This window comes from Eschscholzia californica, unplaced genomic scaffold, assembly GCF_041429995.1.
Source record: "Eschscholzia californica isolate CP2 unplaced genomic scaffold, dmEscCali1.0.p SCAF_1, whole genome shotgun sequence".
NCBI lineage: Eukaryota > Viridiplantae > Streptophyta > Magnoliopsida > Ranunculales > Papaveraceae > Eschscholzia > Eschscholzia californica.
In genome coordinates, this window is record NW_028238198.1 from 21,833,489 (window position 1) to 21,905,577 (window position 72,089).

The 72,089-nt window shown below is 36.9% G+C and overlaps 3 protein-coding genes and 1 pseudogene across 8 annotated transcripts; 2 read left to right on the forward strand and 2 right to left on the reverse strand.

Annotated features, from left to right (window-relative positions):
• Nucleotides 1–10,405: 10,405 nt before the first annotated feature.
• On the forward strand, nucleotides 10,406–13,710 carry DHS1 (3-deoxy-D-arabino-heptulosonate 7-phosphate synthase 1). The gene is made up of 5 exons (XM_086651639.1): nucleotides 10,406–11,174; nucleotides 11,291–11,568; nucleotides 11,747–12,023; nucleotides 12,246–12,491; nucleotides 13,228–13,710. The coding sequence occupies exons 1-5, from the start codon at nucleotides 10,626–10,628 to the stop codon at nucleotides 13,495–13,497; spliced, it is 1,620 nt and encodes a 539-aa protein (XP_086507765.1). The 5' UTR covers nucleotides 10,406–10,625; the 3' UTR covers nucleotides 13,498–13,710.
• Nucleotides 13,711–13,841: 131 nt separating this feature from the next.
• LOC147565147 (ABC transporter G family member 1-like) lies at nucleotides 13,842–21,023 on the reverse strand. Of its 5 annotated transcripts, none has more exons than XM_086651636.1 (8): nucleotides 20,424–21,023; nucleotides 16,517–16,596; nucleotides 15,936–16,400; nucleotides 15,715–15,801; nucleotides 15,487–15,615; nucleotides 15,204–15,395; nucleotides 15,025–15,106; nucleotides 13,842–14,521 (listed from the first exon to the last, which is right to left on the reverse strand). In XM_086651636.1, the coding sequence occupies exons 1-8, from the start codon at nucleotides 20,875–20,877 to the stop codon at nucleotides 14,112–14,114; spliced, it is 1,899 nt and encodes a 632-aa protein (XP_086507762.1). In that variant the 5' UTR covers nucleotides 20,878–21,023; the 3' UTR covers nucleotides 13,842–14,111. The 5 variants fall into 5 exon arrangements, with proteins under 5 accessions (XP_086507762.1, XP_086507764.1, XP_086507760.1 ...); XM_086651638.1 differs by having other exon boundaries at nucleotides 15,025–15,111; XM_086651634.1 differs by having other exon boundaries at nucleotides 13,842–14,780; nucleotides 15,025–15,111.
• Nucleotides 21,024–51,026: 30,003 nt separating this feature from the next.
• On the reverse strand, nucleotides 51,027–59,486 carry LOC147565148 (ABC transporter G family member 1-like). Its single transcript, XM_086651648.1, has 8 exons — nucleotides 58,918–59,486; nucleotides 53,703–53,782; nucleotides 53,122–53,586; nucleotides 52,956–53,042; nucleotides 52,728–52,856; nucleotides 52,452–52,643; nucleotides 52,264–52,350; nucleotides 51,027–52,013 (listed from the first exon to the last, which is right to left on the reverse strand). The coding sequence occupies exons 1-8, from the start codon at nucleotides 59,369–59,371 to the stop codon at nucleotides 51,342–51,344; spliced, it is 2,166 nt and encodes a 721-aa protein (XP_086507774.1). The 5' UTR covers nucleotides 59,372–59,486; the 3' UTR covers nucleotides 51,027–51,341.
• A 1,217-nt stretch (nucleotides 59,487–60,703) lies between these two features.
• On the forward strand, nucleotides 60,704–64,315 carry LOC147565149 (putative protein phosphatase 2C 63 pseudogene; annotated as a pseudogene). The gene is made up of 3 exons (XR_015227525.1): nucleotides 60,704–61,179; nucleotides 61,295–61,626; nucleotides 64,235–64,315. The product of XR_015227525.1 is annotated as a putative protein phosphatase 2C 63 pseudogene (transcript).
• The last annotated feature ends 7,774 nt before the right edge of the window (nucleotides 64,316–72,089 follow it).

Here is a 72,089-nt window from a genome sequence, read left to right on the forward strand (position 1 = left end):
TACTTAGCTCAATGCACTAGACCGGACATTGCTTTTGCAGTAAATCTATTGGCCAGATATAGCTCTGCACCAACTAAGAGGCATTGGGTTGGAGTAAAGCAAATTCTAAGATATCTGAGAGGAACAACTGACATGGGATTGTTTTATTCAAAGAACTTATCCGGTAATTCTCAAGTAAAAGGATACACAGATGCCCGTTATATTTCTGATCCGCACAAAGGGATTTCTCAGACAGGTTATGTATTCACAAGTGGATGTACAACTTTCTCATGGCGATCTAGTAAACAAAGTATGCCCGCTACCTCATCTAACCATGCAGAAATTATTGCTCTCCATGAAGCAACAAGAGAATGTGTATGGCTTAGATCCATTATTGAACACATTAGAAGCTCAAGTGGTCTTGATTCAATCACAAATTTTCCCACAGTCATTCACGAAGATAATTCAGCTTGCATCGCTCAGATCAAAGAAGGATACATCAAAGGCGATAGGACTAAGCACATATCCCCTAAATTGTTTTACTCACATCATCTCCAGAAGAATAATGAGATTGATATCCAGAAGATACAATCATGTGAGAATTATGCTGACTTGTTCACCAAGTCTCTGCCTACTACAACGTTCAGAAAATTAGTAGAAGGCATCGGGACGAGACGCTTGGATAACCTGATGATGTAAGACTACATCGTTCTAAGATATGATATTCATCAGGGGAAGTCTACTATCATGTGCAGGTTCATGTATCGCTATCCACGCTCTGTACTCTTTTTTATTCGTCCAGTTTTTGTCCCAATGGGTTTTTCTGGCAAGGTTTTAACGAGGCAGTATTTAGCGTATCCAACGTCACTCGGAATCTATTATTTGTACTCTTTTCCTTCATCAGATTTTGTCCCACTGGGTTTTTCTGACAAGGTTTTTAATGAGACAATTATTCCAAGTGATGGTCATCCAAGGGGGAGTGTTATATGGTATGTGGTTGCCCATATAATCATTGGCTATGCAAAGGGATGTGGATGCCCATAAGATTAATGGTTTAGTATATGTTTTGGGTGCCTTTAAGATTATCTTCCTCTTGCCAAACTCATATCTATTGCAGCCCACCATTCCTATAATGCCACCTTGATGTGGTGTCATCTTGTGGTAGTTCCATATGAGATGTGTCACTACATGGGAGCTCCATATGCAAAGTGTCATCTTGGTTGTGACAACACATCATGCAAGTGACAACACATGATGTTATGTGTCACCATTCTACAACTCCATATGCAAAGTGTCATCTTGGTGGTGACAACACACCATGCAAATGACAACACATAGGGTATGTGTCAACTTTCTATTACTTCTCCCACACTATAAATAGATGTACTTGGTGTATTGTTGGTATGAGTTTGTAAGAGATAAGTTTTGTAAGAGATGAGAAAGTGTATGGAAAAGATTTTGGAAAGAATTCTTCTATATATAGTTTGGTTCAAGATCATCTCTTTGTTTTAGTATATCTTAATATTTCTATCTTTTTCTCTTTTATTTCCATTAAGTTGCATGCGAATATATACACACATTGAAGAAAATAGACCGACAATTTACAACATAAGGGTAATTTTATAGACAATGCCCAAACTTGTTATAGGCAATGTATTTTCTACTTATGACTTGGTCAATTATATATGACCATGTTTCTTTAAAGTCAATGCCTACAATAATCAAGTTTTGAGGGTTATCTTCACCCAAGTTATCTTTTTGTTCTCTTCCAAATAAGAAACTAAGCAAGTTCTAGATGTCAAACCTGAATCCCTAAATCCTAGCTTCATCTCACCGGAAATATCAAAGTGACAGGTCACCGATGACCTTCAAAACCCACCACCCATTGTGTTCGTTCCTCAAACTCTAATTGCAAGTGATACAATATTTGTTAGAAACCCCCGTGGATGAATAAAATAAGCAAGGAACTAAATCATGTGAATGAGCTAAAAATAAACAAAGTTTCAATGGACTTTATGTTTTTTTCTTCTATTTGAGTCATTTCATCAAATACTTTCACTACAGAATTCAAATTTGAACAAAATAAAGAAGAAACTATACTCATCCAATTCAAATACTGTATTGTTATTTCAGTTAAACAACTAGAAACAAATCAACCATCAAACATCTCGAAAAATATCATTAGACTCATACAAACATATACATACATAATTTAAGATCAATTAAATAAAAACAAAAGAGGTTTGAGTTTAGGGTTTGTGATTTTCTTCTTTCAAATGATTGTCTCAACTCCAGACTAAATTGGTAGTTAGAAACACTTCAATTAGGACTCCAATCAACCCCACACAAAGACAAAGTTTTGGAACTATGGTTAGAGGGATGACAATGTCAAGTTTATTGACTTAATTTAGGTCAAACATGGACATGGCATTGCCTCCTTACCAACACATTGCTTTTAACTAAATTAGGACTTGCCTTTAACAAGATTGCTTATAACAAGTTTAAACATTGCCTATAAAATCTCCCAAGTTGTAAAGGTGGTGAAATAAAAGAATAATCAGGAAGTGTGCGAAATAATTTCTCCAAATGACTTATAAACCCAATTGATCTATAAAAAGTTCTAAAGGCGCCCCAACAGTATTACTGGCGCTCCTGCACCATTTTGACTTAGTAAATCTAGTTTGGCTATTTACAGTTATATAGGCAACCCGAAATCATTGGTTTAAGACCGAATTTTGTTGCAAAATTTGACTTCAAATCCACCAAATTCAACAGTAGGGGTGTACACGAGCCGAGCTCTTAACGAGCTGCTCGAGCTCGGTTGGACTATTGCTCGTGCTCGACTCGAATATTAACGAGCCCGAGCTTAACACGAGCTCAAAATCAAGCTCGTTTACATAAACGAGCCGAGCTTGAACATTCTTTAATGTATCACGAGCTACTCGTGAACAACTCGTTTAACATACTCTTGTAATAATATAGTACATAATTACGTATTAGTATTGAAGCTTGTACATGAAATATCAACCATTAAAAAATTATCAGAATATGAATCATTAATCATTATTATTGTATGTGACAAATGATCATTGAAGTATTTTGATGATTTAGAAAGTTTTAATTTTAAGTATTTTGATAAACGAGCTTAAGACAATGCGAGCTCGAGTTCGAGCTCGAGCTCTTTCAAACTTATACGAACCGAGCTTGAACAAGTGGATAATTACTCGAACGAGCTCGAGCTCGAGCTTGAGCTCGACAGTCAAATACGCGAACCGAGCTTGAACAACTTACTACTCGGCTCGGCTCGACTCGAGTACACCCCTATTCAACACCAGTTTTTTGAGTTCAGTCGATGGTCAATGTCTACCGAATTCAACACTAATGTTTAAAAGTTGAATTCGGTGGACTTGGGCCGAAATTTGTATCAAACTTCAACCCAAGTCCAGTAGTCCTGTTAACATTTTTGGGAGCCTTTGAGAACCTTTGGGATGGATGGACTTGAGAAAATTTTGTAACCATCAGATCAAGTCCACTGATATTAAATCGCAAAAAAAGTGGAAGAACCTATTTTGAGAGGAGACTTTTTAATCATTTTGTGGAATAGGAGGGTCCCAATAGCGGGGAGACCCCAATAACACTTTTTTTTTTTGATGAAAGACCCTAATAACACTTTGCACCTTTAAATCTTCACTTGATCTTTGAGGTAGTCTGTTAACCACGTAGTTCGAAGTTGTCAGATCCTCCAGCATATCCATTTTAACCAGTTATTCAGAGTATAAGAAGCACATTTTTCATGTGAGTGGAAGCAAATGTGTATGATACACATCACATTAACTATATAATATTAGGTATAGGATGTGTTTTTGACCCAATCTTCTAAAATCTTAAGTATCATAATTAGTAATTAAACACTTAAAATTCATGTGCCTTGATGGGAATCTCATCATCAACCATTAAAATAAGAAGTTGGTGAACATGTATATATGAATATCACATGTCAATAACATATTTAGATTCATTTTTGTACAAGCAGCAGCCAAGATTCATTTTGATTTTATAGATTTTTCTTTCAATATAAATATAGTTGATGCCACACGGAAAACAACCTTAAAATAAATAATGTAATGTAACCAAGTTTTGTTTATTAATTAGCCGCCCAATATTTTGTTCCATGAGAAAGTCCGTGTAATTTTGTACTCATTTCTTCCTTTCTCCGCTCCTCACTTTCAGAAATCATTATTTATTCTTCGTTTGTTCTCTAATCTCTTTTTCACCTGTCATTGAATGGAGACGAGTTAAACTTAAACTAAGATGATATATTGATATATGAGGTGAAAAGAAAAGGAAATCGAAGTGTTTTGATGAGAAAATACTCCATTTCTAAACGTTGTCTTTCATCGGGATGCTTTGAGTTGTTTGCAGTAAAGTCTTATTGGCAATTTGTTCTAGCCATCATGCCGTTTTAAGGCCTTGTTATATGTTGCCTTCTAGACACTCCATATGACACAAATTTTTTCGTTTCTAGAAAAGAAAAACTATCTTTCTTTTGTTTGGCACGTCCTGGCCTTAGACCAAAAGAATCCAATCAGCGAACTTCAAGTGGTGATTAGGCCTCGGGATACGTACCACCTTGGGGTCAGATGAGCTTTTGGGGAGCTACAGTAATTACAAGCTTAGCTAGCGCCATACCTGTAGTAGGAGATACCATAGTGACTTGGCTTTGGGGTGAATGGAAAAGGGGTGCTTCGGATCGGGAGTAACCACTAGCGATAGGGCGAAAATCGGGGGACTGAGTTCGGCTCAATATGGGTGGGCACTGGTGGGTCAGCTTCAGGAGTTGAAAATAAGCATAGATCCGGAGATTCCCGAATAGGGCAACTGAGGAGATTTGACTTGACTTACTTTCTACTTCCTCTGAGATTGTATGATATGGATTTTACCGTGATAAGGAAATTTCCAAGAGAAGTCAATCAATCGCATTCGTTGGCCCAGAACTTTAGACCCGCCCATCCTAAAAGATATCGAAAGAAGAGGCGAGGATACTTATAACAGTTGCGGGAATAGGAGCCGAAAGCCAGACTGCTGCTTATGCATCTTCTGTCTCGTCTCTTGGTTTCAGGGAGCCTGTGAGCAAGAGTTCTCCCCCGAAAGTGGCTTCCCGAGAAGAAATAGCTCGCGAGAAAGCTCGCCCCTATCTCTAAAGGGGAAATGGTAAAAAGTCTCGATTCTGAGGAAGAAGGATCTGTTCCCAACCCCACCTACTAAGTGTTCGGGGAAGACGATGGATAATAACCGGGAGATTTGAAACCCCTTGAGATTATAGGGCTGATGATGCCCTTTCTATTCTAAATGAAATGAAATTCATAGGGGTCAAGGGCGGCGCCCCCTACTAATGGGCCTCTCCCGGTGGTCGAGCGACTTCGTTCCTTGTTTGTTGCTTGCTGCTCGCCGACGATTTGAGGTGCGGCCGTGTTACCTTTCACTACGAAACCTTTGATTCTCCCGATTGCCATCACCACATGAAGTGATCGACCAAGCAGGAGGACTTGTTTCACGGGTGGTTTCCTCTTCTTGCTATAGTCTTGTTGCCAAGCGTCCTTTTCTTGAGTTGGGAGCACATTCTTAGCGGCGGCCCAAAGTCAGGCCAAGGCTGCTCCGGATTGGCCCCCCAGCGGGAAGCGGGTGAGCGGTATGAGCCGCCCCGCAAACTTTCCAATTGCTCTAAGCGCATCAATCGGTCAAGGGTCTGAGGTCTGAGGGAAACTCTAACACGCTATCGCTAAGTTAGCATTCTGGTCTTAAGCAAATCAGTCCTACCCAGTCGTATCTTAAGCAAGAAGGAATTCTGTGTGACCCGCCTTTCTAATTGTGAGACTAAGCCGATCCGTTGTGGAAGGTCCCGCTGCCCAATGAACTAGATTTATTTGGCAGAGGTTACCGGTCTCGAGTCCTTAAGTAAGGGAATCAAATACTCGACTCACTCACACCTGCGTTTGAGTTTCCCTTGGGCCGAATCCATTCGATTTCTAAAAAGGATTACTAATCCTTAACTTTTCGAGGAATCCTTCATCAGCGGTTGTGAATGACTGACTTTTTCAATCTTTTCGACCTTGGTTCCGTAGGAGCAAGTCAGAAAGATTGAGAAATAGAACCATCTGATTTGATTCGTTCTCAATAGCCATGAGATGATCATCTTAGGGTGATCCTTTTGTCGAGTTCTGGCTCTATCTTTGTCGGCGTAACCGCCTTGGGTCTATCTAAAGATCCTCTTCTCTCCTTATCAGTCGAGTGGCTTCCGCCCAAGACATGGAGGGTGCTGGAATCATCCTCAGCATCATAAATAGATTCTTCCCCTTAGTATGTTGATAAGAAAGAAGACAACCTGCCCGTTTGAAAGCGGATGATAAGAAAAGACTGATGTGGCCATGGCACGGGCACGGCACACCCGTTCAAATATAGGCCGGCCGGGAGGCGTGAGCGGGTGTTCTACGTTAAGTTTTTTCTTGTAGGATCAAGGTGTAAACTTGCCGTTTGACCATTTTGTGCAGGAAAATTTCAAGTAACGACGCCCCCGGAGTAAACGATCGAGAGCACCTTTTGTCTTGGTTGGTTTTACGCACATAAAAAGTTTAAATTCATTATCCCGAAGGCGGCGGCTTTGGGGAATAAAGAAAAATCTCTGGAGAATAAATTCTCTAGGGAATTCATGTTTTTTTGTACATTCTCGGGGCATATTTTATTTTAGTCCAAAAATTCACTTGATTAAATATTACCCCCTAATCTTCATCTCCTCCTCTCTTCTATTGTTTCTCTCTCTATATATTTCTCCGGTCGATTCTCACTCTCTCACTGTTGCCCATTCTCTAGATCTCTCTCATTGTTTGGTCAAAGAAGGACTGCAATTTTGATCTGAAAAAATGGTTTGCATCATAGGCCTGTTGCTTCTCATTGTTCTCAAAATCGGGGAATTGCTTCAAAATAGTTGGTTCTGTGTTTGAATGGGCAGACAAGAAATTAAATCCATGATTTCCTGATATCCACGAATAGGAGATGCTTGAGATTTGAGACACACGTTTGTGGGAGAATTAACTGACCCAAAAAATTCCAAACACATTTGAATTGACACTTCATAATTCATAGGTGTTGGTTCTGTGTTTGAATCTTTTACCCAATTAAATGGAAAATCAAACCCAGGTTTTGGCCATCTCTATAAATCAAAGAATGATGTGATTGTGGGCACATGTCCACAGGAGAAAAGAACGAGTTCCAAACTTCCATATAGCTCTTCCATCTGTGGCTTCTATCTCACTGTTTCTCTGTTTTCATCTCTCTCTCTCTCACCGTTCCAGTCCAGGGAAACTTCTTTTTGTCATAAGTGTTTGAGAGATAGAGATAAAGATAGAGAGAGAAAGCAGCAGTATAGTCGTACAAATTGCGATAAAAATGACAGGAGGGAGAGAGATAAATAAAAAGAGAGAGAGAACGAGCAGTTGAGATTGAGATGGAGCGAAGAAGAAATGAGAAATAAGAGGCGGCAGTAGTGGTCGGAATGGTGGGGTTGGTCGGAAGTTGTGGTGGTTGAGGTGATGAGAAGATGAAGATCAGGAGTCACAGTTCAATCAAGTAAATTTTTGGGTCATAAAATAAGTAAACCTCCTAAGTCAATTTTGATTGTCTAAATCTTTATTCTCTAGAGAGTTTTTCTTATCCCCAAAGCCGCGACCTATCCAGAAATACAACAAACGTTAACAACTTGATAGTTTTTTTTTACTTCTTTTGTAGTTGAAAACAAGGAGATCCTTTACTTAAATGATATATGCATGTAGGGAGAGTAAGTAAATCAAAACATCATTATTTAGATTTCCCTCGAAAATTGGATTGAGCTAAAAGAAAATATCATTTTAAAAAAAGTACCTACCAGAACCACGTGAACTCCTTTCAATAATTTTAAAAATAAAAGAAATATCTAGCAGAACCACATGAACCCCTTTACTACACATTATATAAAAATGGGTACATCAATGTTATTTTTGCTGATAAAGGTCGTCTAAACTTATAATCCACATGGGTTTTCGACTTCAACACATTAAAATATATGGAATAAAACAAATAGTTGGAATATAATAAGAAGGCTATCAGCTAGTTTTTGTCTCTTATGGGATTTTGTATATTTTCCATGATACCAAGATAAAGAGGGCTAGACCTTGCTCCCACTTAAGTGAAGGTTTTTCAAATTATATGTATCAAATGCCCATAATAATAAAAATTAAATTGTTTCTTTATTTAGTTTATAAAAAAAAAACTTATATATTTCTAATTCAAAAATCCAGAAGTGTTGAAGGTTTGAGTGAAACTTAAATCTTTGATCTTTCATTGGGTTTACTCTTGTTTGTGACTTAATTGTGTTCCTTTAGGTTTTGGTTTTTTGTCTTTCTTCTTTTCCGATCAGAATAAAACCTAGTACTTTTTTTTTTGATGAGCGAAAATAAACCTAGTACTTGAATGTGATATTATATTGAATAGAAATGAACCTAATCAATTTTTGTATGGAATAAAATTTGATTAGTCTCATTCATGCATTGCCATGGCCCATAATGGCTGTTGTTGCAAGCTGAAATGGATTTATACTCTGGAACTTATATTTGAATTCAAATAAAATATGTAAGCGGGATGTTAAGTTTGTTCTTATGTGACTCATAAGTTCGAAAATGGCAGCTCATACCAAAGTTTGGGACTAGTAGAGTGGTCGAATTTTTATTCAATCATTTTAGACCAAACTTTAATACTCCCTTAGTTCGATTGAGACATCTAACCATAACACTGGTACTACTCTCAAATCTCATTTTGTTGGTGAGAACTCTACATTAGATATTAAAATGGTTATAATAGCAAAAAATTAAAATTGAAAATTTAATATAATTAAATATTCACAGTAATGCTTAATCAATTTCTAAATAGAAAATTTGGTCAAAATTCCCTATACATTTTTTATTTTGGTGAAAAAGGATGTTCAACCAAAACATTTTTTGTCTTCAACTCTCTAGGTACTATTTTAATTTGCAACACTTTCCAACAATTTTGCAACACCTTGCCATAACTTTGCAACATCTCTGTAGAAAATATTGGATGTTTAACTAACAAAATACAAATATTTGAGTTTTTAACCCAAAAAAATATAAAATTGAATTTTTAACTTATAAAAGATCTAATTTAACATATCCTCATTGGCCAAGTTGGTCATATATACATATATTACAATGTAATGTGATAGTAATGCATTTTGAGATTTGAAATAACCATACCTCGAAGCAATTAGATCATGACAGATTGAGAATAAGTATCATAGTATTTCTTAAGAGCAGTTAAATCATTCCATGAAATTGGTGCCCAGAGAACCCAAAATGAATTAATTGAGCACATTGCCTATCGTAATATTGACACTTATACCTTCAAATATTATAAAAAAACTCTTTTGTGTTATCGAATTACTAAGAACATGCTCTAGACTTTCAAAAAAAAAAAGAACATGCTCTAAAAACATCCACACACTTATTTACACGAGAAATTGCATAGGGTATTTCAAGATGTTAACTACCGTCATGAGATACATCATAGATCGTAGTCGACTTCCAAAAAAAAAAAAAAAAAAACTACCGTCATGAGAGATGAAACTTGTGACGTGTGAATTCTTGGGAAGGATATCCAAGTAACTAACTGTTGTACCGTATGTAGTGCAATATCAATAGCAATTAGCACCTTTCAACAAGAGAAAGTACCAATTAGTACAACTTTGTTGTTTTATACAAATAAGTGATTTTAGTGATGAGATGTGTAATGTGAGTGTAAGAAAAATGTACTCTAAGTATATTCAAAAGGGTAATTGAAGGGGGCTGCAAAAAGGAGTTGGTGGAATTGTTAGTCGACGGACTGGGTGCCTAGCTACTATAGAGGTACTCAATCCACCCAACCCTCCTTTGATTCCAAACCAAAACAAGTGAATAAAACCATCGTGGAAAGAACTTTGATTCCAAATCAACTTTGATTTATGATGAAGAGTTAGAGAAGAAAAAAACTTTGATCCAAGACCAACATTAAAAGTACTATCAGAAATCTTACTCTTCGATTGGTCCCGGACTCGGATCAGTCTGTAACCCAAAGCAAAGACTTGGACTAGACTAGTTTGAAACCTCTCTAACTGATCCGAATCCGAAATCTTGTTTTGGGTCAATCCGTGCACAAGTGCCAATAGATGTCTGTCAATCTCATCTCCCTTAGATACCAACAAGTTTTGCGGGTGCTTTTAGCCGCTTCCCAATTGAATTATTGTAAAAGTTACACGTGTCACATGTATATGAATTATTAATTTAGTTTTCCTAAAATACCCCTTTTCAACATGCATAAAATTCTCAACTACCACCACTTCACCAAACACAGAATAAACAACCATTTCTTTTGTCTCCTCTCTAAAAACCCTTATAAAAACACTTGAAAATCTAATCTCTCTCTCTACCTCCTTGCAGAGTTTTCTCTCCCTTCCTCATTCTCTCTCTCTCTCTCTAAATTTCCAACTCCATCTCTCTTTCTCTCTCTAAAAAGAAAGAGGTAGAAGAGAAAGAAAGAGGTAGAAGAGAAAGAAAGTAGTGAAAATGGCTCTTACAAGCAACTCTTCTCTCTCTAGTAAATCACTTCTCCAATCCTTACCTCTATCATCATCTTCTTCTTCCAAATCCAATCAATCTTCTTCCCTCCCATTTCTCCCAACAAAACCCAAATTTCTCAAATCAATATCAGCTGTTCATGCAGCAGATCCATCCTCAAACAATCTAGTTACAGAGAAACACACCAAATCAACACCTTCCCCCCCTGTAACAACTAAAACTAGTCCTTCAAAATGGACCATTGAGAGTTGGAAATCAAAGAAAGCTCTTCAACTTCCTGAATACCCAGATCAAAAGGAACTTGAAGCTGTACTCAAAACCCTAGATGCTTTTCCCCCAATTGTTTTTGCTGGGGAAGCTAGAAATTTGGAAGAACGTTTAGCTGAAGCCGCCATGGGTAGAGCTTTTCTTCTCCAAGGAGGAGATTGTGCTGAAAGTTTCAAGGAATTCAATGCTGTTAACATTCGTGATACTTTTCGGATTCTTCTTCAAATGGCTGTTGTTCTTATGTTTGGTGGTCAAATGCCCATTATCAAGGTCAGATCTTAAATACCCTCTTCTTCTTTTTCTCAGATCTCTGTTTTTGTATATTTTGATTAGCTTGATTTGATTGATTCAAGATTGAAACTTTTTTGGGGGAAATTCTTGTTTAGGTTGGAAGAATGGCGGGTCAATTTGCAAAACCAAGATCAGATGCATTTGAAGAGAAAGATGGAGTTAAATTACCTAGTTACAGAGGAGATAATGTTAATGGTGATGCTTTTGATTTGAAATCAAGAACTCCTGATCCCCAAAGATTAATTAGGGCTTACTGTCAATCTGCTGCAACTTTGAATCTTCTTAGAGCATTTGCTACTGGTGGTTATGCAGCTATGCAAAGGGTTACTCAATGGAATCTTGATTTCACAGAACACAGTGAACAAGGAGATAGGTAATTTCAGCTCATTCAAGTTTGTGTCTTGACTCAGTAACTCATTTGATTAATTTCATGAACATAGTCAACTCAGCCGATTTATGTTCATAACTCAATGATGGCTTTACCAATTCAAGTTTTCTTAAGTATCAAGAGTTGTATTGTTTGTTTGATTCTTATTATGTGGGTTTAATAGGTATCGCGAGTTGGCTCATCGAGTTGACGAGGCTTTAGGGTTTATGAGTGCAGCTGGACTCACTGTGGAACACCCAATTATGACTTCTACTGAGTTTTGGACATCACATGAGTGTTTGCATTTGCCTTATGAACAATCTCTTACTAGGGAAGATTCAACTTCTGGCCATTACTATGATTGTTCTGCTCATATGCTTTGGGTTGGTGAACGAACCAGACAACTCGATGGTGCCCATGTCGAGTTCTTGAGAGGCGTCGCTAATCCTATCGGAATCAAGGTATATATGAGATTTCCTCTCTTTTAGTGTTCGATCGAATCACTGTTCAAATAATCGAAATACACCCAACTGATAGAAAAAAGAAGCACTTGCCTTTTATTAATTTCACTTACTATTTCCGAATACTTGGGGAAGGAAAATGGTCAAATTTATGGCTTATGATTCAAATTTGTTCATATATTTGTTGATCAATATCGAAATGAATTGCATTTTTTGATGCAGGTGAGTGATAAAATGGATCCAAATGAGCTAGTAAAACTCATTGAGATCTTGAATCCTCAAAACAAAGCAGGAAGGATAACGGTGATCGTGAGGATGGGTGCTGAAAACATGAGAGTGAAGTTGCCTCATTTGATAAGAGCTGTCCGTGGAGGAGGCCAAATCGTCACGTGGGTCAGCGACCCCATGCATGGAAACACCATTAAGGCTCCATGTGGTCTAAAAACTCGACCTTTCGACTCAATCAGGGTAAGATCTCTATTTCAAATATGCTATTATGTCTATTAAGCAAGATCTAATAAAGCTATTTTAGAAACCCACCAAATTTTATCTACGTCCAAATTTAGATGTTTCCATTTCCAATCAGGGTAAGATCTCGATTCCAAATATTCTTCCATTTTCAATTTATCCTCATAACAGCAACTCCCATCCTTACTGGATACCACTAACGTATAAATAACAATCAATGATAATCTACCAAATTTATGATCAAATATTTTCAAATAGGAAAATGCTATTTGGCTTGACACTTCTTAGCCCGATTGGTCCGATAAGGCAAAATTGCTGACGTCATGTGTACATTTTGCCTTCTCAGCCATTTTGGGCCAAGATGTGTCGGGGCAAGTAGCATTGTTGTTTCGAATAACAAATCTTAATGTAAAACTTCGGATCACACCATATGTCACTATCATTTTTATGCAATGACTGGTCTTGATCGACGGGCGGTTGTGCCAGTTAATGTGTGTGTGTATATATATATATAAAGTAATAGTCAATTCAATTATTAAACTAAGGATTTAGTGGGAAAGCTGGCAAGTTGGGCTGCTATCTGCAAGTTGGGAACTTTCTTAGTGTGGTGGTTGGTGTGGTTGTTGTTGTTTACTTTAACATCTTTAGTTAGGTTTAGAGTTTATTATAAAAATCATTATCAAACAAAAAATCAACATCATAACAACTTTTTCTTTTCTTTATTTCTTGTGGGTAGGCTGAGGTTCGAGCATTCTTCGATGTCCATGAGCAAGAAGGGAGCAATCCAGGAGGAATTCATCTTGAGATGACTGGACAAAATGTGACTGAATGTATTGGAGGATCAAGACCAGTAACTTTCGATGATCTGAGCTCACGTTACCACACCCACTGTGACCCACGGCTCAACGCTTCCCAATCTCTTGAGCTTGCTTTCATTATAGCCGAGCGACTTAGGAAAAGGAGGATTGAAATACAGCCTCCTCTAAACTCATCCTTGGGGCTTTAAGCTGGTTTATAAGTGAAAGGAGTAAGATCTAATGATTGAACGATCTTTCTTGAACTATTTGGTTCACTTTTAGGGTATCGATTAAGGTTGTTACATTTCTTTTGTTTTTTTGTTTGTTTGTTTGAGGGGTTTAATTTAAGTTGTTTTGTGAATGAACAATGAATAGTTATGATATTTAAGGGATTGAAATAAAGCATAAAACTATCTTTGATCTGAGACCGTTTAGGTTTAAGAAGTTTTGGAACTTCTCACCTCAACTAAACATTGAAGTATCTACCTTATACGTTATAGGGTATACGCAACTACGTGATGTTTCGATATAACACGTAACAAGAAGCTACATATAACCCTTAAACAAGGTACATTTATTATAATAGGGTACAATCAATTACATTATCTTTTTAACAAATATAACATTACAATTGATATTTTCAACAATATGCAAATCGCCTGTGTAAAACGCTCAGCCACGTTGCTTGTACCTGCTGGATCGTCATGCCTTATACTCAACTATCCGACTTCTGGATCGTCATGCCTTATACTCAACTATCCGACTTTATTCTTTTTAGTCGAAGTGCACTAATACTTCATAAAACTAGTGTGATATAAATGACTTATTGTGATAGTGTAGATGAGGAATCCTCTATGATTTGTTTTCCTTTCTTAGAAGGGTTTGCTAAGAGAGCTCTTATAAGTGGTCTAATCTTTTCAGACATCTTAATAATACTAAAGAACATCAATCTATATAGAACCACCATCCCAAACAAAACAACAACATCAACCCATTTTGAATAACTCATATCCATTTCCCATTGATTTTTCAAGATTTCTTCACCACTAATAACTCCAATCCCTTGATCATTAGGAAAAGTTAGTCCTTCAAATTCATTTTTGTATAATCCTTCATTAGCCCACCTATGGAAGGAAATATAGTAAAATGGGTATTTCCAAAATGGCTTGGGTATATCATTTGGTAATCTAAAAAATCCACCATTTAAGAGCATAACACCTTGAATTCCAGCTCCTGTAATTATACCCATAAGAAAATTTGGCACGATACTTGCTACGACCATCATTAAGCTTTCTACTAGTGTCATACACATGAAAATTAGTAGAGCATAGAAGAAGAAGTGGTCTACTCCTTTATGAAGTCCAACAATGTAATAAGCTATGGCTCCTGGGACCAAAGAGATCAAAAGCAAATATGGTATTGAAGAGATTGTGTTTCCAATAGCAAAAGCTGCAACCCCATAGTGTCCATTTAACCTTTCTAGTCCGAAGATCTAAATTTGAATAGGGAAAGCAGAAAGAAAGAAGGAAGATTAACGACATACAAAAGATATATGGGTTTTCCTATATGTACTCTTAAGGGCACGGAATAAGACACTATTTGTAAAAAAATAATATTAGAGTACAATCAGTCTAACAAGTTGAACCTTTACTTATTAAAAGCAGATAAAAAATTAACCACTTAAAATCTACGCGCCATGGGTTTTCATGAAGCTCCTACTAAAGAGAAACAATTACCTTCATTTCCTCCACAAAAGAAGGAAATCCACCAATCGCCATGAAAGTTAAAAATGCAGCTATAAACATAAGCACTGCACCTCTAGCCTACAAAATGAAGGAGAGTATGATCTCTACAAGTTTGGATTATTAACTTTAGTGATAATGGGAAACTTCGAAGATTTTTTTCTTTTTGTGACCTGAATTGAGCGGTAACTATGACCGATATCATGAAATAGCATCCCAATACAAAGGCAAAGTGCAACGTAGATCGCTATGCGCAACCAATAGTATCCAACATCACGATACATGTTAACAGATGACCTTCTTGTAAGGACAAGACATTGTGTTATAAAGCTAGATTGGCTTTTCTTCCATAACAACTCCCCTTCCTATAAAAACATTAGTGCATCTTTAATACGTCTAGTTTACCATTAGAAAGAATGGAAAATATGAAATGGGGTTTGTTGAATGTTTGCATACTCTTAGACATATTTCGGTTATTCGTAGTTGAACTTGTTGACTAGTCTGAGATGACTTATATGATTTAATAAGACTATCAATTGCTTCCTCAGTTGATGTTGGTTTTCCACTAAAACCTTGTTCAATATCCTGAAAGAGATAAAGACCTTTAAGTAGTTCTAAAGACTTGTTACCACAGATGTTCATGAAGTACTAGTTTTTTCATTAGTAAGTTAATAAGATTCTTACTTGGTCAAAGTCTTTGTTGATTGTTCTTAGGTAATGATCTGATGGGTTTCTCATGTTTGGACAAGGAAACCCATTCAATGCAAAAAACTACAAACATAAGATCAAATGCGATAAGAAATAAGAAATGAAACTATATATATATATATATAATGAAACTATATATATATATATATATATATATATATATATATATATATATATATGTGAACTTTGTTTCTTACCTGATTAGCAGAAGAACGCGGACCAAAGTAGATAGTTCTACCAGAAGAAAGTAGGCAAAGATTGTGAAAGAGATCAAAAACTTCGGTACTTGGTTGATGAATGGAAGCTAAAACAGTCATTCCATATTGTTTTGAAAGCCTTACAATTGTATTGACAACATGAAATGATGCAGCACTATCGAGCCCACTCGTTGGTTCATCTAAAAAGAGAAGTTTCGGACATGTTAAGATCTCTATACAAATGCTTACTCTTCGCTTTTGTCCCCCGCTTAGGCCTTTAGTATTCCACCCTCCTATTGTTGTGTTCATAGAATCTTGTAATCCCATTTCCCTTATTGTCATCTCTGCTCTCTCTTTCTTCTCATTTATTGTCATAGAGTTAGGTAGTTGGAGATAAGCCGAGTAGGTAACCGCTTCTTTAACGGTTAATGTTGTCATTAGTGCATCATCTTGAGTTACATAAGCCTAAGTGTATACATGTTCATCAATGACAACGAAACGAAAAGAAAGCACTTATCAACATGGAGTACTAAGTGAAGTATATAACCGAAACCAGATAGCAGTGTTTTTCATGAACTTACCGATGTCCCGAAAGCAAGTAGTTGTCTTCTACCATTTACTAAGATCTCACCGGATTGTCTTGTGTTTGAATCTAATCGTCCTGAAATTCCCTTTAAATGTTAGGAGTTACAATAGAAATAACTATGGTTTCGAAACGGTGATTTCCAAGTAACATCTACTCTTATATATTCTTGAGATCCCAAGAACAATATATCATACCCTTGGGCTTGGCTCTGTGTGTCAAAACTGGAGACAATATCGATTTTTTTTTTTAAAATTTGAATAATTACATCTCGTATAAGAGCCGAGTACGACTTGTCTCTAAGAGGAGAGGATATGATAGATCTACATCGCTTGGAATAGCGTTCGGATCCAAGCCATCAGTCCGAGGTTAAACTTACTAAGTTTCAAGGTTTTGTGGTTGGGTCATGGAGCCTTTGCAAAAAACAAAAACCCATACTATTAGGATAGGCGGCCCGCCTATCCATCCCGACTGGGCCCATCAACCCAGTCGGTTTAGTCGTAGGATTTATGGTTATCATTATTAGGATAACCATCAAGAGAATTTTGTATTTATCAAATAGTAATTGTATTTGTATAAGGATTAACCTCCTACGACTATAAATAGGGCTGTATACTCATTGTTAATACACAAGAAAATATTTTTACCAAGCTCTCTCTCTTTATCTACCATCTCTCTCTCTCTCTCGGCTGACTCTCTCTCTCTCGCCTATCTCTCTCTCACGGTTTCTCTACGTGAGTAAGAACTTCACATGGTATAAGAGCTAGATTATTAATAGGAGCTCTTCGCCTTCAAGCAAATTTACCTCTCTTTTTAGGGGAATGCGTCCTTACAGTTGTTTATCTCATTAACAAAATACCAACTCCTCTCTTGAATGGAAAATCACCTTATGAGATGTTAGTTGGCTCTCCGCCTTCCATCACCCACCTTCGGGTTTTTGGTTGTCGTTGTTTTGTCCACAACAATAATATCAAAAACAAGTTCGATGCACGAACTATCGAGGGCACATTCGTTGGTTATCCCCACGGTCAAAAGGGTTATCGGATTTACGATCCCTCCACTAACAACATATTCTCCTCTCGCAATGTCGTTTTTCATGAGAACATATTTCCGATGCATTCATCCACCGACACCATTAACCCTCCTCGACCTTTCATTACGCTGCCCGACGATGGTTCTTACGTCTATCCGACGAACAATCGATCTCTTCCTCTCGGTCAGACTGGTGAGCGCTCCAAGATAACTGACCTACCTTCGGGCCTGATCGCAAACCCTGTTTCCTCTACAGGCACTCCCACTGCGTCAGGTGATTCTATGAATACCTATGTGCCCACTTCCCCTTCCGAATCCCCGCCGGACTCTATCGGCACCACCTTCCCGACTTCCTCTTCAGACCCTATTCAAGGTCGACAGACCCGAACTCGCGGTCCACCGGTTCACCTGACCGATTATGATTGCTACGCTCTGACAATCCCTTTTTCAGATAACTACGCTTTCGTTCACCATCCTCTATCCAACTGCCTTTCGGTCTCGCAGTTCTCTCCCTCTCATCAGGTTTTTCTCGCTACGATTCTTAACGCGGAAAAACCCACTTCATTCAAACAGGCGGTGACCTCTCCTCTATCGCGGGAGGCAATGTCTAAAGAGATCACCGCTCTTGAATCCAATAACACTTAGACAGTAACTAACCTCCCACCTGGTAAACATCCTATTGGATGTAAGTGGGTTTACAAAATCAAGTACAAATTCGATGGCTCGATTGAGCGTTACAAAGCCCGCCTGGTCGCTAAAGGTTATACTCAAATTGCAGGGCTGGATTATCATGACACATTGCCCCAGTAGCTAAACTGGTGACAGTACGTGTCCTTCTCTCCATCGTCGCCATCAAAGGTTGACCCCTCCATCAGTTGGATGTTAATAATGCCTTCTTACAAGGCGACCTGGATGAAGAGGTTTTTATGAAACCACCTCCCGGATTCCACAGTAAGGGGGAGAACCGAGTCTGTAAATTAAATAAATCTCTTTATGGTCTCAAACAGGTTCTCGACAATGGTTCTCCAAATTCTCGACTGTATTAATCAAGCACGGTTTCATACAGTTCCTCTCTGACTACTCACTTTTCACATATTCTCACAAGTCAATCCATATTTACGTACTAGTTTACGTAGATGACATTGTCATCACAGGCAAAGACTCTAAAGCCATCTTTGCTTTAACATCCTTCCTTAATAACACCTTCTCCTTAAAGGATCTTGGTCGACTTCAGTACTTTTTAGGTATTGAAGTCTCTCGCTCACAAAAGGATATCTTTCTCTGTCAGAGAAAGTATATCATCGATATTCTCCACGACTCGGGCCTAACGACTTCTAAAGTCTCTCCATTTGCCATGAAACAAAAATCTCGCTTAACCGTTTCAGACGGTACGCCACTTCCCGATCCTTCGATTTTTCGCCGTTTGATTGGTCCTCTACTATAATTAACAATTACACGTCCATATATCTGTTACGCCATTAATAATCTCAGTATATTCATGCAAAATCTGACTTACATTCATCTCACTGCAGCTCACCGAGTTCTGCGCTATCTCAAGGGGTCTATTAGTAAAGGACTCTTCCTTTCGGCCGATAACTCCCTCATTATTTCGGGTTACACCGATTCTGATTGGGTCGGTTGCCCGACTACTCGTCGTTCCACCACTGGATATTTTACCATGCTAGGATCTAGTCTGTTGTCTTGGAAATCAAAGAAGCAACATACGGTCGCTCGATCCTATGCGGAAGCAGAATATCGAGCTTTGGGCACCCTAACATGTGAACTTTAATGGCTAAAATCGCTTCTCCAGGATTTTGGTATCCAACACTCTAGTCCAATGCCTGTACATTGTGATAACAAAGCGGCTCTCGACATTGCTGACAACCTAGTTTTCCATGAACGAACTAAGCATATTGAAACTGACTGTCACTTAGTTCGTTAGAAGATCAAATCCAAACTCATTCTCCCTCGGTACACGCCGACTTCCGAACAACTTGCAGACATCTTTATGAAGCCACTTGGAGCTGAAACCCTACATAAATTAACTGGCAAGTTGGGCCTCGTTACCATTTCTGCTCCAACTTGAGGAGGAGTATTAGGATAGGCGGCCCGCGTATCCATCCCGACTGGGCCCATCAACCCAGTCGGTTTAGTCTTAGGATTTATGGTTATCATTATTAAGATAACCATCAAGAGAATTTTGTATTTATCAAATAGTAATTGTATTTGTATAAGGATTAACCTCCTACTACTATAAATAGGGCTTTATACTCATTGTTAATATACAATTTTTTTTTTTACTAAGCTCTCTCTCTCTTTCTCTCGGCTGACTCTCTCTCTCTCTCTCGGCTGACTCTCTCTCTCGCCTCTCTCTCTCTCTCTCACGGTTTCTCTACGTGAGTAAGAACTTCACACATACACGTTAACTTGGACATAAAAACGGGGACAATGTTAAGTTTGTGGTTGTCCAACCCAAAACCAATTGACAGTGATCACCCTTCTCCTGCGTGAAACTATTCTCACACACCTAATCACGTGTGGCATTCTTTGAGCCAAACGTATGTTTTTCTTATTTCGGGTGACGTGGAGCACGTGTGACTTTTAAGCCTATCACGTGTGGGCCTAGTTCTTGTACCATGTTAAGTTTGTGGTCGTCCAACTCAAAAGCAGTTGGCAATGAGTGACGATGATCTAGACATTACATTCTTGGTTGCGAGATCGCCCTTCTTCTGGCCATGTGGAACTATTGTCACAGACAACATCGATTTGGGCCTGAAATTGTCACACAACTGAAAATTCGGCACAACAACTTTTTTGCTCTACCAAACTAAAACACAGTTAATGAATTTTAGAGTGATCTAGATGATCATCACCTGCTAATGCATCAAGGAGAGTGGATTTGCCACAACCAGATGGACCCATAATAGCCAAGGTCTCACCAGACTGAGCATAACCAAAGAGCCCTTGGAGTAAAGGTTTATAGTCCTTCCCTCCAGAGGGCACAGTGACCCACAAGTCTTGCCATGTCAATAAAACACCTTCACTATTACTATTCATAGGAGAATTGGGATTCCCTGTTGTCTGAACCATTAATGAAGAACTCATCTTGATTTCTGGCTCAAATCTCATGGACCATGATATGTAGTTAGGAGCATCTCCACCAGGAGGATGAGAATAAGTGGGAATTGAGATAATACTTGACATATTCTCATCATTTTCACAAGTACTAGAACCCTCTGTGGGAGAGGTAATTTTTTCCTTCATGGGTTCCTTAGGATGAGAAGTTGGAGGATGAGTCCATTGTTGGGTGTTCATGGGTGAAGTCATGCTCAAATTAAGCACAAAGAAGTGGGAGAAAGAGGAGTTATATTTTAGAGAGATAAATTATAGAGAGAGAGAGAGAGAGAGAGAGAGAGGGATATAGAGAAGCAAAGGGTCTAATGATGGAGTTAGAGAATGAGATAAGTGAGATTGTAGTAATGCAACTACTACCTGTATTTATAGACTTTGTGAGTAAGGGGCTAGTATTGTAAGTAGTTTACAATTTTTATGCCCATGGTAAAAAAAAGAATTTATTAGGGTTAATTCTAATTTTGACACCCATTTGTGAGCACCTAGAATTTGGCTCTCATATTTGTCCACCCTTCTAATACCCCCCACCCCCTCTGCTATATATTTAATCGTCAAATTTAACAGTCAAGATTCATTTGTCTTTTTTCCTTTCTTCTGTACTCTCCGTTTCTTCATTGTCAGACAACCGATAAGACATCAATTGAGAAGAAAAATTATAAAAATGCAGTTTCTTAAGGAAGACGACCAAAATCTAGTCTAGTGAAGAAAGCCACTGGCCTTTTGCTTTCGCAAAAACTTGTTGGTTTTCTTCAGACCATATCTAGTCTATTGATTATCTAAAAAGATTTGTTTTGTTTAAGGGGACCTTCATTAACGGAAGTCCTCAAGGAGAGAGATAAGAGCGGTAGAGAGAAAGTATAAGACGAAGAGAAAAAAAATAGCATTTTACATAATCAAGGGGCTAATTGGGAAGCTAGTCATACTTAGAAGGTCAAACGATAATAATTCAAATATTTTTAAGCTTATTGTTATTTTTGAAATATTTAAATTAAAGGGTAATTTAGGTATATCACTTAGAGACATAATTATAAAAGAAAAAGATGCTCTTATAAAAATAATAGCCTCCATAGGAAATTAGATTTGCATTACTTCATTTGTGATTTTCGAATCTAGTGATTTCCGAAAGAAGATTAGACTTGCTAACAACCCAGACAAAGTGTTTTAAAATGATAAAAGATAGATGTTAACTTCAGAAACATGAAAGGAGTCTTAATCTAATACAGGATTAGGTTACTATATTGATTGATATATAAATTACTTTTTAAGGTAGTTTCGAAAACCATCTGTTTTGTCTTCTTCTTCATTCCCTTTTACTCTATATTCTTTCAAAGAGGACCTCCGTCCATGGAGGTCCTCTGAAATAAAGATCTAGCGGAGAGGATCTCTACCGGATTACCACTTCCCAGATCAGTGAAGGGATTTCTCTTCACACTATGCAAAAAGATGCACTTTTGTGATCGGGATTGCATCTTCTTCAACATTTGAAAGGGAACCGATCCCCTTCCCCACGGAGCCAAGGGGAAATCCCCTACCCAAATATGGGTACCAGTTTATCTTCTAACTACATTACACGAATACGTCCTATTTAGACAAAGACACGTGAACGTTAAACTTCTTAAGTTTTCGTATCTACTATCACATAAATGTCAAACTTAATATCTGAAATTGACGTATTCTTGTGTTTCTTTTGTTGGATAATTTTTTAAAATTGAAAAAAATAGAGGAAAGTTATGCATGGAAAATGAAGGGATGCACCATTTCCCTTTGGCATCCACCACACAGTGAGGCTTGATGAATGGGCATAATACCCATTATAAATGAATACATCCCATGCATGTGAATCTCTAGGTATACTATAAATTAAGTGGCATCTACCCCTCCTAAGAGCATCCATCGAAATTCTCTCTCTTTTGTTCTCATTTTCGAGTGTCTATCAACACTAAAGTTTCTTGGGTATTTTATTTACATACTATTTGTCAAATTTCGGAGTTGATTTATTTGGCAGTATCAGTTTATATTCGGAGTGTTCTCGATCTTAGTCAAGGCGTACATACTTTGAACTAAGATAGTTGTTAAGACTTCATCGTATCCTGAAGGCATAATGCCTGACCCGTTGTGTATGTGTGGTTTATACCAGAAGGGGGCGAATCACTGTCTAAAAGAATTGTGTTACCGAGCTTTAAAGTTTTGTGTACAACACCCTTTATTCTGAGTAGTTTCCATTTCAATTATTAGCAACATTTTCCAACAATTTTTAGACAGTAAATCTCGATTAGTTTGAAATGGAAGCATCAACAGCGCTAACTCAATCTCTATATGTGTTATGAATCAAGACTACACACGTCTTGAAAGTTTTAATGGAGAAAATTTCACAAGGTGGCAAGAAAGGTTGCGGTTCTTTCCGACTACTATTAAATTATTCTATATAATAGAAGGGGTACTCGACAAAAATCCCGATGAGACTCCTGAAGACTCTACTGAATTAAGGGAAAAACGAAGGATGCGAAAGGAAGACGATTTTCTTTGTCGTGGTCATATTCTGAATGCTCTATCTACTTCTATCTACAATGCTCATCATTCAATTGATTCCGCCAAAGCATTATGGGATGCACTGGATAGCAAATACCGCATTGAACAGGCAAGTAGTTAAATTTTTTTAATTGGTAAATTAATGGATTTTAAGATGGTTAACAATAAGTCTGTTTTGCTTCAAGATAATGAATTATTACTTATTGTTAGCAATCTTAAAAAAACTGGAATTTCTCTTATGAATGCTTTTCTGGTGGGGGTTATCATTTCTAGACTACCCCCTTCTTGGAGCGACTATAAGAAAGAATTCAAGCATGACGAAGAAAATTATTCATTAGATTATCTACAACGTCACCTTCGTATTGAAGAAGATTCTCGTATTCGAGAATTAAAAGAGACCCAAACTGATTATCAACCTAAGGCTAATGTGGTTGAAGAAGGAAAATCTGAGAAATATTCTCGAAAGACTAGGAAGGATAAAAAGTTTAAGAAACAAACTCCAAAGGACAAGAAGAAGGTAATTTGTTACTATTGTAACAAATCCGGCCATTATGCACGTGATTGTCGAACAAGAAAAGAAAAATCTTAAACAACAAGCAAACATGGTCGAAGAAAAATTTATAGCCACAGTTTCTGAAGTCAATACAAAAGATGCCTGATGCGAGTTTAACACCTAACCTAAATAATAGGCTAAAATAAACTCGTATTTTGTTACAAAAAAACTCGCAAGTGCACGGGTCTATGTAGTGTAAACCTAGCAAGTACGGGTCGATCTCACGAAGACAAGTCGAAAATATATTTTTCTCCTAAACTAGTCAATAAGAAACTTTGAGATTTGTTTTTTTATGATAAAATAAGATAACAAAGTGAAAGTAATAAATGATCGGAAGAAAATCAATACGAGAAAAAAATCTTAGAGCTTGGAATCCACCACAAATATTCATAAAAGTTATCTACAATTCATTATTATTATTTTTCTTTTATAACTCAATGTTCAATATGGCACTTGCATTCAAACATCCGATAATATGTAATTTGAAAAGCACATAATTATATAAAGGATTAAATTCAATTTAGCAAAACAATGATAACTTAACTATTATCTATCAACTAATAAGCATAAATCATTGAATTAAATCTAAATATGATATATCAAATCGGAAGAATAAATAAGGAAAAATATATCATGAGAAAAACTAATAAGAATTTACTATTTCTCTATAATAAAACATAATTCAGATAATCATTAAAATTGAACATTATTTTATTCACATTCATGGCTTCATCTTTCACTCTAGGTGAAGAGTCTAGTAATCCATTACAATAATTAAATTAATTGAATTAATGAGAGAGAAAAAGATGTCACCCATAAGGCCTTTCGAGGTCAATCTCATTACTGTTCCTTTTTTGTTCACCAAAATAAAGCTACTGTTTTTCTTCACTGTTAATTTGGTTTTTGGCACTCTGAAATTATCTCTGAAATTCTCCTCCTTCTGTAATCCTAAACCGGCTGCATATTAATACCCACCAGGCTTTCCTTCAATACCGGCCAGATCTTTTTCCCCAACTGAATTCTTCCTCCTGTAATCTCCTCGAATCTCTCCACAAGAATATCCCTAAAAAACCACTTGTAATCCATCTCGAATTACATTGGTCGGCTTTGAGTTTATCAACTCATTTGAATGAGAAGATCTTTGAATTCACTTTAGTAGTTTGTTTGTAGTGGCGGGTCCCACTTTAAATTCCCACTTTCAATTGCCAATTTAATAGGTGACCAATACGTGGACAACCGTTTTTCGTATATGGACAACTATTTTTGAGTCCGGTGAAAGTCAACTATGCTTGACTTAGTTTGCTTTGATTTAATAAGGAGATGACTTCATAAAGTCTTAAATATTATTAGTTAATAACTTGTGGATCCTTCACAAAAGTAATAGTTAAAAATAGAAAATCTAAGCTTGTCTTCTTTTTCATCATCAACATCATCATCATCATCATCATCATCATCATCATCATCATCATCATCATCATCATCATCATCATCATCATCATCATCATCATATTCTTTTTCTTCTTCTTCTTCTTCTTCTCAGTCTTGTTAAAGTACTGAAAAACTCAAATATGGTACGAGATATAGAGAGAGAGAATGTAGAGAGACAAAGACGGATTAAGAAGAAGATCATTTAGCTGTAAATCGATACAAGAAAACGAAAACGAATTCGAGAAGAAAAAAACAAAGACGGGTTTGAGGATAGACGTAACCAGGGAGGAAACAAGTGAAGTTAGTAAAAAAATTGAATTGATAAATGTGGAGGTTAGGAAAAAGGATATGACCCATAAGAAGAAAGGTTAATCTAAACATTTTATGAATGGATAAGTATCAAGTTGTTTAGGTATTCATCCAATTTTGATGTGTTTGACTTTTTTTTTTTAAGAAAAAGCTCAAATATGGTACGGGATAGTACTACTCCATAAGGTTGGGTTGATTGAACATGAACATAAGGGGAGATCTATTTGTTTGTAAAACAAAAAATGATTTTAGGATTTTGAAATTTTTGATTTTTAGATTTTAAAAGTTTTAGGGTTCTTAGATCTTATCTTTCTCGTCGGGAAGATTCTTCAACAATTCCCTTCCTTTTGTTTGATGCCATTATCACCAATGCTTCTCCGAAATTTTCTCTCTCTAGAGATTTGGGTGTTGGTGATGAAGATGAAGTAGGAGGAAGAAGAAGACCGAACTAACTTAGGGTTTATAGAGAGAGAGGAGTTAAAATTTCAATAATATTTCTTCCAAATTCGAAGAGGACTTGAGTGAAAATAATAAAGAGTTGTCTCCTTAAAAACTGACATCCGTATAAAAATTTTAATTTTTCTGGTTGTCCACATAAAATAGTTGTCCATATAAGAAAAACGGTGGTTCACGTATTGGTCACCATTTAATAGTATAGGATCTTTACGTGGAATGGTAAATACTTCTCTATATAAGTCCATGCAAAATGACTACTCCTGCAAAACACCCCCCATCAAATATCTTTGCTGCAAAACAACCTCAAAAATAACTTTAGTTGCAGTGAACTGACTATATGTGGTACCAAAGTACACATCACTTTCCATTTATATTGGCTTCTTGACATTTATGTGTTATTCCTGCAAAACTAATTAACTTCGTTAGTTTCACCAAATTTTTTAAAGACTAACGAATGTACATTGATGATAAATAAATGAGTTCTAGCGAACTCATCAACATCACCAAACTTACATTTTGCTAGTCCCCGAGCTAAACAGAAAAAATGAAACTATACCTAATCCATCACTTCCATGGGAATCACGATTGCACTTAGCATGTGTAACAAACCGTTAAACTTCTAGGTTGTCCTAAAGGACGAGTTTTGTCTTGTGACGGTTTGCAGTGAATTTACCTACAAAATTCAAAAGTTTCAAAAATCCAGAAGGGCCTAAATCTAACATAGTCTGAAAAATGTTTATCCGGTAATTTTTTTTGAAAGCTAATAGAAACGAAATCTAAGTCAACCAGAACATCCAAATGCTAAAAACCTCTTCACTAATAATCTAGACTCGAAGTGTACGTGACCAGCCAATATGAGCATCATTTCGCAACTGAACAAACAAGACCTTGATTAACTTCTCAATACATTTCGCCTCGACTCCTGCCTCACGGTCATACACTCAGAAAATTCAACTCACTCAGAAATGGTTCACTCAATGTGCGAGTATGAGCATGAAAGAGACTCAACACATTACAAAAGATAGACTAAAATTCTCTCTGGACAACTGATCTCACAAGAAGGAAACAACCACTAATACGGGATGGAGAAGCTTACCAACTCTTCTCACCTGATCTACTTTTCTAACAATGTTTCCTAGAGGTCAATAGACACTAATGATGAGGTAAACTAGAACTCCTGAGAACTCGTCTTTTTTAAATCTTCAAAACTACTTCAAGGGATAAATACTCAAACACAACAAAACAAACACCTTTTTTTTCAAACATATCTGGTAATAATATTGATAATTGATGCAGGGGCACCCGACGTGGAGGCTTTTTCCATGGCCAAACCGGGCCATAGGCCGTCCGGCCATGAAGAGTAGTTTTTAGGAAGTCCCAATTTTAGTATGATTATTAGAGAATTTAGGTTTAGGAATTTATGTTATTTTAGTATTTCCAATAATTGGAAAGGTCTAGATTTGAGTCTAGCTATTTAGGAAATTGCAGTCTTTTAATTATTTAGGAAAGTCTAATTCAAGTCTATCTAGGAAGGTCCAAAATCCTATAAAAGGATATCTAGTTTGTCCATTATTGGCAGATTGAAGAGAAAACCCCTTTGAAGTTTTAATAAAGTTGAGTATTTTAGAGTTATTTAGCCTTTATTTTATCATTCTTATTAAGTTTATTCATCTTCTTTAATTCCGCTGCGTTTCTACATCAACTGGTATCAGAGCCATCAAAATTCTGGATTTTTTTTATTATCGTGAAGGTTAGTTCTTATATCAATGGATTCTTCATCCTATAGTGATGAAAGTTGTTTTGAAGATCAATCGCATTACGAGGAAGATGATTTGTCTTACCAAGATATTTATTTCAATGATCGACAAGAAGACAACTTCCCCTACTATGAGGAAGAAAATTTTGATGAGTCAAATATGGGTGATTTTGAATGCGAATGGGACTATTCAAAACATTACTACGAAGACAAACAAAAAATTGATGAACATCATAATCCAAAGAAGAATTCGACATGTTCGTATGATTGAGAACCCGAAGACGAAGCAAGTAAGTCATATTTTCGTCCTTCCCCTCCATCTTCCTACTATTCTTTAGAACAACCAAATCAAACCCGTTCTTTCATAAATCCCGTGCCGACACAACCACCACCTTATTCTCCACCACCATATCCGCCACCACCACCGTATTACCCTTATTGTTTGACACAAAGCCATTACCCTACACCTTCACTAAACCCTAGTCCACTTCCCCACCCATACGAAAACCCTAGCCGTGAATGTTATAACCTGAATTCTTTAGGCACCCATGGGTTTCACATACCTAGTATTCCAAACCCAACTATAGACAACAACTACCTCACCTTCTCCCACTTCCACCAACCGATTCATGCTTCCCCCACAACATTATGGTGTCAAACACCACCACCTAATCATAATCCAACTTCCAATGTCAGTTATGTAAGTCCCCCCATTGCTCTCTTACCTCAACCTACCCTCTCGTACTCTTATAACCATCCACAAGTTTCTAATGAGGAACAACAACAACAATGGGCTATGATGCAACCTCACCCATATCAAGCTCCACCTCCTGCTTGGAACCAACACCAACCACCACAACAAACTCAACCTTACATGATGCCTCAACAACAACAACAATCGTATCCAGAACCTCACCCAACTAGTGCCGATGAGGTTCAAACTCTTTTAATCAGCGATTTGCAACCTTGGATGGATGAGAGATATATTCATGGATGTTTTGCTAATACAAGGGAGGTTGTTAATGTAAAAGTAATTCGTAATAAGTAAACGGGTCAATATGAATGTTATGGGTTTATTAAGTTTGTAAGTCATGCTGCAGCAGAAAGGATTTTTCAGACTTATAATGGGTCATTGATGCCTACTGTTGAGCAGACTTTTAGAATGAATTGGACATCTTTTGGTTCGGGAGTGAAGCGTCAAGATAGTAATGCTGATTTCATAAATTTTGTAGGGGATTTGACTTCTGATGTTACTGATTATACTTCACACGAGACTTTCCCGAGTCATTATTCTTCTGTTAGTAATGCAAAAGTTATTACTGATAACAGTACAGATAACCTCTACTACAAATGTGAGAATGAGATTTTTGTCCTTTTGGAATCTGATTAAAGTGGAGAGAAAGAAAAGCACCAAGAGACACCAACGGTTCTCGATGAACATGTTAAAGACGAGCCGAGTGACATGGATTGCAGGAACAATGAAGAATCTCAAAATCCACCTCCTATTTCCGAACGATTAGAGGACACACTGATTGATCTTTCTTTGACGGGATATACTCAATCAGAACCCAACCTAATGGGTGATTTGGCAGTAACCGTGGAAGCAGATGGATCTGTTCTAAGAACGAGATATGCAACTCAACCTACTCGTGATTGTTTGTTCGAAGATCCTGTCATGGATAGCAACAATTTGATCAGGATTTGGAACTTGAACAAGTTAGTAGGAGTTGTGGGTATTTTTAACTATAAAGGAGCAGGAAGTTGGCAAACGAAATAGGAACCTCTTGAAGACCTAGTTAACAAATCAAAGTTAAAAACACTTTATGGTTCTGTCAATCCTAGCAATGTTGAATTCCTCAAAGAGATTTCAGGTGATAACTGGACTGGAGATAGTGCAGTTTATGCTTTCATTTCAGGGTTACTATCTATAGTACCGACAAACAAAACGGCGGAAGTTTCTTTAGGTGCTCTACAATGGAAAATTTATATTGTATCTCCAATCAGAGAATACAATCAAGTGGGTTCCTTTACCCCGACCGATTTGTTTGGTCTGTATAATTCTGGAGGTGCAATTGAAGCGTTGACCGACACCAATAATTCTTTAGGTTGTACCGTAAAAGTTAAAGGGCGGGGTTGTGGTAGCTTTGGAGCTTATTCAAAAACACAACCTAAATCTTATTGTGTAGACGGAACCGAAGAAAGATTTGATTATTATGGTCCAAACGTCGTTACGAGTGTTCCAATTCTTATTAAACGAGGAGAGGCAGGAATCGTGATGGCTTGGGAGATGAATATCAAGGTTCGAATTTTCATTAAGAACAATATGGTATCTGAACTCTTCTTCATGAAACTACAAGATGATGGAAGATGTCGAAATTTATTGGATGTTCATTCCCTAATATCGTTTTTGCGAAAATCTTCGCATCATGGGTTTCAGTTTATCGTTAGTGAGTTGGTCCCTTTTTCTAACCTTTGGATTTCATGCACCTTTCGTGCAAAATGGGAATTAAGGATCGCTATGGCAGAATTCATCTTATGCGGGTACATCCCTCTTTCTTCATCAAACGGTTCAGGACGAACCTCTTGGGAGAAGGGGATGCTGATGCAGGGGCACCCGACGTGGAGGCTTTTTTCATGGCCAAACCGGGCCATAGGCCATCCGGCCATGAAGAGTAGTTTTTAGGAAGTCCCAATTTTAATATGATTATTAGAGAATTTAGGTTTAGGAATTTATGTTATTTTAGTATTTCCAATAATTGGAAAGGTCCAGATTTGAGTCTAGCTATTTAGGAAATTGCAGTCTTTTAATTATTTAGGAAAGTCTAATTCAAGTCTATCTAGGAAGGTCCAAAATCCTATAAAAGGATATCTAGTTTGTCCATTATTGGCAGATTGAAGAGAAAACCCCTTTGAAGTTTTAATAAAGTTGAGTATTTTAGAGTTATTTAGCCTTTATTTTATCATTATTATTAAGTTTATTAATCTTCTTTAATTCCGCTGCGTTTCTACATCAATAATCCAACAAGAACTTTCTTGACATTATTGCTTCCTTGGTATGATTCTCTACCTTTTGTTTCATGCCTTATTCTCAAGGTTCTAAACAACGAAATGGGTTCATATCTTCCTCTAGTTGACATTGTTTTCAAGTTATTCAGGCTACAAGAGAAATGTTCGCATTCCTGAGGACATTCCTAGTGGTTGTAAAATTTGAACTCAAGAGATCAAATGAGTTCTTTTTAGCATTGCGAGGTTGAGTAGGTCTTCATTCTACTCGAAGTTAGCTCAGAAGAGATCACTCAAAATAAAAAGAAAGGCTCAGAATCTCACATAGGTTAAGTCTCCACTAACGATCAATTATGTTCTCTGAGAAAAGTCTACTCTTCACCTATCTAACGCTCACATGGCTAGTGCACAGACAACTTCAAGACTCGAAATTCATGGAAAAACCTTTAGCAAATGAATAGCTCAATCAACTAGACTCTATAACTATTAACAAGCAAAAACAACTAGACTCACATTTTCAATCCAAAAATTAAAAAAACCTTTTGAATTTTTGAAATAAGGACAAAAAATTCAATCCCCCTATCCCCAAACTTAAACCAAACATTGTCCTCAATGTTTTGAAGACTATGCAAAATAACATGATGAGGGAAAGATATTATCAGATTCAGACGTCCTATGCATGGGTTGCCTCCCAAAAAGTTCTAAGTTTAACGTCTTCAGCCAGACTGTACTGATCAAAAGCGGATCAGTCTCGATAGACATGATCTTCAATATAAACTTCCTCTATGTCGGTTAACATCTTTAAAAATGTTTTAACCATTGTCCATTCACTTTGAACACACTACCATTTTTATCCTCAATATCGACCGCTCCATAAGGATAAACAAACTTGACAGTGAAAGGTACTGACCATCTAGAATGGAGTTTACCAGGAAATAGGTGCAAACGTGTGTTATATAAAAGAACTTTCTGACCTGGTGAAAATATTTTCTTAAAATGTTTTTATCATGAAACATTTTCATCCCGTGTTTATATAACCTAGCACTCTCATATGCATCATTCCTCAACTCCTTTAACTCACTGAGTTGTAGTTTTCTCTCTCTACCCGCTTTGTCAAGCGAAAAATTCAATTGCTTGATAGCCCAATATGCTTTATGCTCTAACTCGACGGGTAGGTGACATGCTCTGCCATAAACTAGTCTATATCGAGACATTCCAATAGGAGCCTTAAACGCTGTATGGTAAGCCCATAGTGCATCGGTGAGTCGTGAAGACCAATCCTTCCTATTTGTGTTAACCGTTTTCTCAAGAATGCGTTTGATCTCCCTATTAGTCACCTTGACCTGACCACTAGTCTGTGGATGATATGGGGTAGACACTTTATGGGTAATACCATATTTTTCCATTAAAAGCTCAAACTGCCTATTACAAAAATGTGTTCCCCCGTCTCTAATAATTGCATGTGGTGTACCAAAATGTGAAAGTATGTTTTCTTTCAAGAATATGATCACAACTTTGTGATCATTCTTTTTGCAAGCAACCACCTCTATCCACTTGGACACATAGTCAACTGCAACTAGGATATACAAATTTCCAAAAGAATTTGGGAAGGGACCCATGAAATCGATGCCCCACACATCAAAAACCTCAACTACCAAAATAGGATTAAGGGACATCATTTTCCTACGTGAAACTCTTCCAACTTTTGGCATCGTTCATATGTCAAACAATATGCATGGGTGTCTTTAAATATAGACGACCAATAAAAATCACACTGTAAAATTTTGGCGGCGGTCTTTTTACCACTAAAATGCCCCCCACATGCATGATCATGACAACAAGAAATGATTTTAAATTGTTCATTATCAGGGACACATCTCCTAATGATCAGATCTGGACAATACTTGAACAAGTATGGGTCGTCCCAGAAGAACCGTTTTACCTCAGCTAAAAATTTATCACGATCTTGCTTGGTCCAATGTTTGCGTATTTGACCAGTAACAAGATAGTGCAATATATCAGCAAACCAAGGTAACTGGGAAACACTAAAAAGTTCCTCATCAGGAAAGCTCTCTCTAATAGGTAACTCGTCTTCTCCAAACTCTAACACAAGCCTAGACAAGTGGTCTGCTACTAAATTTTCGGAACCCTTTTTGTTTCGAATCTCTATGTCAAACTCTTGCAGCAGTAGTATCCATCTAATCAGCCTAGGTTTTGCATTCCTTTTTAGAAAGGAGATATCTTAATGCAGCATGATCAGAGAATATAATGACCTTAGACCCTACGAGATATGATCTGAACTTTTCTAGGGCATATACTACAGCTAACAACTCTTTTTCAGTGGTAGAGTAATTTAGCTGTGCATCATTCAACGTCTTACTAACATAGTATATAACGTGAAGAAGTTTATTCTCACGTTGACCTAACACGACTCCAATTGCATAATCAGATGCATCACACATGATCTCAAATGGAGTACTCCAGTTGGGAGGTCAGACAATGGGGGTAGAAGTAAGTAGAAGCTTGAGTTTTTTAAAGGCTTCTAAGAAAGGACCATCAAAGACAAATTTGTTCTCTATTGCCAAAATATTACAAAGAGGTCTAGATATTTTGCTGAAATCTTTAATAAACCGTCGATAAAATCTAGCATGTTCTAAAAATGATTGAATATCTTTGACCGTTTTAAGAACTTGAAGGCTTTTTATCAACTCGATTTTTGCCTTATCTACTTCAATGCCCTTTCCTGAAATGACATGCCCTAAGACTATTCCTGAGCGAACCATAAAGTGACATTTCTCCCAATTGAGAAGTAGGTTCTTCTCTTTACACCGAACCAACACAAGTATGAGGTGATGTAGACATTCATCAAACGATGACCCAAAGACTGAAAAATCATCCATAAAAACTTCAAGAAACCTCTCTACCATATCTGAAAATATGCTTATCATACATCGTTGAAAAGTGGCGGGTGCGTTACACAACCCAAAAGGCATCCGACGATAAGCATAAGTTCCAAATGGACAAGTAAAAGTGGTTTTCTCTTTGTCCTCAGGGGCTATTGCAATCTGATTATAGTCGGAATATCCGTCTAAGAAACAATAATAGCTATGCCCAGCTAGTCTTTCTAGCATCTGATCAATGAAAGGAAGAGAAAAATGATCTTTCCTCGTGACCATGTTCAATTTCCTGTAGTCAACACTAACACGCCACCCAGTGGTCATCCTGGTGGGCATTAACTCATGTGACTCGTTCTTGACCACAGTAATGCCTGATTTCTTGGGTATGATTTGAACAGGACTGACCCAAGTGCTATCCGAAATAGGGTATATGATACCTGCATCTAATAATTTCAGGACTTCAGCTCTAACGACCTCCTTCATGTGAGGGTTACGTTGACGTTGCATTTCTCGTGACGGTTTAGCATCTTCCTCTAGATAGATATGGTGCATACAAATAGATGCACTTATACCCTTTGGATCAGCGATTGACCACCCTAATGCCTATTTGTGATTTTTAAGGATATCTAAGAGTCTACTTTCTTGTTCTTTCTTTAGTTCGGAAGCAATAATGATAGGTAAGGATTCAGATGACCCTAGAAAATAATACTTCATGTTGTCGGGCAAGGGTTTCAATTCTAAAGAAGGTGGTTTCTCTGTGGAAAGGGGAAACTCTGGGATAAAAGGAACACTAGACTCATCGATAAATGATAGTTGAGGTGTCTCTAAAGTTGGCGAGTCAATAGGCTCTGACAAAACGAGGGGTTCAGTTTTCGCTTTCCACTTATCAGTATCCAGTAATGGGGTAGAATCCAGTAACGCATTCACCTCATTGTACTTCCCTCCTCATCAACGTCTAAGCCAAAATGAGCCAACAATGTTTCTAAAGGATCATCAGATAGAATTTTAGGTAAAAAATCTTGGACGAATAACTCTATCAGATTTAACTCGCTAAAATCATCAACATCATCAGGGTGAAGTCCGGCATTGAAGATTTTCATCTCTATAGTCATGTTTCTGAAAGACAATCTTAAAAGTCCACTCCTACAATATATGACAGCATTGGATGTAGTTAAGAATGGTCGTCCTAAAATGACAGAATTTGACTATGGGAATCATGAACTGGTTCAGTATCTAAGATTATCAAATCTACAGGAAAGATGAATTCATTAACTTTTATCAAAACATGAGATTGGGAACTACGGAACAATTCTGTACATTTGGAAAGACTCTAACTCTACAAAATGTTCATCATGTGCCCGATGTGACTAAAAATCTTGTATCGGGAGACCGTCTTAATAAGAAGAGTTTTAAGATGGTGTATGAGTCTGATAATTAAATTTGTATTGTCCAAAAGGGACACGTTTGTTGGTCAGGGGCACAAATGTAACAGAATGATTAAGTTGAATCTAATAAATAATAATTCTTCGGTTTACATTGTTGATTCTATTAATTTGTGGCATGGTAGATTAAGTCATGTTAATTATGGTTCTCTTAGAAATACGGAAAAATTAGGCCTAATTTCTAATTGCGATTTTAATTCAACTAGGAAATGTCATGTTTGTGATCATGCTAAAATATTTCGAAAAGCCCATAAGTCTATTGTTAGGAATTCAAATTTGCTTGACATAATTCATAGTGATGTGGGTGATTTAAAAAATTACATAACTAGAGGTGACAACAAATATTATGTAACCTTCATTGACGATTGTTCTATATACACTTACGTATATCTAATGAAAAGTAAAGATGAGGTCTTTGAAAAATTCATGATATTTAAAGCGGAAGTTGAAAATCAACTTGGTCTTAAAATTAAAGTTTTAAGATCTGACAGAGGTGGTGAATATTATCCAAATGAATTTATTAAATTTTGCCAAACACATGATATTATTCACCAAGTCACTTACACTCCTCAGCAAAATGGTACTGCAGAGAGGAAAAATAGGACTATTATTGAGATGGTCAATGCAATGTTAATTAGTTCTGACTTACCATTATCTTTACGGGGTGAAGTGATGCACCCGAAAAGGTTGCACACCCAAGCGGAGGTATCAAGTAGTAATTCGGCAAAGTCGGGATCGATCCAAGGATAGGAAGGTGATTCAGATAACGAAGGAGTCTCGTTCGCCGGTCTAGGTATCACTAGCTAACTTAGACTAAAAAGGAAAGGAACAAAGATAAATGGGGGGTTAAAGATTGATTTAAGAGGGAATAATGAAAACAAATATAACTACTAAACAATCTAAATAAATGGGCAAGAGAGATTCGAGAGAAGTGTCGGAGGAGCAAGAGTCGGGAGGCAACAAGAGTCGGGAGGCAACAAGAGTCGGGAGATAAATAAGTGAGAGAGGTGTCGAACCGAGAATCCGATAATGATAAACCTACATTTAATGTTCAAAGTATAACCGATGTTCGACTCCTAAGGTGATGTCTATAAGCACTACGTATATCCGGAGATCTTACTTAGTCAAACAAACATCATAATCGGTTAATCCCGAGTCAATGAAAGTGTTGTCTAGTCGCCTGTGAAGTGCATGACAAGACACATGAAAATATGGCTTAGACTACGATCGATATCGAATACTTCATTTCGTCTATTAACTATGCGAAGTGCTTGACAAGACACATGAAAATACGATCAAAACGATAATCGAATTAAATGAACATCAATTCATAATCAAAACATCAAATCATATTAAACATAATCACGAATTCATCACATTTCATCTCATATAATCGATACACTAAAGCTAGCTAAACATGGTGATTGAATAAGAAATGGAAAGAAAATGATGAGATAATCCCCTTTTTTCGATGTGGTTTGAGGCTAAGATCGTCGGAAAGCAGCCGATCTCCCCTTAGCAAATTTCTGGGTTCCCCATAGCGACCATCATCATCTTCTCTATCTCAAGAACATCCATCATTAAAGCTAACCCTAACTTTCTCTCTCTAGCAATCTTCAATCCAAACCAAAATCAAACAACATGGGAAGCTAGACAAAGTAATGGGGAGTAAAAGCCCTAAAGTTTCCGGCCAAGAAGGTGGCCGGAACCCTAGAAATCTCCGGCCAAAGAAGGTGACTAAATCCGGCCAAAACCCATGAAATCCGTCCAAAATAGCAACAATCCCGGCCATAACACCATGTCCCTAGCCGTACCGTGCACTACCCGTGCTGTCCCATGCGTCTAGAAGCTACCCGAGCACTAGGTGAGTGCTGGTCGTGCTTTGAAGCACTCCCGAGCTGCTCCAAAACAACTCGGGTTGTTGCTGTTCTGCGGGGGTAAGCTGTTGTTACTGCCGGTCTGCTGCTCCCGTGAAGGCGTCCCGTGCCAGCAACCGTGTTCCTGTGCACGTCCTTGTTGCCCGAGCAGCTTCCATGGCCGTCTCACCCGAGCTCTTGTAGTGCCGGCCTTGCTTGTCCGGCCTAGCTTGGTCGGCCAAGCTAAGGCCGGCTACTCCTACCTCCTTCTTCTCTCTTTTCCTCTCTTCCACTCAAACCCTAGAAGCTTAGAGCTCAAGAACACTAAAGTTCCTAGCCTCCCTTCTCTCTCTTCTTTCTTTTTCACCAAGCTAGAAGATGAGGAATAGTATATCCAACTTGTGTTTACTACTCAAACCCTAGGTCAAGACTTGGTCAATTTCTTTAGACTTTGTTGACTTGGATCCATAAAGAGAGGGTGCCCATATAATTCTTCCTTGGGCTCTTGGGCTTTGATTTAGAAACCAAGGGAGTGCCTCCATCTTTGTCTCTACATCTTCAAATTCTCACAAAGGACTAGAATACCCTCGCACTTCTTTCTTTCATATCTTCCCCGTCCGAACTCCGAATTGAATACCGTTTTCACCGTCGGACTCGTCATTGACTATACTTGTAATTTGATTTGTTGGAAGTCTTTTTTTTCTCATTTTCGACACATGAAATGATAGTGATAATTCGCCCCTTTTATTCCGAATCACACGCTTAACTCCAAAATAAGTAACTAACATGAAAAACACATAAAATATTATTGATAACACTCGAAAAGGACTAATTAGTCTAAGTTAGGCTCTTCAAATATGACATTTTCGTGTCACATCATGAAGCATTATTATCAGCATGTTATATTTTGAATAGGATTCCCTTAAAGAATAAAAATTTGACTCCCTTTGAACTTTGGTTAAAAAAAAAAAAACCTAATTTTAGTAGACTGAAAGTTTGGGGCTGCCTTGCATATTTTAGAAAACCAGACCCCAAGAGACCAAAATTAGGTGTTAGCGCTTACAAGTGTGCTTTTATAGGTTATTCTTATAATAGTGTGACATATCGATTCTTAAATCTAGACACCTCTGAAATTATATAATCTGTAGACGTAGAATTTTTTGAGAACTTGACGAGGTCTAGTGCTAATGATCATAATTTAGTAGATCCCATAAATTTGTCAAATTCCGAGTCTACCATTGTTAAGACTAATATAAATGAAAATCCAAAATCTCATGGACCTCCTGAATTAGAACTAAGAATAGGTAAGAGGGCTAGGGCTGAACGTTCATTCGGTCCTGACTTCATCACTTATCTCATATATTGTGATAGAAGTGAAGTAAGAGACGTTACAAAGTTTGTTTTGAATATTGATAATGATCCGATTAGCTTTTCTGAAGCTATGAATTCTAGAGACTCTAGTTTCTGGAAAGAAGCTATAAATGATGAAATGAATTCTATCTTATCAAACCAAACTTGGGTACTGTCTGATTTACCTCCTGGGGCTAAACCTATAGGATATATACGGATATTTAAGAAGAAGTTGAATCCTGATGGTTCCATAAATAAATTTAAAGCGAGATTAGTTGCTAAAGGCTTTAAACAGAGGCATGGTATTGATTATTTCGATACTTACGCACTCGTGGCACATATCTCTTCAATTCGTGTGTTGATTGCCCTTGCCTCTGTTCACCATTTAGTTATTCATCAAATGGATGTGAAAACGGTTTTTCTAAATGGTGACTTAGAGGAGGAAGTTTATATGGAACAACCTGAAGGATATATTTCTCCAGGCCAAGAAAAGAAAGTTTGCAAGTTGGTAAAATCTCTTTATGGTCTAAAGCAAGCGCCTAAGCAGTGGCATGAAAAGTTTGATCATATTGTCCGATCAAATGTGTTTGTAGTTAACGATGCAGATAAGTGTATTTATTGTAAAGTAAATAAGTCTAGTTGTGTACTTATTTGTTTGTTTATATGTTGACGATATGCTCATTTTTGGAACTGATCTATATTCTGTCGAAGAAACAAAGAAACTTTTAGCATCTAAATTTGATATGAAGGATCTTAGGGTGGCTAATGTTATCTTAGGAATTAAAATTCTAAGCAAGGATAATGTATTGGCCTTAAGTCAAACACATTATATCGAGAAGATCCTGAAAAGGTATGATCACTTTGATCATAAACCAGCTCCAACTCCAATGGACCCCAGTATTAAATTACTGAAGAATACTGGTTGTGCTGAAGCTCAAGTTTAGTATGCTAGTGCTATAGGTAGTCTGATGTATGCGATGCACTGCATTAGACTTGACATAACCTACTTTGTTAGTATACTGTGTCAATTTACTAGTAATCCAAGACCAGAGCATTGGAAAACTTTTTTTAGAGTGCTAAGTTACCTGAAGGCAACCATGGATTATGGTTTACATTTTAAAGGAGGCCCCGCTATATTAGAAGGATATAGCGATGTTGATGAGGCATAAAAATGTCTCATATGAATCTCTTAAATTGGATTAGTTAGTCTATTTCCAAGCCGTTACTCTCATGAATTATTTGTTTCTCTTAATCAGGGATCTTCTATGGAGTTCGATGCGAAAAACGATTAAAATCGAGAGAAAGACATGTTAGGGGCATTTTATTCATTTGTTGGTTCTGGTAACTTTGGTCAACATTGGTTGTCGGATGAGAAGTAGAGCCCAAGACGAAGCCAACGGTGAAAGAGGAACTCAAATCGGAACCCAGATGAGAGAGTTGGCCTAAATCAAAGTTTTACTCAAAAATCAATTGACCAGAAAAAGGTAGGACACGTGTTGACAACAACATGGAGGATCGGACGATAGTTGATGCATGTGGAATGTTGTCGGGACGTCCAGGAGGCACTCGGGTGTGTTTCGGGACAACATAAGGCTCTGATTCAGTGTAATGCGGTAAGCAATAGGCCGGTGATCCCCACATGGTCCAGCGAACCCTGTTGCGACAAGTCGACAGTAACACCATCCAACAACCACTTTAATTTGTTTCTTTGATCCGTGAAACACCATAGCCACCCCTATTTCCAGCTACTTGCACGTTGATTGGTATCCTCTCCCATTTCTTCTCATCTCCATTTAAAACTGAATATCTTGTTTCTTTTACAACAAGGCTACACAACCCGCCTCTTGAGACTCCCACTTGAACAACATGTGAGAGAAACAAGAGTTTCTCGATCTCCACGTGACTGAACTATGAGAGGAAAGAGAAACATGGGTTTCTCTCACATGCGATTCAAGTGGGGAGTCCCTAGAGGTGGGTTGAGTATACTTTTGTTTCTTTTAAGTCTCCACAGTAGAGAGAGAATGGAAATATTTTGGTTAGAACTCGAGTTGGAGGGAAAGGAAAAAACGTGAGAGAAAGAGAGATGAAGATGGAAACTCGAGGTTTCTTTCCCTAATTCAAAACCACAATTTTAGAAAGAGATGAACGGAATCTAAAGACAACAGGCAATATATATTCAGAGAAGATGGGAGATTCTTCATTGTCTTCCTTCACTCCTAAATCTAGATATATTTCTAGAGAGAGAGATAAAGAGTATAGAGAGGTTGGATTGGTATTTTTAAAGATGGAACAAGTCAATCACAGAGAATCAAGAGCTGGATATTTTCGACATTAAGAAAGGAACCGTAAAGGCTAGAAAGAGAGAGAGAGAGAGTATATTTTCAGAGATTTGATCTCTTCTATAACAGGGGACGGAATGAAGATACTTTCTAGGGAGAATTACTGAAACCCTCGACTTTTGATAATGCGTTTACTGATTACTGAAACCCTCGACTTCCGTTAGATTTAACTTTCATATATTCAATATTACTTTCTTGCCCTCTTACTAAAACCCCTACCTTTTGATAATCTGATTACTAAAATCCCCGACTTTTCTAACCTTTACTAAATGAGATTACTGAAACCCCCGACTTTTGAAATGAACGGTGCAGCCCAATCTATGTTTCCAAACACCCCTAAATATCTTTCTCTATCAACAATTAGGTTCTTACTTTTCATCACCATTGTAGTGACATAAAACCAAGATACTAGAAAAATCAGAATTATATTTGGCAGTTTGGAGTTGGAAACTTGGATCTTTAGTGAATGTCATTCTCCACTTTCCACCGCTCTACTTTACTTCATTATTTTTCTCTCTCAATACAAAAGCTTATAAACTTTTGTAAGCTTTTGTGTCATTACTGGTTGGAGAAGAAAGACTTTTGATATAAGTGCCCCGGTATTGTGTTTAAGGCGCTCGCGTTTTCTGATCCCTAACAGGTACGGTTTTAGTAAATGGCCTTTTGGTCATTTCTCTCTCTAACAACATCACACCGTTAAATCTAACGGAAGTGGGACGGAAGTCGGAGGTTTCAGTAATTACTAATAAAAGTCGGGAGTTTCAGTAAACGCATTATCAAAAGTCGGAGGTTTCAGTAATTCTCCCTAAATTCTAGAGAGAGAATATTTCTCTTTCTCTTAACAGGAAAAACAAATATAGAGGGAGAGAATAGGGAGATTTCCGAGAGAAATCAAGGGAGACATTTGGATGGACGGCATAAGTGAAGATTGAAACGGTTAGATACTTTCCTCTTCCTCTCGTCTCTATCTATTGTGGTCTGTGGGAATCAATTTTTGGAAACGAATTTTGAAAAGAAGGAAAGAAGATTAGATTGAGGAAGGTCTACTATTTTTCTCGGGTATAAATAGGACAGAGAGAAAGCATCATCAGCTTTTATCTCATCTTTGGGGGGTCATGAGTGAGACTGAAATACAAATTGGTTATGTTCTTCTTCTTCTTCTTTGGGCTTCAATAAAAATCTATAGAGAGAGAAGAAGAAGAAGATTAGAAATAGAATACGTCCCTGGTTTTAGAGAGAGAGCATTCTTGGGAGAGGAGACTTGGGAATTATCTTGTCTTAGTTTTTATTTTTCTACTTGTTAAAGTTAGAGAGGGTTTGTAAGAGACCATATTCTTTGTAGTTTTGCTTCTATAATTATTAAACAAAGATGAGAGAAAGGTTTTATAAAGGAAGAAGTTTTGGTTGATCTTGTTTTGATTAATGTATTTGTGAGAAGAGACATTTGCAGAAGTCTCAACCTCATCTTATCAACAACTTCCCATCATCTCCATCATCATAGGAGAGCAATTTGGAGAAACACCAGGAGGTCTATTTTTTGGTGATCTTCTTTATCACTTCTATCTTTGATTTTGTAATAAGAATACCTTTATTAATTGTGATGATGTTTTTTTATCTGATGGCTATGATTAGCTAGTTCTTTATTTAGGGTTTTATGGTGAAACTCATACTTGATCTTATAGAGACATATTGTTAGTTGATTAAATCCCTTGATGTGCTTTGACGTTTAAGTTGTTTTAGTGTGTAAAATTGATTTTCTTTTCATTGACTATGCTTTTAATTTGATGCATCCTACTTAGATTAATTTCTTTGATGATGTATGCTTATCGATTGATAGTCAATAGTTTAGAGATTTGTTTTTCAAAATTAAACAATTACAAGTTTATGATTACCAATCCGGTTCAACGAAAACATCTTCCGAAATTCGGGTAGTTCATTATCTTGAATTTTGAGTTATAAAAAAAGACATTTAATTTGTCTAGTTATTGGTTCTTAAAGTGATTTTATGTGGTGAATTCTTAAACCCTAGACTCCCGCATCCTAGTTTTGTTTGATTTAATTTCGTTTATTTATAATTTTCGTTCTCATCAACTAAAAAAATAAAAAATCTTATTTGCTAGTTCTAGGTTAGAATAGATTTTAACTAGTCTCGGCGGATCGACTCCGGTCTTACCGGGTATTACTACTTGACGCCCGTGCACTTGCGGATGTAGACCTTTTAAAGAAACTTTTTAGGCCCATCAGATGCCAGTTGAAATAGTATTGAGACAAAGTCAAAATCTACCACTGGATGGATTTTTACTTTAGGTGGTGCTGCGGTTTCTTGGGGATCCAAGAAGCAGACCATAGCATTCTTGTGCGGAGTATGGACACTCGGATTCACTGAAACAAGTATGTGTGATGGCTCCAGTTTCATCACTAAAGGATTCTTGGTTCAAAATACGTTCACCATAGCATTCTGATAAAGCTTTGAGTTGTTTGAACTAAGTGAAGGTTCAAATCCATAAGACACCTATCTTGTGTGTACAAGTTTCTACGATAATGCCAAAGTTATTTGTGTTGTTTTATTTCGTCTTTTATGTTTTGTTTTTCTTTGAGTTATTTATAACTTTCAAATTTTAAAATGGTGAGGGAATCCGGGAATGTTGGATAACTTTTTGGATAACTTTTTAAAATGGAGAAAATGGAGGGAAGTTGATGCATGGAAAATGAAGGGATGCACCATTTCTCTTTGGCATCCACCGCCACATAGTGAGGCGTGATGTACGGGCATAATACCAATTATAAATAGATACATCCCATGCATGTGAATCCTTGGTATAATATAAATTAAGGGGCACCAACCCCTCCTAACAATAAAGTTTCTTGGGTATTTTATTTACATACTATTTGTCAAATTTCGGAGTTGATTTATTTGGCATTATCAATTTATATTCGGAGTGTTCTCGATCTTAGTGAAGGCGTACACATATTTTGAACTAAGATAGTTGTTAAGACTTCATCGTATCCTGAAGACATAATTACTGATCCGTTGTGTACTCGTGGTTTATACAAGAAGGGGGCGAATTATTGTCTAAAAGAATCGCTTTATCGAGTTTTGAAGTTTCGTGTATAACAACATTATTTCTAGTTTTCCATTTCAAACCAGTAGCAACAATAAATTTTCCAACATCTTTTGTACCCGTCGTCATCTGCTCTTGCAAGATACTCATATCTTGCAATGCCAAACCAAATTCTTTTTCCTAATCTCACCTTTTTACTATCAATTTCTGCTGCAACTTTGTTTTTATTGTCATTAACACACTATTCAGATATAAAAACTGTCCATTGTCCATCATATTTATGTATTGAAATCTCCGTTTGGCAAAAGTTTCCCTATTACTTTCTATTTAATACTCAACAAAAAAAAAAACTTTTTATATAAGTTTCATCTTGTGGATTTAAGTATTTAATTGTTTGAAATTCTCTCTCATGGTGACCTACAAATGGATCTCCCTCTCTATAAATATTGGAATCTTCACCATATATGGCCGAGATTTATGCCATAACCATCCGCCCAATTTCCTGTATGCATGGAAAATAACCCTATTATAAAAAATTTCCCAAGTATGAAAAAGGGTGGGAGAAAGAGACACTTCTTCTTCATCAAAAAAAAAAGAGACACTTCTTTCTTTTAGAGTGTTATTCATAGTTTGTCTCACGAATTGATGTGACATCTTTCTACTCCAACGAGACGTTACGAAGATATTTTAATAAGCTTAAATGAATCAGGGTCTAATAACTTTAGTAGTTAAATATGGTAGGTGAGTAGAAAAGCATCACATCCGCGTTGTTAATTGATATCGAAACCGAGACTAAAAGTACATGATTTTGTTCAACTATCACCACCGAAAGCGTCAAATTCAGCCACACTAAAAGAAAACTCAATTCGCAAGCTGACAAGTTAGCCAAATGAGCTCGAAAGAAGAATAGATCTAAGTCTTGGACTAATGTTCCTTACTTTTTAGTTCATATGTGTTGTAATGGTGCTCTGATTAATTAATGAGAAGTATTGTTCATCAAAAGAAAAAAAAACTATCACCACCGATTTTATTGTTGATTTAAGTTGTCCTTATTTTATGAGTTCAATTTCTACGTGAAAGACTACCTACAATGAAAGTCCTAATTCTCTTCATTTTCACATGCAAAATATGACCGATTTTTTTTTCCAGAATATATCTTCCTATTCGGTGGTTAATATTACACTTCCCCAACTTATGTTTAAGAGTGGAGATTACATCTGTTAAAGTTATTTCAAAGGTTGAGATCATAACACACAAACTTATCTCAAATGGCTCATATTACACTTACTTAATTTATCTCCAAAAATAAAGATTATAGAACTGTACGCGTCGACCGGACACGAGTTACACCCTCCAATAACTATATTATAACAATTAAATAACAAAGATTCTATTTTTGTGCACGTGATTGTTCTAATACATTCATCTATTTTCAAAAAATTTCTTCTATTATTTGCAGAATACGAAGACCACACTATTTATGTCATGTCATTTATTAAAAAGCAACATTTCTAAGAACAATTTCCCAAGTATGAAAAAGGGTGGGAGAAAGAGACACTTCTTTCTTTTAGAGTGTTATTCATAGTATGTCTCACGAATTGATGTGACATCTTTCTACTCCAACGAGACTTTACGATGATATTTTAATAAGCTTAAATAAATCAGGGTCTAATAACTTTAGTAGTTAAATATGGTAGGTGAGTAGAAAAGCATCACATCCGCGTTGTAAGAAATATTTATGTCATGTCATTTATTAAAAAGCAACATTTCTAAGAACAATTTCCCAAGTATGAAAAAGGGTGGGAGAAAGAGACACTTCTTTCTTTTTTTTTTCTTTTTTTTGTTGAAAGTTGATATATATTAGATAGAAATAAGAGTTCTATTACAATACAATTTACAAAGAAAATAAGGAACATGTTTCCAAACCTTCGATCTGTTTTTCTTTCTTGCCCATTTTGCCACTTTGTCCGCTGCTTGATTGAACTTCCTGCTTGTATGAGAGAATTTCACTGTTTCTAATCTCTTCTTTATGTCCTGGATTCTTTTAATATGTGTAAGGGATTGCCATTGAATGTTGTTCTTTCCTTTCTGAAGGTATTTGATGATATTCATGTTGTCACTTTCGATAATGATTTTTTTGTATTCATGAGATTCTGCCCATTGTATTCCTTTGAGGATCGCAATTGCTTCACCTTCCTCTGCGTTTCTACTCCTTGCGGTGTAAGCTACTGCTTCGATCAGTTTAGATTCATTATCATGAACTAGGATACTGATACCAGTGATACTTTGAGTATTTATAAAAGATGCATCCACATTGATTTTTAAAAAGGACGTTTCAGGGGGAATCCATTTTCCATGTTCTATTTTGGGTTGTGTTTCGTTCACTGTTTGGATTTGTGGGAATGACGATATAATGGTGATCATCGTATCTATCTTGTTGATTTCATGTTGAAAGCAGTGGTCACATCTAATTTTCCATATGTTCCACATTATAGTAGCGTAATGAATTTTGTTAATAGTATACGCATTCTGGTCCTTTATCTCCCAAGAGAAGAAAATAGTGGATTTAGCATAATTGATCATTTGACCAGAAGGTGCACTGAATTCCATCAGAATGTGTTTGAGGTTATGAATATTATCCAGAGTGTTACGACCGAAAATGATACAATCATCTGCAAAGAGGAGGTGCTTAATGTTAATATTGGACTTAGGGATCGGAAAGCCCTTAAAATAATTAAGATGAGTCGCACTTTCGAGCATCCGACTGAGCCCTTCCATAGCTTAGGTAAAAAGGAAAGGAGGGAGTGGGTCACCCTGTCGAATGCCCCTACTCACCTCAAAAATGGATCCAAGCCGACCATTTATGAGAATGGCCATAGAGGAAGAACTCAGACAAGCTCTGATTAGCTGAATCCACCTATTGGAAAAACCCATTTTAGACATGATTGTCTCAAGATAGCTCCACTAAATGCGGTCAAAAACTTTGGACATATCCAATTTAAGACCGAAGTAGCTTTTGGATCTGCGAGTTTTTTTGAAAGAATGGACAATTTCTTGGCTAATGAGAATATTATCCGTGATTTGTCTCCCTGGAACATAGGCTGCTTGAAAGGGGGAAATCAAATCAGGAAGGAGATCTTTAAGCCTATTAGCCAAGATTTTGGTAATGATTTTATACGTAGTATTGAGTAAGCTTATAGGTCAGAAGTCTGCAAGAGCTTGAGGAGTTTTGGTTTTGGGGAGGAGGCAGATATGAGGGTGATTGTAAAGGAGAGGGAGACATGCCGAATTGAAAAACTCAAGGACCATGGTGGATATGTCAGGTTCCTAATTGGACTGGTAGAAGTAAGGGGGGTATCCATCAGATCCTGGGGCAGCATCAGCTTTGAGGGAGAAAACAGATTTCCTGATTTCTTCCTCAGTGGGGTTATCAGTAAGGGAAATATTTTGAGTATCATTAATCTGAACATGAAAGCAATCAAGAAGGTGTTCAGAATTAGTGGAGCCCACCGAGGTTGAGATCTGGGAGGTGTGATTAGAGAAGATAGAAGCAATTTCAGCATCATCACTGATCCAGGTGCCATCATCTCTTTTGATGGAGCTGATATTATTTTTCCTATTCCGGGAAATAGCTTTCTCATGAAAGTACTTAGTGTTACGATCACCAAGATTGATATTAGAAGTTCTGGACTTTTCTTTCCAGAGGCTTTCTTGTTGAAGAAGCAAATTTTCAAGTTGAAGATTGAGATCATGGTAAGTATCATAATCTATGACAGATTGCAGGCGATTGGTGAGATTTTTGATTTTGTTGTCCAGATGCCCAAACACACTTTTGTTCCAATGAGAAAGATGGGTGGATAAGGAGTTGAGTTTGGATTGGATTTGGTTCAGTATCTGACTTCATTTATCTTTAATGAATTTGGCACACCCTTGATGAGTCATCCAAGTTCGGATGAATTTGAATGGTTTTTTGCCAAGGTTAGATTTCTGCTTGGTATTAAGAATAATGAGATTATGATCAGAACCCAGGTTGAGGAGATGAGATAACTACGAGGTCGGGAAGTCCAAGAGCCATTTGGTGATTCGTTAGAGCCTGTCGAGTCTCTCTTGAATGAGGGTCCCTTTATATTGTCGATTGGACCAAGTGTAGGGTGGTCTAGTAAAACCTATGTCTAGGAGGCCTAAATCATTAATAGTTTGCTTGACTTTCGTCAAGTGGGTTGGCTAGGCTTCCTTACCACCTAATTTTTCCGATGTGTGGAGGATGCAATTACTATCGCCAATCACCACCCAAGGTGTATTACTATCGGGAATATGATGGGCCAAATTAGTCCAAGGGTGCATTTTATTGTTGCTAGGTGGGCACCCATAAAAGCCTGTGATGAAAAATTGAAATTGGTTGTGAGTCTGCGTGCCCTTCATGTATGAAGTTTTGGTCCAGAACATGGCAAACTCACCAGCTTTATTTATGGGGTCTACTGCGCGTGATTATATATGTTACCGAGGTTAAGGATTTTCATAAGGTTTACGTTCATGCATTTCGTTTCCGATAAAAAAATAATGTCTGGTTTTTGTTCATTTATGAGATTCCAGAGATGCTTACGATTCGCGTAATTTCCACAGCCTCGGGCATTCCATGCTAGGACCGATACATCATTGGGTTGAGGATTGTTTATCTGCATGGATAGAGCAAACCACAAAAACAGGCAAAAGGAATATCAAACAAGAAATTGAAGAAAAGGAACAAGGCACATTAACCAAGATAAAACAGAAAAGGATACAAGTACCACAATAAGCACTCTTAACAAAAAACACTTAGTACAGCAAAAAACGCTCCTCTCAACAAAAAACAAAAAAAAAAGTCAAAAAACACTAAACAGGAGAGAGACCAAACAGTGAAAACAACAAACAAGGACAGGGAAAACAAAAAAATAAAAACACTAAAAAGGAAAAATACTAGAAATAAACAACACTAAAGAAATAGGAGAGATGTGGTTTGTTATAGAAGAAAAGGAGGGATGAAGAGATATAATATGAACTCAAAGGGACTCACATGCAAGACTAGGTAAATAGATAATTAACTAACTAATAAACGTAACATAGTGGTTTAGGAGATGAGAACCTCTCCCAACCGTAAACGACACAAGCCCCCAAACCTACAGAAAATACTAGCAATCCACAAAGACAATAACAAGACTGAGCCAAAATACGGCACCTCTAAAGGAAATAACTGGAACCAAGATCATGAAATAGTAGACAAATTATAACCTAAAGACCTAGAGTATAGAAAGATAATTTAAAGGAACTTTCCTACTTTTTGAAGATCCTTATTCATGAATACCTCCTCCTTCTCGCACATGCGATTAGTTAAATCAGATTCTTCACCTACTGGGGATTGAAATTATTTTCTTGATTCGAAAAATCACCGATCAGGAGGGAGAGAAGTCATCCCTTCATGATGAAAGTCTGGATCTAGGGTTTAGGACATCATATAGATGAACCATAAAAGAAATTTCGAGATGAAGTTATTGTGGTGTTGGCTCGAGTCTAGTTTGAAGATTTCTACTTCCTTAACCAAGACCACTTGATTAACACGAAAGAAACCAATATGTTCCACCTACTAATTATCTGCTTGGATGTGAGTGAAATTTTCTCAAGATATAAAGGGGTAGATGAAGATTGATTCAAAGAACTAGGGGTTGATTTAGGCTGAGGTTTATTGAATGAAGTTTGGGTGCGATTTAGGGATTTGGTTGTTAGGGTTCGAGTGAAAAGGAAAGAGGGAAAATCGGGAGGAAATCGCCCAAAAGTCTGACGTCATATCAGACCCTCTTTCTCGTAAAAAAACTATTGACCCCCCGCATTACTTTTGTCATTTAGAAATCTTCAAATAGACAAATAAATATGATAAGTGTAATAGTGTAAGATTTAAAGAGAGAAGAGAAAAGATAGAGAGAATGGTGTGAATTTAAAGAGAGACAAGATAGGGGGGAGAGAGAGAAATAGTGTGAGATTTTATAGGAAGTGGGTAGTTATTTTGAATTTTACACCTTAATCACTCTTTAAAAAGGCCTTTGGTATAGGAAGAACATTGTTTAGTAAATGCAGTTCATTAGAAAGATCAATTTCTATATTTGCTCTTCCTTTACCAAATTAGTTTAAGGAGGGCGTTATAAGGATCATTTAATAAATAGTGCTAAAATATAAGGACTTCGAAAAAAAAAGATAAATCTAATATTTTATTTACTTGTAGTTTTCTCTCACATAAACAACTCAAACCTAATATTTTCACTACTATCAACATCACCATTAGTATTAAAAAACTTGCAAAGTTTATCATCACTATAGTCTTAGTTTCAAGCTTTTAATGATGCCTCAAGATCTCATAGATGACGAACCACCATTAATGAAGAAGGAGGCAACCTACATCAAGAAAGAAGAGTCTTTTGACTTAAACGAAGACATCGACTTAAACGAGGACATCAACTTAAACGAAGATATCGACTAAACAAAAACATATATAATAAAGATAATAATTCTCAGGTAAAGAAAAATAATTTTCTTGTCTTCCTCTATGGTTGAACAAATATTTTAGGGTTTTAGGTCGTTTTTGTTTCGTAAAGGATTTTTGGTTGGGTCGACTGAAGAAGACAACAAATTTCGGTCGGGTCGGCTGAAAAATAGCAAATTTCCGGGCCCGCTGAAAAAAATAATAAATTTCGACCGAGTCGGCTGAAATCGTTCTGTTTTTTCATCCGCTTTAGACGAAATTTGTTAAAAGTTACTTTAATCAGTTCAGAAGATGAGGAAGAACTCTTACCGTTCCTTCTTTGTATTCTTCATTGCAATATTGATACTTGAAATCTTCAAAAGCTACTTGAATCAGTGTTAAAACTCTAAAAATCTTTGGAGAAATCAAGCAATAACAAGAATTACAAGCTCCTCTATGGAGATGAGTGTTGTGTTAGTCATCTAAGGTTTAGGTTTCCATCTCTATCTCTCTCTCTTTGATCGAAACAAACAGATTTAGAGTTTTTTCTCACTTTTGGTAGAACAGGTTTTAAGGTTGTTTATTTCTCTTCTCTCTCTTTGATCGACTAACAGGTTTTTGGCCGAACATGATTTTTCCCTCTTCTCTATCTTTTGGTCGAAATAGTTTGAGGGGAGGGACCAAAGTTTAAAATTGAGATATTTTAGAAAATAGTGTTTATTTCTCCCTATTCTAAGAAGAATGCTCTCCCTATCTAATGCGCTGCCTTTGCTAAAAATTACTCTTCCTATACCAAAGGCCTTACAAAATAAGAGTTATGATTTACAAAAAAAAAATATTAGATGACTGAGATTTATAAATGAAAGTTATTACATGGCATGAAAACTTATGTCATTTGTTATATAGACTAAAATGTCATACAATTAAGTACACGTTTTTTTAAACAAATATTAAATTACAATTGATTTTTCAATAATATGCAAATTGCAGGTATAAAACGCTCAGCCAGGTTACTTGTACCTGCTGGATCGTCATGCCTAATAGTAGAGGTTTCTTAATACCAATCTAAGTAACATTCTCAACTATCCAATTTTATTTATTTATTTTGCCTCACAGACCATCCAATAGTTTACTGTCTTTTTGGTTGAAGTGCACTAATAATTCATAAAACTAGTGTGATATAAATGCCTTATTGTGATAATGTAGATGATGAGGAATCCTCCATGATTTGTTTTCCTTTCTTAGAAGGGTTTGCTAAGAGAGCTCTTATAAGTGGTCTAATCTTTTCAGACATCTTAATAATACTAAAGAAGATCAATCTATATAGAACCACCATCCCAAACAAAACAACAACATCAACCCATTTTGAATAACTCATATCCATTTCCCATTGATTTTTCAAGATTTCTTCACCACTAATAACTCCAATCCCTTGATCATTAGGAAAAGTTAGTCCTTCAAATTCATTTTTGTATAATCCTTCATTAGCCCACCTATGGAAGGAAATATAGTAAAATGGGTATTTCCAAAATGGCTTGGGTATATCATTTGGTAATCTAAAAAATCCACCATTTAAGAGCATAACACCTTGAATTCCAGCTCCTGTAATTATACCCATAAGAAAATTTGGCACGATACTTGCTACGACCATCATTAAGCTTTCGACTAGTGTCATACACATGAAAATTAGTAGAGCATAGAAGAAGAAGTGGTCTACTCCTTTATGAAGACCAACAATGTAATAAGCTATGGCTCCTGGGACCAAAGAGATCAAAAGCAAATATGGTATTGAAGAGATTGTGTTTCCAATAGCAAAAGCTGCAACCCCATAGTGTCCATTTAACCTTTCTCGGCCGAAGATCTAAATTTGAATAGGGAAAGCAGAAAGAAAGAAGGAAGATTAGCGACATACCAAAGATATATGGGTTTTCCTAATATGTATTCTTAAGGGCACGTAATAAGACACTATTTATAAACAAAAATATCAGAGTACGATCAGTCTAACAAGTTGAACCTTTACTTATTATTATTAAAAGCTGATAAAAAATTTACCACTTAAAATGTACGCGCCATGGGTTTTCATGAAGCTCCTACTAAAGAGAAACAATTACCTTCATTTCCTCCACAAAAGAAGGAAATCCACCAATCGCCATGAAAGTCAAAAATCCAGCTATAAACATAAGCACTGCACCTCTGGCCTACAAAATTAAGGAGAGTATGATCTCTACAAGTTTGGATGTTTAGATGATTAACTTCAGAGATAATGGGAAACTTCGAAGTTTTTATTTATTTTTGTGACCTGAATTGAGCGGTAACTATGACCGATACCACGAAATAGCATCCCAATACTAAGACAAAGTGCAACGTAGATCGCTAAGCGCAACCAATAGTATCCAACATCACGATACATGTTAACAGATGACCTTCTTGTAAGAACAAGACATTGTGTTATAAAGCTAGCTTGGCTTTTCTTCCATAACAACTCCCCTTCCTATAAAAACATTGTGTCTTTAAAACGTCTAGTTTACCGTTAGAAAAGAAAATATGAAATGGAGTTTGTTGAATGTTTGCATACTCTTTGACATATTTCGGTTATTCGTAGTTGAACTTGTTGACTAGTCTGAGATGACTTATATGATTTAATAAGACTATCAATTGCTTCCTCAGTTGCTGTTGGTTTTCCACTACAACCTTGTTCAATATCCTGAAAGAGATTAAGACCTTTAGGTAGTTCTAAAGACTTGTTACCACAGATGTTCATGAAGTACTAGTTTTTTCATTAGTATGTTTACAAGATTCTTACTTGGTCAAAGTCTCTGTTGATTGTTCTTAGGTAATGATCTGATGGGTTTCTCATATTTGGACAAGGAAACCCATTCAATGCAAAAAACTACAAAATCAAGATTAAATAGGATTAGATTTAAAGAATGAACCATTATATATATATTTATATGAACTTGGGTTCTTACCTGATTCGCAGAAGAACGTGGACCAAAGTAAATAGTTCTACCAGAAGAAAGTAGACAGAGATTGTGAAAGAGATAAAAAACTTCGGTACTTGGTTGATGAATGGAAGCTAAAACAGTCATTCCATATTGTTTTGAAAGCCTTACAATTATGTTAATAACATGAAATGATGCAGCACTATCGAGCCCACTCGTTGGTTCATCTAAAAAGAGAAGTTTCGGACGTGTTAAGATCTCAATACAAATGCTTACTCTTCGCTTTTGTCCCCCGCTTAGGCCTTTGGTATCCCACCCTCCAATTCTTGTGTTCATGGAATCTTGTAATCCCATTTCCCTTATTGTCATCTCTGCTCTCTCTTTCTTCTCATTTGTTGTCATAGAGTTAGGTAGTTGGAGATAAGCTGAGTAGGTAACCGCTTCTTTAACGGTTAATGTTGTCATTAGTGCATCATCTTGAGTTACATAAGCCTAAGTGTACACATGTTCATCAATGAAAACGAAACGAAAAGAAAGCACTTATCAACATGGAGTACTAAGTGAAGTATATAACCGAAACCAGATAGTAGTGTTTTACATGAACTTACTGATGTCCCGAAAGCAAGTAGTTGTCTTCTACCGTTAACCAAGATCTCACCGGATTGTCTTGTGTTTGAGTCTAACCGTCCTGAAATTTCCTTTAAATGTTAGAAATTACAATAGAAATAACTATGGTTTCGAAAAGATGATTTCCAAATAACATCTACTCTTATATATTCTTAACATCCCAAGAACAAAATTTCATACCCTTGGGCTTGGCTCTGTGAGTGAAAACAAGAGACAATATCGAGAACTGTTTAGATTTGAATCATCACATCTCGTATCAGAGCTTGAGTACAACTTGTCTCTAAGAGGAGAGGATATGATATATCTTCTGTTGAAAGTGGGCTTTTAAACCAAATTTGGGTTTGGGCCTACTATGAAATGTGGGCTTGAGTAAATGATTTGATCAAACTAGACGGGGTAAAAAAGAAAAAGGCTCATGAAATTAGTTAAAAGGGTGTAGAGAGTTTTTTGTTTGTTTAGTTCAAGAACAATCTAGAGAGAGAAAGTAAAAGGAGTATAGTGTAGAAGAAACTTGAAGAAGAAGACATAAATCTAGTATGAATCTTGTGTTTAAGGTAAGAACTAACTTCAATCTCTAGTTTATTATTGTGAGAAAACTTTGTATGTTTTGCGTATGAAATTGTGTAGATCTAAAGAAACTTTATTATATGAAAGTATGTTGATGAGAACTTTTTGAGTTTATTTGATTGTATTGATGTATCTACACCTCTAATCTCTAACTAATTGGTATCAGAGCCATATATTACCTTATCATTTCAACATTTTGAGAATTTAGGGTTGGTAAAGAAAATTGGAGATCTTGTAAGAAATATGGCAAACATGGTACAATCTCAGATACCTAGGTTAACAAAGGAAAATTATGGACATTTGTCTATCCAAATGAGTGTATTGTTGGGATCTCAAGATTTGTGAGATATTGCTCAAAATGGTTATGTGGAACCAAGTTTAGAAGAAGAGGATATTATGAATGATCTACAGAAAAATGTTCTTAAAGAATCAAGAAAGAATGATAAAAAAACTTTGTTTCTCATATATCAAGGAATTGATGCTCCTGCATTAGATAAAGTGTCTCAAGCAAAATCATCGAAAGAAGCTTGGAGTATTCTCAAAAATTTATTTAGAGGAGTTGATAAAGTGGTAAAAGCTCGTCTTCAAATTATGCGTGGTGAATTCGCAAGGTTAAACATGAATGAAGAGGAACTTGTCTCCGATTATGTTTCAAGAGTATTGTGTAATGTTAATGAAATGAAAAGGTGTGGTGAAAAATGTGATGATGTTAGGGTGATGGAGAAAATCTTACGCTCTTTGACACCTAAGTTTGATAATGTAGTCATTGTTGTTGAAGAGTCCAAAAGACTTGGAATCTATGACGGTGGATGAATTAATGGGAACATTGCAAATTCATGAACAAAGGGTGAATAGAAATGTTGCAAGCTCTTCAAACTATTCAATGGATCAAATATTTCAAGCAAAAGTCACTTTAGAGGAAAAACAATATTCGTCACAAAAAGGAAAAAGACTAAGAAGATTATGGTGAGGTTATGATAATAGTAGAAGTGGCTTTGGAAGCCAAAGCGGAAGAAATTTCTTTAATAAAGGAAGAACAAATGAACCAAGAGAAAGGGAAAACTTTACTAGACCTCATAATAGGCAAGGTAAAGGGATATCGAATGCTATAATTGTCACAAACTTGGACATTATAGTAATGAATGTTGGTATAACAAAAAAAATGAGGTACGTGAAGATGCAATCTTGTTGAGAATGATGTAGAAATTAATGTAGATCCTACATTATTTTCTTCTTGTGATGGCCTTGATGAATCACAAACAAATACTTGGTATTTCGACACCGGTGCAAGTAATCGTATTTGTGGGAAAAGAGAATTATTTGTTGAAGTGAATGAAAGTGCGAAAGGGTGTGTAAAGTTCGGTGAATCCTCAAAGATTCCGGTGTTAGGGAAAGGTAATATCCTCATTGAACTCAAAAATGGAAAGCATAACTATGTTTCCGATGTTTATTATGTCCCCGCAATGAAAAATAACATTTTAAGTTCGGGACAACTTTTGGAAAAAGGCTATGATATAAGATTGAAAGATCTTCATCTCACATTAAGAGATAAAAGTGGAACTCTAATTGCTAAAGTGAAAATGGCAAAGAATAGATTATTTCCTTTAAACATTCATCATGGTGATGCAAAATGCTTAAACTCTATTGTGAAAGATAAATCTTGGTTGTGGCATTTGAGACTTGTACATTTAAATTTTGATGGAATGAAAGCTTTGGCAAGCAAGAACATGGTAAGGGGTTTACCATATATTGATCACCCAAATAAAGTGTGTGAAGGATGCATCTTTGGAAAGCATCATAGAACAACTTTCTCTAAAGAAGGAAGGTAGAGAGCTTACAATCCTCTAGAGCTTATGCATACCGATGTTTGTGGTCCATTGAAGCCAATGACAAATGGAGGTAACAATTACTTTCTCACTTTTATTGATGATTATAGTAGAAAAACATGGGTATACTTCTAAAAAAATAAATCCGAAGTATTTGAAGTGTTTAAGGAATTCAAGAATATGGTTGAGAAACAAACAAAGTGGGTATGTTATCAAGAAACTAAGATCAGATAGAGGTGGGGAATTTACTTCAAGAGACTTTGATATATTTTGTAAACAACATGGAATTATTCTCGAACTTACCCCATCATACACACCACAACTAAATAGAGTAGCCGAAAGGAAAAATCGCATCATATTAAACATGGCAAAAAGCATGTTAAAAGAAAAAAATTTGCCTAGAAAACTTTGGAGTGAAGCCGTTGCATGTGCCGTATACTTGTTAAATAGATATCTCACTAAAAGTGTTTATATGAAGACACCACAAGAAGCATGGGGCTATTACAAGCCTAGTGTACCTCATTTAAAGATATTTGGATGTATTGCTTATGCAAAGATACCGGAAGCAAGAAGAACAAAACTTGATGACAAAAGTGAAAAATGCATCTTCCTTGGTTATAGTGAGCAAACAAAGTGTTACAAGTTATTTAATCCAACTACCAATAAAGTTCTCCTTAGTAGAGATGTTGTATTTGAAGAAGAAATGACATGGAAATGGAAAGGAAAAGAAACCATTCAAGTTGAACTTGAGCTTAAAGGTGAAAAAGAAGAAGAAGCACCAAACGAAATTCAAAGAGAGCCACAAACACCAATGTGTAGAGCATCATCATCACCATAATCTTCATCTCCATCATCCTCATCATCGGAAGGAAGTTCTAGTTAAAGACCAATGAAAACAAGAAGATTGAGAGAGATATATGAAGTTATTGATAATGAAGAAGAAGTGAACAGGGGCGGCCCAGGCCCAAAGCAACCAAAGCGGTCGCTTTGGGCCCCGACGTGGTCAAGGGCCTTATATATCGAATGATGTATGGTATGGAATAATAATTACGTTTTAAAGGGAATTTCATTGTGAATCAAGTTATAGCTCACTGGTTCAATAGCTTAGACTTTGCACGAGAGGTCATGAGATCGACTCCACCTTTAAGCAACAATTAAAATTATATTTATTTTTTCTACCAAACACTATATAGGCCCCATATTTTAGTTTCGCTTGGGGCCTCCAACATGTTAGGGCCGGCCCTGGAAGTGAACTTATGTTGCTTTCTCATGGATTATGATCCTACTAGTCATGAAGAAGTCATTCAAGAAGAAAAAATGAAAAAGACAATAGATGAAGAAATTAATACAATTGAAAAGAATGATGCATATGAGTTGACAAAGTGGTACAAGTCTATTGGTGTAAATTGTGCGTACACACCAAAGAAGAATGCCAGTGGTGAAGTCCAAAAGTACAAAGCAAGGCTTATAGATAAAAGTTACAAGCAAAGAGTCGACATTGATTTTAGTAAGGTATTTATTCCTTTTGTTCATATGAAAATATGGATCTATATAGCGGGTAAATATTCATGGAAAAATTATCAATTTGATATCAAGTTGACAATCTTAAATTGTGTTCCCGAAGAAGAAAAGTTTGATGAACAACTTTTGAAGCATGATGTCTTTGAAAAATTGAAGTGGATGTTAGGTATGAGAAGCTATGGAAATTTGGTTTAAGGGGAGATGTTGAAAGTGGACTTTTAAACCCAATTTGGGTTTGGGCCTACTATGAAATGTGGACTTGAGTAAATGATTTGATCAAACTAGAAGGGGTAAAAAAAGAAAAAGTCTCATGAAATTAATTAAAAGGGTGTAGAGAGTTTTTTGTTTATCTAGTTCAAGAACAATCTAGAGAGAGAAAGTAAAAGGAGTATAGTGTAGAAGAACTTGAAGAAGAAGACATAAATCTAGTATGAATCTTGTGTTTAAGATAAGAATTAACTTCAATATCTAGTTTATTATTGTGAGAAAACTTTGTATATTTTGCATATGAGATTGTGTAGATCTAAATAAACTTTATTATATGAAATTATGTTGATTTGAACCTTTTGAGTTTATTTGATTGTATTGATGTATCTACACCTAATCTCCAACATCCTCATCGCTTGGAAGAGCGTTCTATCGTACCGAGGTTAAACTTAGTAAATTTAAAAGAATCTTAGTTTTTTAGTTGAAGAATTAACTAATTCGGATTGAATAACTTCCATTCCAACAAAACAACTTATGTTAAGATTTTCTGGTTGGGTCATCCAACTCAAAAAACAAAAAACCCATACACCTTGGCTTGGGCATATGAATGGGGATAATGTTAAGTTTGTTGTCATCCAACTCAAAACCAATTGACAATGAGTAGAGAAGAACTAAACATTATATTCTTAGTTGCTAGATTGCCCTTCTCCCATGTGGGACTATTCTCACATGCCTAATCAAGTGTGACGTTCTTTGAGCCCAACACGTGTTTTTTTTCTTTCGGGTGACGTGGAGTACGTGACTTTTAAGCTTAACGTGTGGGTCTAACTCTGATACCATGTTAAATTTGTGGTCATCAAACTCAAAACCAATTGGCAATGAGTGGAGAAGAACTACCCATTATATTCTTAGTTGCTAGATTGCCCTTCTCCAAGCCATGCTGAACTATTCTCACAGACAACATCGATTTGGATCTGAAATTGTCACATAACTGAAAATTGGGCACATCAATTTTCTTGCTCTAAGAAACTAAAACACAGTTAGTGAATTTTAGAGGGATCAAGATGATCATCACCTGCTAATGCATCAAGGAGAGTGGATTTGCCACAACCAGATGGACCCATAATAGCCAAGGTCTCACCAGACTGAGCATAACCAAAGAGCCCTTGGAGTAAAGGTCTATAGTCCTTCCCTCCAGAGGGCACAGTGACCCACAAGTCTTGCCATGTCAATAAAACACCTTCACTATTACTATTCATAGGAGACTTGGGATTCCCTGTTGTCTGAACCATTAATGAAGAACTCATCTTGATTTCTGGCTCAAATCTCATGGACCATGATATGTAGTTAGGAGCATCTCCACCAGGAGGATGAGAATAAGTAGGAATTGAGATAATACTTGACATATTTTCATCATTTTCGTAAGTAGTAGAGCCCTCTGAGAGAGAGGTAATCTTTTCCTTCATGGGTTCCTTAGGATGAGAAGTTGGAGGATGAGTCCATTTTTGGGTGTTCATGGGTGAAGTCATGCCCAAATTAAGCACAAAGAAGTGGGAGAAAGAGGAGCTGTATTATAAGAGTCAGAGAGAAGCAAAGGGTCCAATTAAGGAGTGTATGAGAATGAGAGAAATGAGAAACAGGTGAGATTTATGGAGTAATGCAAGTATTACCTGTATTTATAAACTTTGTGAGTGAGGGGCTAATTTTGTATTTTTTTTTTTTTTTTTTTGTTGAAAAGAAGCACTACACCAACTAGAGAACCTTCAGCTCAAATGTCATTTTCTCCTTCGAATGCCAGGTACGACTGACCCCCTGATTTTGTAGGTAGTTACAATTTTTGATAAAAAAAAAATATTTGGGTTAATTCAATTTTGACACCAATTTGTGAGCAACTAGAGGATTTGGCCCTCATAATTGCCCAACCATCTAAACACCCCCACCCCCGACTATATATCCAATAGTCAAATTTAATAGTCGACATTCATTTTTCTTTTTACCCCTTTTCTGTACTCTCTATTTCTTCAGTGGCTTTCTTCTCTTCACTAGATCTGGTTTTAGAGATATAAAAAAACTTGTTGGTGTTCCTCGTGAAGAAGAAATATTCTTCAAACCAAATCCAATAGATGGATTATCCAAAAATAATTCTATTGTTTAAGGGGACCTCGATTAATGGAGGCCCTCAGAGTGAGAGAGATAAGAGTGGTAAAGAGAAAGTATTAGAAAGAGAGAAAAAATTAGCTTCTTTTTAGATTTGGAAGATACGAAAAAATTGTATTTTTGAAGGTCTTTTGTGGTCTTCAATGAAGAAGAGAAATAATGAAAATGGTGAACATGAAGATAAAAGATTAAAGGTAAAGAAACAAAAAACATGAAGGATATAAAAGGGGCTATCTCTCGGCATCATACAAAATTAGGCGACCCGTTGAGAAGCTTGTCATACTTAGAAGGTCAATCGAGAAATGATCCAAATATTTTTAAGGCCGCGGCTTGGGGAATAAAGAAAATTCTCCGGGGAATAAATTCTCGAGGGAATTCAGATTTTTTTTAAAATTCTCCGGGGAATAAATTTTTATGGGGAATACAAAATATATTTTTTTGAAAGTTCTCCTCCATCTCATCACCTCTCTCTGCCACCTAACCTTCTCGCCACCTCATCATCATCTTCTCCGGGAAGGTCGCCGGCCGGCCAATTTTCCGGCCGGCGTTCCGGCCGGCGACCTTCAAACATAAAAAAAAAATTAGTTTTTTCCTCTCTCCTCTTTCTCTCTCTAAATTTTTTTTTTTTCTTTCAAAATCATTCTCTCTCTCTCTCTCTAGATCTGGTGAACCAGATCTGGTGAACCAGAACAGACCATCTTTCGGTAACAAAACCTCCTTTTTCTCCAACGCGCTATTACTTTTCTGACATTTCTTCTTCTTCTTCTACAATTCTCTCTCTACCCTAAACCTCTGCAACTTATTCCTCCTCCTCCGATCATCTTATTGTTCTTGTTATCCATCACAATTACAACAAAACCCATCAAACCCTTTTCTCAGAGAGTGATTTACAGAGATTTTTAGAGAGAGAAAGAGAAAATGTTGAGAAAGTGTTACAAACCATTGGAGCAATGTTTTGGACATATAATAAGAAGAGAAGATGAACTTTTATGGAATATTGATTTAAAACCACACAGTTTTGGTGAATTTTCAATTGCAGTAGTTCAAGCAAATTCAACTCTTGAAGATCAAACCCAAGTTTTAACTTCTCCTTCTGCTACTTATATAGGGGTTTATGATGGTCATGGTGGCCCTGAAGCTTCTCGTTTTGTCAATACCCATCTCTATTCTAACATTCATAGTAATAAACTAATTCAATCCACACATACCCATTTCTTTAAAACCCCTAACTCTAGTACTCTGAATTGCTCTGAATTATTAAACCCTAATTTTGTTTTTCTTGTTTGTTTATGTAGGATTGGCTACTGAACAAGGAGGGTTGTCTTGTGATGTTATTAAGAGAGCTTTTAATGCAACTGAAGATGAATTTCTCAGACTTGTAAAACAATCATGGGTGGCAAACCCTCAGATGGCTTCTGTTGGATCTTGTTGTTTATTTGGAATAATTACTGATGATGGTGTTTTATATGTAGCAAATCTTGGGGATTCAAGAGCTGTTCTTGGAAAGAGACTTTCAATAGGAACAAAATCTTGTTTTGTATCTGAAAGATTATCAACTGATCATAATGTTGGAGTTGAGAAAATTAGAAAAGAAGTTGAAGCTCTTCATCCTGATGATAATCATAAGGTCTGCGAACAGACCTTGTTGAAGGTCTGTTCGCAGTCAACAAGGTCTGTTCGCAGGCCATTAAAGGTCTGCGAACAGACCTTGTTGAAGGTCTGTTTGCAGACCTTTAATGGTCTGCGAACAGACCTTCAACAAGGTCTGTTCACAGACCATCTAGATCTGGTGAACCAGATCTGGTTCACCAGATCTAGAGAGAGAGAGAGAATGATTTTGAAAGAAAAAAAAAAAAAAAATTTAGAGAGAGAAAGAGGAGAGAGGAAAAAACTAATTTTTTTTTTTTTATGTTTTTAGGTCGCCGGTCGGAAAATTGGCCGGCCGGCGACCTTCCCGGAGAAGATGATGATGAGGTGGCGAGAAGGTTAGGTGGCAGAGAGAGGTGATGAGATGGAGGAGATTTTTTTATAGCATCTTCTAAAATTAGAAGCCCCTTAGCAATAAAAAGAAACATAAAAAGTCAATTTTATTTGACTAATTTGAAGAAAAATCTTTATTCCCCGGAGAATTTTCTTTATTCCCCAAAGCCGCGGCCTATTTTTAATAGTTATTTTTTGAAATATTTAAACTAAAGGGTAATTTAGGTATATTATTTAGAGACGTAATTATAAAGGAAAAAGATGTTCTTACAAAACTAATAGCCTCCTTAGGATATTGGATTGCATTATTTCATTTCTATTTTTCCAATCTAGTGACTTTCAAAAGAAGATTCGACTTCTTAACAACCCAAACTAAGTATTTTAAAATGATAAAAGATAGATGTTAATTTCATAAATATAAGAGGAGTCTTAATCTAATATCGGGTTAGGTTAGTATATTGTCTGATTTATAAATCAACCTCCACGTCTTACCGTTAATACACATGTTGATACCCAACAACCAAAAAAACCAGAGAGCAAGCTTGTATAGATAAAAACAATTAAATAATACAAACTATGCACCTTATCAACATCATTGCCAGATTTATCATCTCTGATTTTTATTTTGTGCAACTCTTTCTCGAAGTTGTTCCAGAGGAGACTTACCGGTTTTTAATGTCTAAGTAATATTTGATGTGCTTATCCCATTTTGCTGTGAAGAAAAAACTATATTTTGTTCTTCACAACTCTCCACTTTCGGGGGAAAGAAAGTTAAACAAGGCATAATAGACTCAAATTTAACATATTTCATTTTTGATTAATGAGATCTACTTAAATGACCATTTTAATCTATATCAAAACCTAATAGGATATAAAAAAAAATTTAAATTCGAAGGGAACTCATAAATGCGCATTCAAGTAAACACGTCTCAACCCAAAATCCCTAAACCAAAATGGTCACGTTCCTAATTCAATCAGACTTGTTAAATTGAAGGAATTTAAAACTTCAAATTTTTTAAGTGCATGAGTTTGTTCAACTACCCCACAGAATTTATGGTTGATTTAAGTTGTCCTCTCCTTTCCAGTCTTTTCACGAGTTTAATTATTTTTTTTTTTGTTGAAATTTTCATGAGTTTAATTGCTACATGAAAAACTAGCTACATTGTTCTCTTCATTTTCACATGCAAAATGTGATCATTAACAAAAAATATCATTCATCTATGTAATAAGAGAGGAGAGCATTTCTTTTTTTAACATATATCATCCTATTCAATGGCTAGTATCACCTCCCAAATTTATCTCTAAGGATGGAGATTACATCTCCCAAGTTTATCTCCAAAAGTTGAGATCATAACATACAAACTTATCTTTAATGACTGAGATCAAACTTTCTAAATTTATATCCAAAAGTTAAAATTGTAGAACCAAGGGCGGAGCCAGGATTTAAAGTTACCCCTGACTAGCCTAAAAGTGTTCGGTGAGAAAAAATTTCATTTCTAACGTTTATGCACAAACAAGTAGTAATTTAAAAGCAATTTTTTTTTCCGAATATGTAAAATTCCGTTAATAGTTCAAACATAAAAAAACTCAAAGAAGAATTAAATTTATAATGTATGCGATCATTGATCATTTGGGGACAAAGAAATTAATACCTAAAACATAACTTGGTTGACACCTAAAAGGGGGTAAAATTTTGGCTTAGCACCAAAAAGAGGGTTAAAAAGAATTAGATTCGGAAGTAGGGGGTTTAACAAACACAAATCAAAATTGGAAATGAGAGAGTGGGGATTTGAACTCGGGACGTGGTGGATGTAAGAACAAGAATTATACCACCTGTCCGCCTGGCTGATTCCCTTATTATGTTTTGGTTCTCTCTTTATTCTACAAATGCGTCCCTGACTACCGCCAGGGGTAGCCACCCACTGGCTCCGCCCTTGTGTAGAACTGTATGTGTCTGTTGGACACAGGTTATACCCTTGTAACAAGATTATATTTTTGTGAACATGGTTTTTCTATCACGTACGCTTAATGTTTTTAAAATTTTCTTGTTTTTATTTGCAAAATATCAAAGACCACACAATTTGAATCTTTGTATGATTGTTGTCTTCCTTTACAAGTAATAAAAGTTGTACATCTTAATATACTTAAACACCAACCTAGAATTTCCTAATCTTTTTTATTAATCCAATTTCCCACTAGCACTTACCATCGCTTTATTTGTTTAAATCGTATCGTTCTGATTTTATCCATTAAAGGAATGTATAAATAGTGCAATTTTCAATTCTGTAGGGTTTATGGTAGATGAATTGAAGTTTGTAAAGATTTATGATAGATGAATTGAATTTTGTAGGATTTATAGTAGATGAATTGAAGTTTGTAGGGGTTTATGGTAGATGAATTGAATTTTATAGAGTTTATGGTAGATGAATTGAAGTTTGTAGAGATTTATGGTAGATGAATTGAAGTTTATAAGATTTAGGATAGATGAATATATATCTAGTGATGTATAAAGATGGTACAAAGAAGGGTCTGGAGTAGTGGTTATGGCGTGTGTTGGAGTTCGGCTACAAGTGTGAGGTCATGAGATTGAGTCCGGGTCATGAGATCGAGTCCGACACACGCCATAACCACTGCGCTGGGCCCTTCTTTGTGTCATTGTTATACATCATTAGATATATATTTATATACCTATATGTATATATATATAAAAAATACTACTACTATTTTTTTCGGGAAGATCCAGGGGATCCGGATGCACCCCCTTGGATCCGTCCCTATGTCCCACATTTAAGATTTTTCTTTTCCAAAATTTATCTTGAATTACATTCCATCTTCATTTTTAACAAAAAAGCTCTTTGGAGTAAAACATACATGGAAACCTATCTGCTCTACAACAATGTCGTCACAGTCGAAGGAACACTCTCCACAACAAACCCAGAGGACGTAGGCCAAGGAGTTATACCGACCAATTTTCCTATTGCCGACAACTTTATATTCTTTAGAACTCGTACATTTCTGAAAAATTTTGAGAAAAAGACAAACAGAGAATTTTAGAAGAATTTATTATCAATCTCTTTTCATATATGAATCTATAATTTGGAGGGAAGTCATCGACATTGACCTTCACTTTTGTGGTATTGGCTCGCTGAATACCAAAGGTGGCCAATATATGGACAACCGATTATTTTAGATGGACAACTATTTTTGGGTCCCAACCTAATTGACTTTGATTTAATAAGGGGCAATTCTATAAGGCCTTGATATCAAAACCTAATTAATTTGAGGACTATAAACAAATGTACTAATAGATTAGATTAGAAACTCTAATTGTCATTCATCTTCTTCATCTTTCTCCTTCATCATCAATCACCTCCATCCCAACACCAACAAAACTCTTTCAACAAAAAAAAAACACCAACAAAACCCCCACCATCACCACTACACCTTCACTGGTCACAATATTTTCACCTACCACCGAATTCACCAATTAATACCATCATTATCACTACCATGACCATCACTAGCTATTTGCGGAACTATGTGGCCCGGCCTGATCTCCGAATATACAACCCAATCTACTATTATTACCAAAGGCTACTTTGGCTCTTGTGGTGGATTACACATTTTTCCAATTCAAAGACATGGGTTCAAAACCCACTACCTACCTCAACTTCTCTTTTTAAATTTTCCTTTTAGTTTCAAACTAGTAAGGGACTCTCAGCTAGGTAGAAGTTAGAAGTTAATTAACTAGTTGCTATATAAAATCTTATTTTCTATTTGGGTACACTCTCAGCTAGGTAGAAGTTTACTTCATAGAATTTAGGCTTGCCCTCTCTAGTGTTACATCCTGGTTCCGCCCTTGCTAGCTAACATCTTAATCTTCTCCTTGACAAACACCTAGTGATTAAGAATGAAGAGATTGTGGTAAGATGAACTTCTGGTAGCTTATTCCACCTATTCAATGTCTTAAACATATAGAGGATCAAAGTCTTAGTGATTACTCTGATTTCACCATTATCACAACCGTCATTTTCAAATTTCCCACATTTCCCTTTTAAATGCCTCGATAGAAACCAATTTCATCCCAAAATCAAACTTCAGAACTTACCCATACCATTCAAGAAAAAGATGATGGAACATGATTATCATGAATACCATGTGCTGATTTTGTAATTGTACTAGAGAGGCACAAAAGTACCAATTTCATCAGCATATACCTTATTTCATCATGGTGTGATGGATCATCTTCATCTGGACTCGTCTTTGCATCGAGAAGGTTGATAGAAATCGAACGAAATCAATTCCATTTTGTCTATGTTAGAACTAAAAGTCGCGGAAGCTATCGAACCTATCCTAGAAATTGATCCGATTATGAAGAAAAGCTAAGTCAAAAAATCAAATATGCGAACAGAATTTAACGAGGTTCGGCTTTAAAGCCTACGTCCTCGGGCGAACAAGAAATCTTTATTGAAGGATAGATGAAGACGACTCACACAACCCGCAAGTTCGTCCCAAGATGGTACCATATAGAAATTAACCTTCTATACTAAATCTTCGACGACCGAGAAATTCAACACCGCTCAAAACTATGAACAAAATCTCTCACTTGCTCTCTCTCTCTAGCTCTCTCTAAAGAGTTGTTATTGAGTTGTTTTTTGATTGATGATTAGTACAAGCACTCAATCCCCATATATATATACATATAAGCCGACAATTGGATGGCAAAATTTGGAAATCCAATTTGGAGAAGGATTTCCAAACTGCCTCTTCAAAACCGCCTCAATTTGAGAAACTGCCTCTTTAATTAGAAACCACATCTCTAATTGAAACCGCCACTCACAATTCTCCACCTCGTACACAATTTGATACTCTTCAAATTTTGGACGAACACCAGGATACTCCTTGTAAGATATATCTGCTTCTTGTAACTTCATCCGACTGCACCATATGACCATGGCTGCCTACGTACCCTTTTATAGGATCAAGCCTACCGTAGTTCTACCAATCCTTCACATAAAGTTTACCTTGTCGCCATTACGCCCTTTCGGGCAACTTAACACGAGCCGATTTGTAGCAATTCCAGGCAATGCTGAAACTTGCTACATGTCACCACTTTAGTCAACATGTCTGCGGGATTCTCATCTGTGTGTACCTTCATGAGAGCAACATCACCTTCCTCTATGACATCTCGTACAAAGTGATACCTGACATCGATATGCTTAGTGCGAGCATGATGAACCTGATTCTTCGCCAAGTGGATCGCACTTTGACTATCACACCATACATCTACGCTCTCCTGCTTGATCCCTAGATCATCCAGAAGACCCCACAACCACAATGCTTCCTTCACACCCTCGGCCATAGCCATATACTCGGCCTCCGTAGTAGATAACGCAACTGTAGATTGTAACATCGATCGCCAACTAACTGGAGCACCATGTACCCTAAATACATAACCAGTAGTAGATCGTCTTCTATCTAGATCGCCAGCATAATCCGAGTCAACATAACCGCTACCTGACATGTGTCTCCACCAAAGCACAAACCCGTATCAACAGTACCCTTCAAGTACCTCAAGACCCACTTCACAGCTTCCCAATGTGTCTTCCCCGGGTTTGCCATAAACCTACTAACCACACTGACCGCTTGTGAAATATCCGGACGAGTACACACCATAGCGTACATCAAACTGCCAACTGCACTAGCATACGGTACATGATCCATATGATCCTTCTCCACCGTAGTAGTGGGAGATTGTTTTCCCGAGAGCCTGAAGTGTGGTGCCAAAGGTGTGGACACCGCCTTCGCATTCTGCATCCCGAATCGAGAAACTACTCGTTCGATGTAACCTTTTTTATTCAAGTACAGTTTCTTACTTGACCGCTCTCTCTTAATCTCCATTCCCAGTATTTTCTTTGCAGCGCCCATGTCTTTCATCTCAAACTCTTGACTGAGTTGAGATTTCAACTTATTTATCTCCACCATGCTTCGAGAAGCAATAAGCATGTCATCCACATACAAAAGGAGATAAATAAAGTCACCTTCGCGAAGCTTTTTGATGTATACACAACAATCATAGTCACTTCTGCGAAAACCATGCTTTAGCATGAAAAAATCAAATCGTTTGTACCATTGGCGAGGGGATTGTTTCAATCCGTAAAGAGACTTCCTCAAACGACATACTTGATTTTCTTTGCCCTCAACCTTGTATCCCTCAGGTTGAGCCATATAAATTTCTTCTTCTAAATCACCGTTCAAGAAGGCGGTTTTAACATCGAGTTGTTCCAGCTCAAGATCACTATGAGCAACAATACTCAATAACACCCGAATAGAAGTATGTTTCACGACTGGTGAGAAAATCTCATTGTAGTCGACCCCTTCTTTCTGTGCATAACCCTTGGCCACTAGTCTTGCCTTATACCTTGTACCCTTGATTTCGGAAGAATCCTCTTTCTTCTTGTACACCCATTTACAACCAATAACAGACTTACCTTCGGGCAATGGGACAACCTCCCATGTCTGGTTCTTGTGAAGAGACTTCATCTCTTCTTGCATAGCAACCAACCAACTGTCTCTTTCCGCCGCGGTGATAGCTTGTTTGAAGGTGACCGGCTCGTCGTCTTCCACCGAGAGTGCATATTCAACCAGATTTGCTTGCCCGTAATGCCTAAGAGGTTTGTCTGACCCTAACCTCTGTACCGGCTTATATAACCATTTCGGCCTAGTGTGTACTGAAACATCCTGCTGTTGTTGTTGTAAAACTTGTGTACCTTCCCCTTGTACCTCCTCATGATCGGGTTCATCAATTTCCTCATCCTGAGTATTATCCTGATGCTCCACCTGATCATGATTCCTAGAAACCCGTTGGTCTTCGGCTTCTACTTCCACTACTTGAGCTTTAGTAGATCAAACATCACCACAACTAGGCACTGTAGCTTTCGCCATAGCTACAATCGATGACTCATCAAACACCACATCTCTGCTGATTACAAACTTCTTGTCTTCCGTAAACCATAGCCGGTAACCCTTGACTCCTGTAGCATATCCTAAGAAAATTGCCTTCTTTGCTCTATTGTCAAGTTTGTTACCTTTAACATGGTAATAGGCCGTACAACCGAAAACCTTAAGTCTCCCGTAATCTGCATGTTCATCTGACCACACCTCGTAAGGTATGCCGCCATCTAAAGAAGAATGTGGAGATCTGTTCACAATATAACAAGCTGTAGCAACAGATTCTGCCCACCATTCTACGCCTAATCCCGAATTGGAGCGCATACATCTAGCCTTCTCAAGTAGTGTACGGTTCAATCTCTCTGCGACTCCATTCTGCTAAGGTGTGTTTACTACTGTCCAGTGCCTCACAATGCCTTCCTGATTACAAAACTCCTTGAATGCCCCATCCGTGTACTCGGTCCCATTATCCGACCTTAACGTCTTCAGCTTTCGACCAGTTTTGTTCTCAACCATTGCTTTCCACACCAGGAATGTGTTGAATACCTCATTCTTATGCTTCAGAAAATAAAGCCAGACAAATCTCGAATGATCATCAACGAATGTAACAAAATACCTGGAACCACCCTTGGAAGGTAACTTTGCCGGTCCCCAGACATCGGTGTGTACGTAGTCTAACACCTCTTTGCTCCTGTGCTTGCTTGTAGAGAACGTCACCCTGTGTGCCTTCCCGAACACACAATGCTCACAAAACTCCATGCAAGGCTTCTTCATGTCCTTCAACAAGCCTTTCCCGCACATCAAAGATAGACCCTTTTCTGACATATGCCCAAGGCGCATATGCCAAAGCCTCGTACAAGCCGTTGGATCCCTTCCACTGATTCCTACTGCTACATCTCCCGTAATTGTTGTCCCCAAAAGTTTGTATAAATTACCGTAACGAGTACCTCTCATTACCACCGAAGAACCCTTAACTACCTTTATGGAGCCATTTTCTATAATTATCTTACAGCCGTTTCGCTCCAACACACCAAGGGAAATTAGATTTTTCCGCAAATTGGGTATGTGTCTTACGTCCGTCAATGTTCTCACCACTCCATCGTGCATCTTGATACGTATTGTTCCGAGTCCCACAGTTTTACATGTACTATCATCACCCAGTATAACTGTACCACCATCTATACTCCTATAGGTAGTAAACCACTCCCTATTTGGACACATATGGTGTGACGCCCCTAAATCAAGCATCCACTTATCGGAGATCTTCTCAGACACCTCTGTCACCGAGAAACATTCGTCCGCCTCTTCTGACACATATCCCGCCTCTTGCATCTCTTTTTTCTCCTTATAGCCTTCGTTCTTTTGCTTCAACTTTCTCTTTGGACAAGCCGCTTTAAAGTGGCCAAGCTCACCACAACTAAAGCACGTTTTCTTGAAAGAGCCTCTAGATTTGGATCTAGATTTCCCGCCCTTTCCCTTTCCCCTTTCATTACTCCTCCCCCTCGTTACAAACAATCCTTGTGCTTGTTCTTTGTCTACTCCACCCGACGCCATACTGCTAGTAGCAACCTTACGAAGGTCATCCGCTAATAGCGAATTTCTCGTCTCTTCCATGCTTAGACTATCACCAACAAGCATCAAAGTTTGAACAAGGTTCTCATAGGATTTAGGCAATGAAAGTAACAATATGAGGGCTTGGTCCTCATCCTCAACCTTAACATCAATATCCTTCAAATCTGAGATAATCCTGTCAAACCTATTCACATATTCCTGAATAGAAGAACCCTCTTCCATTCTACATGTGAATAATTTGGATTTTAAGTAGACCCGATTCGTTAAAGTTTTCGTCATGAAACTGCTTTCTAGCTTTAACCACACACCCGCCGCCGTTGTTTCTCCGTCTACTAGGAACGCCACGTCCCTCTCAAGACACAACATAATGGTAGCCCGTGCTTCGAGATCTAACTCCTCCCAATCCTCATCTGACATATCTCCTAGTTTCTTTCCCGTCAACGTCTTGTGTAATTTCTGCGAGATTAACAGATTCTTCATCTGCATCCGCCAATAAGAAAAATCGTTTTTCCCATTGAACTTCTCTATCTCATATTTCCCTGCTTTGACCGTACCACTTCTCGATCCCATCTTCTCTTCGTTCAATCTCAACAAGGCTCTGGTACCAATTGTTAGAACTAAAAGTCGCGGAAGCTATCGAACCTATCCTAGAAATTGGTCCGATTATGAAGAAAAGCTAAGTCAAAAAATCAAATATGCGAACAAAATTTAACGAGGTTCGGCTTTAAAGCCTACGTCCTCGGCGAACAAGAAATCTTTATTGAAGGATAGATGAAGACGACTCACACAACCCGCAAGTTCGTCCCAAGATGGTACCGTATAGAAATTAACCTTCTATACTAAATCTTCGACGACCGAGAAATTCAACACCGCTCAAAACTATGAACAAAATCTCTCACTTGCTCTCTCTCTCTAGCTCTCTCTAAAGAGTTGTTATTGAGTTGTTTTTTGATTGATGATTAGTACAAGCACTCAATCCCCATATATATATATATACATATAAGCCGACAATTGGATGGCAAAATTTGGAAATCCAATTTGGAGAAGGATTTCCAAACCGCCTCTTCAAAACCGCCTCAATTTGAGAAACTGCCTCTTTAATTAGAAACCACATCTCTAATTGAAACCGCCACTCACAGTCTAGGTCTAATCTGTTTATAGCTTCAGAGAAGGTGGCTTCTTGATTTGGTAGGTCACTAGTTTATAAAATTTCTGCAACTAAAGACGGCAAGACATCGATGCACTTGGGTAGTTTAGGGTTTTGGGATTCATGACATTTTCATGTCAAATTGAGAAGAATTCAGATCAAAAGAACGGTGGAAATACAACTCGTTCTATTGATTTCTCACATTTGTAACTATATGAGAAGGAGAAGAAGATGAGGGTGAGTTGAGTTCTTCCAGCTTGTTTGAAACCATATAAATCTATAAAAGCTCCTGAGAAAACAAGATTAATTCGTAAAAGAAAAAGAGGGTTAGGCAGTTCAAAAAGAGGGAGGACTTAATAAAAGCTATAAGTCTTGGAGGACATAAGTGAAAAATAATGAAGTGATGTCCCCTAAAAAATATTGTGTCCACGTAAAATAGT

What these genes read in the sequence shown, in the direction of transcription:
- DHS1 (XM_086651639.1), top strand. Translation starts at nt 10,626, where the DNA reads ATGGCTCTTACAAGCAACTCTTCTCTCTCTAGTAAATCACTTCTCCAA. An exon ending in GTCAAATGCCCATTATCAAG is followed by an intron (nt 11,175 to 11,290) that starts GTCAGATCTTAA and finishes ATTCTTGTTTAG; the next exon opens with GTTGGAAGAATGGCGGGTCA. An exon ending in CACAGTGAACAAGGAGATAG is followed by an intron (nt 11,569 to 11,746) that starts GTAATTTCAGCT and finishes TGGGTTTAATAG; the next exon opens with GTATCGCGAGTTGGCTCATC.
- LOC147565148 (XM_086651648.1), bottom strand. Translation starts at nt 59,371, where the DNA reads ATGACTTCACCCATGAACACCCAAAAATGGACTCATCCTCCAACTTCT. An exon ending in ATAGTTACCGCTCAATTCAG is followed by an intron (nt 52,351 to 52,451) that starts GTCACAAAAATA and finishes TTAATTTTGTAG; the next exon opens with GCCAGAGGTGCAGTGCTTAT. An exon ending in CTTTTGTGGAGGAAATGAAG is followed by an intron (nt 52,014 to 52,263) that starts GTAATTGTTTCT and finishes ATTCAAATTTAG; the next exon opens with ATCTTCGGCCGAGAAAGGTT.
- LOC147565147 (XM_086651634.1), bottom strand. Translation starts at nt 20,877, where the DNA reads ATGACTTCACCCATGAACACCCAACAATGGACTCATCCTCCAACTTCT. An exon ending in TACTTGCTTTCGGGACATCG is followed by an intron (nt 16,401 to 16,516) that starts GTAAGTTCATGA and finishes GTATACACTTAG; the next exon opens with GCTTATGTAACTCAAGATGA. An exon ending in CTTTTGTGGAGGAAATGAAG is followed by an intron (nt 14,781 to 15,024) that starts GTAATTGTTTCT and finishes ATTCAAATTTAG; the next exon opens with ATCTTCGGACTAGAAAGGTT.